This window comes from Epinephelus lanceolatus, chromosome 4, assembly GCF_041903045.1.
Source record: "Epinephelus lanceolatus isolate andai-2023 chromosome 4, ASM4190304v1, whole genome shotgun sequence".
Taxonomy (NCBI): Eukaryota; Metazoa; Chordata; class Actinopteri; order Perciformes; family Serranidae; genus Epinephelus; species Epinephelus lanceolatus.
This window is the reverse complement of record NC_135737.1, coordinates 19,364,716-19,436,804: the sequence shown is the minus strand read 5'-3', so window position 1 is coordinate 19,436,804 and position 72,089 is coordinate 19,364,716. Positions and strand designations below refer to the sequence as shown.

The 72,089-nt window shown below is 40.5% G+C and overlaps 1 protein-coding gene and 9 pseudogenes across 1 annotated transcript; all 10 read right to left on the bottom strand.

Annotated features, from left to right (window-relative positions):
- Positions 1-6,582: 6,582 nt before the first annotated feature.
- LOC117259176 (odorant receptor 131-2 pseudogene) lies at positions 6,583-7,506 on the bottom strand (annotated as a pseudogene).
- An 8,327-nt stretch (positions 7,507-15,833) lies between these two features.
- LOC144462847 (odorant receptor 131-2 pseudogene) lies at positions 15,834-16,757 on the bottom strand (annotated as a pseudogene).
- A 4,568-nt stretch (positions 16,758-21,325) lies between these two features.
- LOC144462846 (odorant receptor 131-2 pseudogene) lies at positions 21,326-22,243 on the bottom strand (annotated as a pseudogene).
- A 5,295-nt stretch (positions 22,244-27,538) lies between these two features.
- LOC144462681 (odorant receptor 131-2 pseudogene) lies at positions 27,539-28,481 on the bottom strand (annotated as a pseudogene).
- Positions 28,482-33,297: 4,816 nt separating this feature from the next.
- Positions 33,298-34,215, bottom strand: LOC144462845 (odorant receptor 131-2 pseudogene; annotated as a pseudogene).
- A 4,787-nt stretch (positions 34,216-39,002) lies between these two features.
- On the bottom strand, positions 39,003-39,920 carry LOC144462680 (odorant receptor 131-2-like). Its single transcript, XM_078166781.1, has one exon. It carries the CDS (start codon positions 39,918-39,920, stop codon positions 39,003-39,005), a length of 918 nt encoding a protein of 305 aa, XP_078022907.1.
- A 2,818-nt stretch (positions 39,921-42,738) lies between these two features.
- Positions 42,739-43,661, bottom strand: LOC144462679 (odorant receptor 131-2 pseudogene; annotated as a pseudogene).
- A 6,305-nt stretch (positions 43,662-49,966) lies between these two features.
- Positions 49,967-50,890, bottom strand: LOC144462678 (odorant receptor 131-2 pseudogene; annotated as a pseudogene).
- Positions 50,891-60,357: 9,467 nt separating this feature from the next.
- LOC144462677 (odorant receptor 131-2 pseudogene) lies at positions 60,358-61,299 on the bottom strand (annotated as a pseudogene).
- Positions 61,300-70,626: 9,327 nt separating this feature from the next.
- On the bottom strand, positions 70,627-71,568 carry LOC144462676 (odorant receptor 131-2 pseudogene; annotated as a pseudogene).
- Between the last annotated feature and the right edge of the window lie 521 nt (positions 71,569-72,089).

The following is a 72,089-nucleotide window of genomic DNA, read 5'->3' as shown; positions in this document are numbered from 1 at the left end:
AAGCAAATGCCAGAGAACTTGTTTGCTGTTCTTTCTGGTCATGTAGTACCAACATCAAAAGTATTTGCATCTTTTTACTGCGTGAACAGCCCAGTTTTATTAAAAGACCATTATACTTCTTTAAGAAAGATACACAAAGAAACAATGTATGGTACTTCTTCCACTACTGACAGTGTCACAAAACTTCAAGATAGTCTATTAGTTAGAGCTAAGCCACAGTCAAAATCTATCATTGTAATACTGGAGATAATAAAGACTGTACTAGGTTATAAGGTAGACCTGAGTATCTGAGTCTATTGTCCTGTAGTGCTTCTAATGGCCTTACTGCATGTGAATGAAAACAACCAATCAGAGCCGAGGAGTCTCTAACGCAGCTCTCAATCACTGCTTGTGAACTGCACTCAAACTGTCAAACTAGGTAGCGCTGGTCAAATATGAATCAAGATTCTGTTACTGTGTTGCCTATTTCTCACCTCAAATATTTAGAAACACACTTGAGTGAACTGTTTAGTTGTAAAATAAGAAAGATGGTGTGGCTTGTGGGAAATGTTCAGTGTGTTGCTCAACTGTATCCAACATGGCAGCCTGGTCACAAACCTTCTCATCTTATAGCTACACAGTACACTTCTGAAAACATTTGAGGTGAGAAACAGGCAATGCAGTAACAGAATCTTGATTCATACTTGAACAGCACTGCCTAGTTTGACAGTTTGACCTCAGTTCAAGAACAGCGATTGACGTGACAGACAGCTGTGTTGGTAACTCCTCAGCTCTGATTGGTTGTGTTTGGCGCGCCACAGTCAATTCTAGCAAATGCCATTAGAGGCAATAGGAGGAGGAGGAGGAGGAGGAGGAGGAGGAGATGGGACGTGATTTTTTTTTCACTCACTATCTGTCTCATATAATACTTTGTGGATGTAGTGACAGTTTCAGCAAATTGACAAGAAGTTATTTTCATAGGTTACCGACTGTAGCTTTAAGTTCAAGATAAAGTTTACACACTAAATGTGTGACTGTCAGTTGCACAGTGGGGTTAATTGTTAATGTCAGGGTTATGGGGCGTTGCACTTGAGATGGCTGTTAAAGTCTGTTTGGTGGAACATGTGTTACCAGAGAGAATGGGGTGAACCTTGTTGACAGTTGATGCAAAGATCAGTACTGTACATTTCAGGACTGTGTGTTTGTACACGTCAACTGGATGTTTCTTAACCTGGCATTATGCTTATTGTACGAGTACTACTACGAGAACCATGGGAATATGCTAAATATAAACTGCAATTGTAGATTTAGGCAGTTTGTTTTACTTTTTAAAAATTTAAATTAATTCATATATTTATTATCATGCTGGTTCATGCCTCTATGTTTTTAAAGAATGCTTTAGGTTAAAATACAAAAAAAAAACAAAAAACATAGAGTAACTCTTATGCCCAATATTTGAAGCTTTGTGTCTCAGAATTAACTTGAATCACATTTTACAGTATGTATCATATAGTAGCCCTGTCTCCACAAAATTACATTTATATACAACTAATTTGAAATAGCAAATACATTTTCAGGGAAATGTAATGCCGAGCAAATTACTTATTCCATTTGTCAGTAATGATGTCATCTGTTGGTTCCAGGTATGTACATGCTGTATGTGTAAGGCTTGGATGTTTGTGAACCTCAGTGCAAAAGGTACACAAACACATTCAAAACACAGAGCTGACGTGAAACCTGACAGGGTTACACTGCAATTTCTAATTTTGACATTGTCCCAGTGTCACACTGTTACACAAAGTTATTAAGGTCAGTCATCACAGTAGAGACATTAACTTTTAGATGTAACTTCAGTATTGTTTTCAAAAAGATGATGAAACCTGTGAAGAGACGTACATGAGCTGCACTAGAGTGAGACACTGTGTGATATCACCAGATCATGGTTAGAACAGGGCATTTTTCGCATCCCCCGCTTAGTGATTAACAGACTGGTTTATTATTAACGTAAAGCTCCTGAGTCTAATTGTGCAACCTGAAGTTTTTGTGTTTTTGGCAAACAACTTGGCTCTGTCGAGAGCAGCTCATGGGGGCTTGTCACCTGTTGACGCAAGTTCTGCGTCATTAGTCAGGACTGCAGGGGATTGTACCACGATCTGTGTCTAAAGCAAACTTTCTGCCTCTAATCCTCAGCGGATACCACTTCAGTAGATAACGTATTTGCAGGCTATCAGACAGAATGAATACTATTGCCAAACTTCTGGCAACAGCAGTTTTAGTAAAATATTAAACGACATGACAAATGTGACTATGCTGTTTTCAGTAAAGCTGAGAAGAGTGGTGTACTAAAGGTGCGATTTAAGTACTGAGTGTATTAAAACTCTGATGTTCTGACTTAAAGGCCATCTGAAGGTAAAATGTTTGTTGTGTTTGCTAGAAATAGCCAAAAAATAAAGCCTCATGTGTCTTAATGTTTATGAGGCCGCCTAAATTTAAAGATCACCCTTCAAAATTATTCAGCAGGTGTTTTATGTGTTCTGATACAAAACATGCAAAAAGGGTACATAGCAAAACAGTTCCTATCTTTTTTACAGAGGAGTTTGCATGTTGTCCCCATGTCCTCTGGGTGCTTTGGTTTCTTCCTATTGTCCAAAGACATGCAAATTTGGTGTCACTAATCCACTTGTAAGTGCGATTGCAACTTTAGTATAACAAGATCAAGGTCACAGTGTGTTAACTGTAAGTATTGGTAAAACAGTAGTCCTTTTAGTACATGTAACATATTAATTTATAACAGGCTTATTTGCCACACGGATTAGGGATGTCCCGATCCAGCTTTTTCACTTCCGATCCAATACTGATATTACAGCCTTGAGTTTTGGCCGATACCGATACCAATCCGATCCAAGCGCGTATTATACATATTCACTTATTTTGTTGTCAGTCATGTTAGAAAAGGTTTGATCAAGTGATATTACTCTAACAAGAACAACTACTTAATCAGGTTAGTTAGAATGATCCACAACAGTTGGTATGAGAAACTGACCTGTTTATTGTTAACAGGATTAAATAAGCAAACTTTAAATTTGAACATTAACATTAAATAAAAAATATAGCTGGTTTGCTTTGGCTGCTTTGGCCCCTTAATAAATAGAAAATAAATCAACACAAGAAATCTTTAAAATGTCTAACAATGAAATTAAAATAGCAGCAAGACTCCACACTTGTGCTTTGGCCCCCTAATAAATAAAAAAAGATTAACACCACAAAACATTGTTGGCATTTAACAAACAATGCAGCCTTTCCTTTTCAGTTATTTTTGTAGTGTCAGTGCCAGCCTGGTGCTGCTGTTTCCTGTGTGTCTGCATGCTGGCCTGGTGGATTGATAGTAAGTGCTGGAGCGGATCACTGGAATGGACTGCTTGAATCGCGGAGCGCTAGGCTAGCTGGAAAACCTGGATCAGATTCCATGAAAAACTGGATCGGAGTTCTTGGATCGGCATTTTTCCATGCAGTCCAATCCGATGCTAATATGGCTAATATCGGCGGCCGATACTGATCCGAATATCAGATAGACATCCCTAACACAGATCTATAATAAACTGCATTTAGAGAGCAAAGACCTGTTAAATCCAGTTATGTAAAATACAAAAATGCAAGACTACAAAAAAGGTGTTTAGTTTCAGCTGTAGTTTAAGTTGTTCATACCTCAGGGTTTGTTGACATTGTATTCATCATAGCAGTAAAATCACAGTATTGTAGCCAGTACTCAAGTTGCAAAAAAAATAAGGGGGCATGGTGGATTTTATCACATGGGGACATAATTTGTGCTGATGACAGCGCAGAGGGTCTGCCATAGCACCACTGCTCTTACATAGTTAGGGTCAAATGCACAGGACAAGTGCAAAATCATTTCTTCTTCTTCTACTTGGGTCCAACCGATGATACTAATAATAATCAAAGTCAATTTTGCTTTTAGAATATTGAATTGTAATGTATTTCTCAAAAAAGCAGTTAGTGGCATATGATCAAAACTGGTATCTAAGGGTTAATTTTTAATTGTGATTAATTAAATCATATAAATTAAACAAGAACCCCTTCATGAAAAAAATGAAATAGAAATTGGGAAAAATGTTGATCTTTATTGATACAAATACAAATACTGTAGTTTTGGGGCTGAAAATAATTTCTCGCCTTCCTTTTCATATCACTGTTTAACCCTATGGGCCCTTGGCCTTTTGGGGTATTTTTCCTGCCTTTACTTTTAAGCTCATATCACAGTCATTATAAAGGCTACATCCACATGCTATATCTTGTTTTTTTGTTTTTTTGTTCAGGACAATTTGGGCTACCCAGATTTGTCATCACCACATGTCCTTCTATGTGCCTGTATTTTATATTAATTTTTATATCAATAAAAAAAAAATAAAATGAAACCTGTGTTACTAAATTCTCACATTTTTACATGTATCTCAGCATAGCAAGTTGGGAGTTGACATATTCTGCCATATATGAAGAGGGGAGACTCTCTGGAATCTGGCAGTTGTCCAAAACATGTGGTTTGTGCCAGTATTTTTTCATTATTGCAAGAAATTCCATTGAAGTCAAAAATGTGTTTTATTTGAAGGAAACATGCAATATGTACATCTAAGATAACAGAAAAATAGTAATAATATTATTCCTCACTATATGAAGTGACTGATAACAAGATCTGTATAATGGATTGTAAAGAAATTTGTCAGGTTTTTATTTTGTAGTCAATTGATCTGTATTTTTAGCGTGATGGGATGACAGCACAAAGATGTGTGTGGTATCATTGGAAAGCTCTGGTCCTGCGCTTTCATGTGTTATGCGTGGCCATACTGTGCGACCCTGCATTCGTGAGTAATCCATCCAAGAGTAATGTGTGTGCAAAGCTGTATGAAATCATTTTAGTGTAAGTTTATCATTTTTTTCGCTGTGAAAACATTGAACAACCGACAAGTGCTTGGTCTTGTCAGAAAGCTGCGGTTCTGCTGTTTCACGTGATATGGCTTCTCGCTATGACGCATGGTTGCGGAGAAAATCCATAGAGAAGAACAAGTGTGAATTTGGACGCACTATGCATCGTTCGGTCGCCCTCTATAGGGCACAGGCATAACATCCACGGCGCAGCTCGCTGAGATACTATATAAAAATATCTTTGCATGCGTGGCCTCGCCCACAGTATTTTACTCGATATGCGTAAAACCAAAGGTAAAACTAAATGTTGAAATAGCAGTAATACCACATTCATTCAAAAAATGACACAAGGGATGGAAAGGGGGGATGGCAGTTTTAGAAGGGGGATGATTTTGACCGTTTATATTTCAAGGGGGGTGCCATCCCCCCTCATCCCCCCTCAACTCGAGTACTGAGTGTAGCCTAATATTAAAGCCTCAGTGTGTAAAAATGGTGAGTAACAGTGACATCAGTGGTCAAATTCTAGATTGCAGGGCTCACTCGCGCTCACTCGCTCACCCCTCCCGTCGGGTAAGTGACCGTGGCCTCGTAGGACAGAAAGCCTTGCGCAGACAGAGATGGCATCATCCACGAGTTTTTCAAGTTTTTCAGGAGTAGGCCTATCTAGCGATGAGGTGAATATTTATTTAGGAATCTAGACCATGTTACGATATTGTAGTGACCCTGCAGTAAATGTTCTGTTATAATATCAATGTTCTGTGAGTTAATGGCATGTTTGGGATTGAATGGGTATAGGTAGGGGGGCGTGGTGCGAGTGTGACGAGGATGAGGGCTGTGTGAGTGCGCGTGCTGGTGTGTGTATGAGCGAGCTGGAGGAGAGAGTTTGCCGAATAACTGCGTCATCCTTTCCACATGTCCTGGCGGACGCTACAATATGTTATAGCTTACCAGTGAGATATAGGTTATCTGTGAGATATAATGTTATGTTAGGAGTGTTTATCTCTAATTGTTTTGGTAACACGAGCAAACATTAGCACAGTAATGCTAAAATAACACGTTTTATGTGATAGTCACGGCACAGTGCGGCAAATATAAGTTGGTACGATTATAATATATGCATCTCCAGAGTGTTCTTCCACAGGATTTTTTTCCACCAGGAATAAGCAACGCTGATATTCATTCGTGTTTTGTCCCGTCCTCGCTTATCTGATCTTTTTCTTTTATTTGGTGGCGTAGTTTCCCTCTTACGGGGCAAAACATGTGTGTGGTCCTCCATTTAAAGTGCGACAGAATCATAAAAGTACAAAGCAGGTTCACAAAGAAGCGCCCCGGATTGAGCTTCACCTTCTCTGTCTCCAGTGACGGCAAGTTCTAGGTAAACGCGAAAGGCGAAGCACGTTTATCTCTTTCGGCCACTGTATTCAAATATTGCGACGCAAGAAGGCAGCCTACAACATACTGCGCCCTGCTTGTGTATATAGAGAAATCATTCTAAGCCGATGAGAAAGCTTCCATTTGTATGTGAATTGCATTACACTTTAGTAAATATATATTTATGAAAGCAATAGTTGATATTTGCTAATAAACAACCACATGAATTACACATTGTAACTTTAACAAAACATTTTAAATCTTTAGTACGTAGAAACTGAATTAAGGCCATTCTCAGTATCGTTTCTTATACAAGCCAAAGAAAGCATACTTTTTCAGTTCAAGAAAAAACTTTTCATCCCTGAGGCCATAAATGAGAGGACTGAGACATCGTGGAGCGAGACTAAACATTATGTAGTTAAAGTACCTGACACTGATAAATAAGCTGAAATTAATCTGAAGTACAGCAGCTTCTATGAATGGACACCACAGACGGATGAGACAGAGCAGCAGCTGGAAAGCATGAAGAATTACTGTTCTGAGCCCTTTCCATGTTGACTTTTTATTCTCTCCTGATGCAGTTTTGGCCACTTTCATTATTTTAGCATAGGAGAATACAATAGTAATACACATAATCAAGAAGTACAGCTGACTTAAAGCTGACCTAATATGATCCTGCCATCTGAACAAAATGAATATCTCCACAGAGCATACACTGTGTTGTTCATAAAAGCTTAGAGAAGCTGATGCAAAGAAGTTGGAGAAGACAACAATACAGGGTACAGAGCTGAGGCCGTGAATGATGAGGATACAGTTTATAGCACTGCGTGTGGAGCACAACTCTCCATGGCGCAGGGGCATGCATATGGCCACATAGCGCTCCAGGGTCATTACTGTCAGAGTAACTGGTGTGAGTATCATATACATAAATACCAGAACAGTGATGATGATGCATAACCAAACATGCATGGTAATTTCAAAAAAGGTCAAGATAAGAAGGACATCAGACATGAATAATACAAAGCTATCGGACAGTAGTGTGACAGCATATAAGATGTAACGTGTCGTTGTGTAGAAGAACTCCTTTTTAAAAAAAGTTGCAATGAGCAAAAGGTTGATGCAAAGAAAAATCACCACCAGGAGCTGCACAATAATGACCCGGTAATTGATCTGCTGCTGCGTAGACTCACCACCAATCGATGAGCTGTTATCAGCCATATCTGTTTTCTAAGTAAACACACAAGTTTTTAAGGTATTGATATAAGTCAGTTCAAATGTCATTTTGTAATTCATCTGTCAATAGGAAATCAAATTTTTACAAAATGATAAAAACTCAATGTCAAGCTTCTAAGAAAGATGCTAGTTTAAATACAGCAGTTTACCATACCCTCCATGGTGTTCAAACAACGAATGTCTTCTGTGGAGCTCACTGCAGCCTTCTGAGAGAGGGCTGTGCACTGTGAATTTAAAGATTACACCGTCCAAAAATAACAGCAAATGAAACTTTGCTCACCAGTGTCATCACAGCCCATTCCCATTAGGTTGTCTAATACCAACACTTTTACATGCCTCTTGGTGTGTGATCCAGACACTGAAGGCACATTTTTGACATCTCTGTGGGCCACACCAGTCTTTCAGCTAACTCCAGTATAATCCCATTTGTGTTTTGCCATATTTTATGCTCAAAGCAACAGACATATTATAAAGAGTAAGAAAGTCTGTCTAGGGCAGGTGGGACCGGTGATGGATCGGTCAAATTGACACAGACCTGCAGCCAGGAGACCACTGTTGGTGTCACGTTTGAGCCCAAAAGTCAGTGCTGTTGTAACATGGAGCCAGTACTTTTTTAACCGACCATGATGTACTGATGTCGTGACATATTCACAACATTTCGTACTTACTCTAACCCAAAACAGGATGTTCTGCTTACCTTGATTAATGGCCAGTGTTTTTGTAGTAGAACAGTATGATGTTACAGTGAAGCTGACCTTTGACCTTTTGGATATAAACTGTGATCACTTCCTCATTTTATTTCATTTAACATTTCTGTGAAATATGTCATAATAAGCATATGAATTCTTGAATCTCGTTTAATTTGGGCAGACAGTCTCAAAATGTATAAGAGGGGCCTCCGCAATGCCAGAGCAAACTATTACTCAGTATTTAATAGAAGAAAACAAAAATAACCCCAGGTTTCTTTTCAGCACTGTAGCCAGGCTGACTGAGAGTCAAAGCTCTATTGAGCCTTGTATTCCTTTAGCCCTTAGCAGTAATGATTTTATGAGCTTTTTTAGTGACAAAATTCTGACTATTAGAGGCAAAATTCATGACCTCCTGTCCTCAGATAGTACCTATCGAACCTCAAACACAGCTGTAAGACCTAATATATATTTAGATTGCTTCTCCCGATTTCTCTTCAAGAACTGACCGCAGTGATTTCTTCATCTAAATCATCAACGTGTCCCTTAGACCCCATCCCAACCAGGCTACTTAAGGAGGTCTTACCTTTAGTTAACACTCATACATTAGATATGATAACAGGCTATGTACCACAGTCTTTTAAGGTAGCTGTAATTAAACCTCTCCTAAAAAAGCCCACCCTGGATCCAGAGGTGTTAGCCAACTATAGACCCATATCTAATCTTCCCTTTCTTTCAAAGATCCTTGAGAAAGTAGTCGCAGACCAGCTGTGTGATTTTCTCCATGATAATAATTTATTTGAGGAATTTCAGTCAGGATTTAGAGTGCATCATAGCACTGAGACAGCACTAGTTAAAATTACAAATGACCTTCTGATTGCTTCAGACAAAGGACTCGTCTCTATACTTGTTTTATTAGATCTTAGTGCAGTGTTTGACACAATTGACCATCAAATTCTGCTACAGAGACCGGAACACTTAATTGGCCTAAAAGGTTCTGCACTAAGCTGGTTTAAATCTTATTTATCTGATCGTTTTCAGTTTGTGCCGGTTCATAATGAGTCATCCTTACGTACTAAAGTTTGTTTTGTAGTTCCGCAAGGTTCTGTGCTCAGACCAATCCTATTTACTCTATATATGTTTCCTTTAGGTAACATCATTAGACATCACTCTGTAAATTTCCAATGTTATGTGGATGATACACAGTTGTATTTATCTATGAAGCCAGAAGAAAGTAATCAATTAACTAAATTTCATAATTGACTTAAAGAGATAAAAACCTGGATGAGCACCAATTTCCTGATGTTAAATTCAGACAAAACTGAAGTTATTGTTCTTGGCCCGAAACAACTCAGAGACTCTTTATCTGATGACATAGTTTCTCTAGATGGCATTGCTCTGGTCTCTAGCACTACCGTAAGAAACCTCGGAGTAACATTTGATCAAGATTTGTCTTTTAATTCTCATTTAAAACAAACCTCACGGACTGCATTTTTTCATCTGCATAATATTGCGAAAATTAGGCCTATCCTGACCCGAAAAGATGCATAAAAATTGGTCCACGCTTTTGTTACCTCAAGGCTGGATTACTGTGACTCTCTATTATCAGGTAGCTCTAGTAAGTCCTTAAAAATTCTCCAGCTAATTCAGAATGCAGCAGCACGTGTACTAACAGGAACTAATAAACGAGATCATATTTCTCCTGTTTTAGCTTCTCTGCACTGGCTCCCTGTAAAATCCAGAATTGAATTTAAAATCCTGCTGTTAACTTATAAAGCTCTAAATGGTCAAGCTCTGTCATATCTTAGAGAGCTCATAGTGCCATATTATCCCACCAGAACTCTGCGCTCGGAGAATGCAGGGTTACTCGTGGTCCCTAAAATCTCCAAAAGTAGATCAGGAGCTAGAGCCTTCAGCTATCAGGCTCCTCTCCTGTGGAATCATCTTCCTGTTGCGGTCCGGGAGGCAGACACCGTCTCCACATTTAAGACTAGACTTAAGACTTTCCTCTTTGATAAAGCTTATAGTTAGGGCTGGCTCAGGCTTGCCTTGTACCAGCCCCTAGTTAGGCTGACTTAGGCCTAGTCTGCCAGAGGACCCCCTATAATACACCAGGCACCTTTGCTTCTTCTCTCTCTCTCTCTCTCTCTCGTGTCCTATTACTGCATCTTGCAACTCGGCCATTCTGGATGTCACTAACTCAGCTTCTTCTCCAGAGCCTTTGTACTCCACTGTCTCTCAGGTTAACTCGTATTGTAGCGGTGCCTGGATAGTGTGACGTGTGTGGTTGTGCTGCTGCCGTGGTCCTGCCAGTTGCCCCCTGCTGCTGCTGTTATCACTAGTCATACTTCTACTGTTATTATACACATATGATTATTGTCACACATGTATACTGCCGGTTTACTGTTAATTAATTAAGTTAATAATCTCTCCAGTACAATCCCATTTGTGTCAATATTTCATGCTCAAAGCAAAGCTAAGACGTAGTAGAAAGAGTAAGAAAATCTGTATAGGGCAGGTGGGAGCGGTGTTGGATGGGTCAAATTGACACAGACCTGCAGCCAGGAGACCACTGTTGGTGTCGCATTTGAACCCAAAAGTCAGTGCTGTTGTAACATGGTCAATGCTTTTTTTTTGTTTTGTAAAGATTATTTTTGTGGGCTTTTTGTCTTTAATGACAGGGAAGAGTGTGAAATGGGGAGACAGAGAGAGAGTGGGGACTGACATGCAGCAAAGGGCTGCGAGCCGGATTCGAACCTGTGGCCGCTGCAGCGAGGCAATGCCTCTGTACATGGGGTGCCGGCACTATCCACTACGCTACCGACGCCCCACAGTCAGTGCTTTTTATCTTACATCTGTCTGTGATGGACTTAAGCTGTGAAATATTTACGAAATTTTGTACTTACTCTGCCCAAAACAGGATATTTTTTTTAATGGTCAAAGTGTTTTTGTAGAACATTATTATGTCACAGTGAAGCTGACCTTTGACCTTTTGGATATAAAATGTGATTACTTCATCATTTTATTTAATTTGACATTTCTGTGGAATTTTGTCATAATTAGTGTTGGGTCAACATATATTTACCCCGCTCGGCGGCACCATAAATGTTGGGGTCAACACACTAGGCTTCACACGGAGGTACCAAATATGTTGGGGTTTAATTGGCTATCGGAAATAATTAATCATTATTATTAATAATTAATAATCAAGTTAAATAATGTGACTTAATTAACATTAAATCACCTCGTGGGGCACCATTCCTGTAAAGGGAAAAATGATAGCCAGTTAAAGATATCAGTCTCATAAAATACGCTAAACTATTAATTTAGAGTTTGATTAATAATTAAATTAATGACAAGAACCAAAATTAACATTAACGCCTGAAGGATTTCGGAGTTCTTGACGCAGCAGAGGTTGACTATTCATTCACTCTTGTGCAACATTAAACAGACAGCAGGCATGATTCCAAAGAATTATATTTATTCACAAATTAGCAAAGCAAACCAAACACACAAATTCTAACTAAGTATATACAAGCTTGGTGTGTATGTGTATTTGTGTGTGTGTGTGTGTGTGTGTGTGTGTGTGTGAGAGAGAGAAAGAAGAGAAAGACAAAGGTGGGTGTGGTGATCAAGGAGCCGTTTAGCTTACAAAACAAAATGGCTGACAACAGAGAACTACCAAAATGGCCGAATCAAGGCTGCTTCAGTTTTGGGGGAGGTGTTTGTCTCTGACCGTGTGGTCGGGACAGAGACAAAGGAAAAGAAGCGGGAACTCTGAAATGCCTGTTTGGGTGTAGCACTGTTGAAAGCCTTTTTGTTAATGAGTCTATGTCAATGTGACGTGTGTTGCAAACGGTCTGGATTAGTGCAGAGATTGTTTAGTTGTGTGCAAGAATCTGTTTGTGAACAGTATTAGCAAACTAAACACTTAGTGTTGGCGAAGCCAACTAATCAATGACCTAACTGCAATCTATCACAACAGTAACTCAGTAAACAGCATCAAATCACATACAACAAGTTAAACAGTCTTGCTTAGCCTGTAGAGCTGTGATAAGCTATGCCCAGTTGTTACATTACCGATCCTTGAGTGGATGGGAGAAAGAGTCTCTTGGTGGTGTACTGCTTTGTTAGCTGGCAGAAGAAGGCTGGGAAGGTGTGGTTTCAGCTGCAGTCTTTGTTGTGTCGGGGTCCTTGCAGAGTTAGACGCTGGGTGCTAACTCACTTAGTTCCTTGTTGCTGGAAAGCTAGTTGCAAACCTTGTGTTTGCAATTGAGTCTGTGATCAGTTGCCCTCCCTTTAGTGGTTTGGGGCTATGGAGCCAGAGTCTGGGCCTCTGGGCGGTTCCAGCCGGTGTGGATGACACAATCGGTTAACACGTGCGCCGAAAGGAAACTGGCTTCGCATCGAGGCTATTTGCGTCATTCCGCAGGCAGTGTGGCCCTGGCGTAATGCAATCAGCAAAGTGTTGTCCGCATCTTCTCCACTCTATGACCCTACGATTCAACTGACATAATTTAACACATATTTTGCTTAATTGGTTTTAATTTAGTGTTCAATCAAAAGTTAAATAATACTTATCACCGACCATTAGTGTTTTTTTTGTTTGTGAATATTTTTATCTTAATTCGAGTGTTGGAAGAAACTACGTTTTCACCATAATTTTCTTTTTTAACTAAAGTAAGTAAGTAAAATCACAGTAGTGTAGCCAGTACTCAAGTTGTAAAAAAATTAAGGGGGCATGGTGGATTTTATCACATGGGGACATAATTTGTGCTGATGACAGCACAGAGGGTCTGCCATAGCACCACTGCTCTTACATAGTCAGGGTCAAATGCACAGGACAAGTGCAAAATCATTTCTTCTTCTTCTACTTGGGTCAACCGATGATACTAATAATAATTAAAGTCAATTTTGCTTTTAGAATATTGAATTGTAGTGTATTTCTCAAAAAAGCAGTTAGTGGCATATGATCAAAACTGGTATCTAAGGGTTAATTTTTAATTGTGATTAATTAAATCATATAAATTAAACAAGAACCCCTTCATGAAAAAAATGAAATAGAAATTGGGAAAAATGTTGATCTTTATTGATACAAATACAAATATTGTAGGTTCAAATTCCCAACTTCAGGGCATGGAGTGCAAATTGAAACTTAACATATAAAAATATATTAAAAATACAAATAATACAAAATACATAGGACCAATTCTATGGCTGCCTATCCCACTCTCCCCTATCTCATAAAAGTTTCCAGAGATTTTCATAGTCATGCTTTTTGTTCTCAGTATTTCTTGCCCTTGCTTGCTGGCCATAGTTATCCTCTGTGAATGTGAAGAAAACAAGCTCAATATGGTTTTATTAGAATGACTGAGCAGAAATCTTATGCAAGCACATGACATTACTCTTCCAGTTGATTTTTAAGAAAACTACATATTTTCTTGAAAATGCCCAACATTCAAGTGTGGATTTAAAAAACAACAACACTGAAGATAAAATAGTTTTGGGGCTGAAAATAATTTCTCACCTTCCTTTTAATATCACTGTTTAACCCTATGGGCCCTAGGCCTTTTTGGGGTATTTTTCCTGCCTTTACTTTTGAGCTCATATCACAGTCATTATAAAGGCTACATCCACATGCTATATCTTGTTTTGTTTTTCAGGACAATCTGGGCTACCCAGATTTGCCATCACCACATGTCCTTCTATGTGCCTGTATTTTATATTAATTTTTATATCAATGAAAAAAAAAAAAATCTGTGTTACTAAATTCTCACATTTTTACATGTATCTCAGCATAGCAAGTTGGGAGTTGACATATTCTGCCATATATGAAGACGGGAGACTCTCTGGAATCTGGCAGTTGTCCAAAACATGTGGTTTGTGCCAGTATTTTTTCATTATTGCAAGAAATTCCATTGAAGTCAAACGTGTTTTATTTGAAGGAAACATGCAATATGTACATCTAAGATAACAGAAAAATAGTAATAATATTATTCCTCACTATATGAAGTGACTGATAACAAGATCTGTATAATGGATTGTAAAGAAATTTGTCAGGTTTTTATTTTGTAGTCAATTGATCTGTACTTTTGGCGTGATGGGATGACAGCACAAAGATGTGTGTGGTATCATTGGAAAGCTCTGGTCCTGCGCTTTCATGTGTTATGCGTGGCCATACTGTGCGACCCTGCATTCGTGAGTAATCCATCCAAGAGTAATGTGTGTGCAAAGCTGTATGAAACCTTTGTGATACATCATTTTAGTGTAACTTTATCATTTTTTTCGCTGTGAAAACATTGGACAACCGACAAGTGCTTGGTCTTGTCAGAAAGCTGCGGTTCTGCTGTTTCATAGCAGTAATACCACATTCATTCAAAAAATTACACAAGGGATGGAAAGGGGGGATGGCAGTTTTAGAAGGGGGATGATTTTGACTGTTTATATTTCAAGGGGGGTGCCATCCCCCCTCATCCCCCCTCAACTCGAGTACTGAGTGTAGCCTAATATTAAAGCCTCAGTGTGTAAAAATGGTGAGTAACAGTGACATCAGTGGTCAAATTCTAGATTGCAGGGCTCACTCGCGCTCACTCGCTCACCCCTCCCGTCGGGTAAGTGACCGTGGCCTCGTAGGACAGAAAGCCTTGCGCAGACAGAGATGGCATCATCCACGAGTTTTTCAAGTTTTTCAGGAGTAGGCCTATCTAGCGATGAGGTGAATATTTATTTAGGAATCTAAACCATGTTACGATATTGTAGTGACCCTGCAGTAAATGATCTGTTATAATGTCAATGTTCTGTGAGTTAATGGCATGTTTGGGATTGAATAATAAACGGTGGTTTGCTGAATAACTGCGTCATCCTTTCCACATGTCCTGGCGGACGCTACAATATGTTATAGCTTACCAGTGAGATATAGGTTATCTGTGAGATATAATGTTATGTTAGGAGCGTTGTATCTCTAATTGTTTTGGTAACACGAGCAAACATTAGCACAGTAATGCTAAAATAACACGTTTTATGTGATAGTCACAGCACAGTGCGGCACATATAGGTTGGTACGATTATAATATATGCATCTCCAGAGTGTTCTTCCACAGGATTTTTTTCCACCAGGAATAAGCAACGCTGATATTCACTCACGTTTTGTCCCGTCCTCGCTTATCTGATCTTTTTCTTTTATTTGGTGGCCTGGTTTCCCTCTTATGGGGCAAAACATATATGTGGTCCTCCATTTAAACTGCGACAGAATCATAAAAGTACAAAGCAGGTTCACGCAGAGGCGCCCCGGATTGAGCTTCACCTTCTCTGTCTCCAGTGACGGCAAGTTCTAGATAAATGCGAAAGGCGAAGCGCGTTTATCTCTTTCGGCCACTGTATTCAAATATTGCGACGCAAGAAGGCAGCCTACAACATACTGCGCCCTGCCTGTGTATATATAGAGAAATCATTCTAAGCCTATGTGAAAGCTTCCATTTGTATGTGAATTGCATTACACTTTAGTAAATATATATTTATGAAAGCAATAGTTGATATTTGCTAATAAACAACCACATGAATTACACATTGTAACTTTAACAAAACATTTTAAATCTTAAGTACGTAGAAACTGAATTAAGGCCATTCTCAGTATCGTTTCTTATACAAGCCAAAGAAAGCATACTTTTTCAGTTCAAGAAAAAACTTTTCATCCCTGAGGCCATAAATGAGAGGACTGAGACATCGTGGAGCGAGACTAAACATTATGTAGTTAAAGTACCTGACACTGATAAATAAGCTGAAATTAATCTGAAGTACAGCAGCTTCTATGAATGGACACCACAGACGGATGAGACAGAGCAGCAGCTGGAAAGCATGAAGAATTACTGTTCTGAGCCCTTTCCATGTTGACTTTTTATTCTCTCCTGATGCAGTTTTGGCCACTTTCATTATTTTAGCATAGGAGAATACAATAGTAATACACATAATCAAGAAGTACAGCTGACTTAAAGCTGACCTAATATGATCCTGCCATCTGAACAAAATGAATATCTCCACAGAGCATACACTGTGTTGTTCATAAAAGCTTAGAGAAGCTGATGCAAAGAAGTTGGAGAAGACAACAATACAGGGTACAGAGCTGAGGCCGTGAATGATGAGGATACAGTTTATAGCACTGCGTGTGGAGCACAACTCTCCATGGCGCAGGGGCATGCATATGGCCACATAGCGCTCCAGGGTCATTGCTGTCAGAGTAACTGGTGTGAGTATCATATACATAAATACCAGAACAGTGATGATGATGCATAACCAAACATGCATGGTAATTCGAAAAAAGGACAAGATAAGAAGGACATCAGACATTAATAATACAAAGCTATCAGACAGTAGTGTGACAGCATATAAGATGTAACGTGTCGTTGTGTAGAAGAACTCCTTTTTAAAAAAAGTTGCAATGAGCAAAAGGTTGATGCAAAGAAAAATCATTACCAGGAGCTGCACAATAATGACCTGGTAATTGATCTGCCGCTGCGTAGACTCACTACCAATCAATGAGCTGTTATCAGCCATATCTGTTTTCTAAGTAAACACACAAGTTTTTAAGGTACTGACATAAGTCAGTTCAAATGTCATTTTGTAATTCATCTGTCAATAGGAAATCAAATTTTTACAAAATGATAAAAACTCAATGTCAAGCTTCTAAGAAAGATGCTAGTTTAAATACAGCAGTTTACCATACCCTCCATGGTGTTCAAACAGCAAATGTCTTCTGTGGAGCTCACTGCAGCCTTCTGAGAGAGGGCTGTGCAGTGTGAATTTAAAGATTACACCGTCCAAAAATAACAGCAAATGAAACTTTGCTCACCAGTGTCATCACAGCCCGTTCTCATTAGGTTGTCAAATATCAACACTTTTACACGCCCCTCGGTGTGTGATCCAGACACTGAAGCCACGTTTTTGACATCTTTGTGGGCCACACCGGTCTTTCAGCTAACTCCAGTATAATCCCATTTGTGTCAATATTTCATGCTCAAAGCAAAGCTAAGACAAAGTATAAAGATCAAGAAAGTCTGTCTAGGGCAGGTGGGAGCGGTGTTGGATGGGTCAAACTGACACAGACCTGCAGCCAGGAGACCACTGTTGGTGTTATATTTGAGCCCAAAAGTCAGTGCTGTTTTAACATGGAGTCAATGCTTTTTCTTTTTTGTAAAGATTATTTTTGTGGGCTTTTTGCCTTTAATGACAGGACAGAGTGTGAAATGGGGAGACAGAGAGAGAGTGGGGACTGACATGCAGCAAAGGGCTGCTAGCCAGATTTGAGCCTGCGGCCGCTGCAGCAAAACAGTGCCTCTGTACATGGGGTGCCGGCACTATCCACTACGCTACCGACGCCCCAGAGTCAGTGCTTTTTAACTTACATCTGTCCGTGATGGACTTAAGCTGTGAAATATTTATGAAATTTCGTACTTACTCTAACCCAAAACAGGGTATTTTTTTAAGTTATGATCTTGAATAATGGTCAAAGTGTTTTTGTAGAACATTATTATGTCACAGTGAAGCTGACCTTTGACCTTTTGGATATAAAATGTGATTACTTCATCATTTTATTTAATTTGACATTTCTGTGAAATTTTGTCATAATCAGCATGTGAATTCTTGGGTTAAGACCAAAGACATGTTTTGTGAGGTCACAGAAATTGATCTTTGAGCTTGGACTACGTAATGCATATCAGGTCATCTGGAGTCCAAGGGGACGTGTTTGGCAAATTTAAGGAAATTCCCTCAAGCCATTTCATGAGATATCAAATTCACAAGAATGAGATGGGCGAGGTCACAGTGACCTTGACCTTTGACACCAAAAACTTTTAAGTTCATCATTGAATCCAAGTGGATGTTTTGCCAAATTTGAGGAAATTCCAATGCACTCCACCTAGAGTTGGGAATGATTAACCGATAAGACCGGATATCCGGTTTGACAAGCGAGAGATACGGCTGCATCGGTAGCAGCCTCCTCAATTGATACGAATCAGCCATGAATCCTTAGATGAATCAATTGTAGAGTCATGGATTCGGGTATCGGGAGACTAGCAATCGGTTGACTGGCTTTAACAGTTTGCATCTCTAAAACAACGCGAGAGCTGGCGGCATGCTCCGGACTGTAGCAGGCATTACTGACAGCGATAATGGATGTAAACATCAGCGCCAGCTTGACCGCTGGAGATGAGGAACAGAAGCCAATGCTGGTTGGATAAACCAGGAAGCAGCCAAGCCGCAGCAGAAACTAAAGGCGAATCCTGTCGGTTTTGGGTTGAACGGGGGGTCACAGACACAGACAGAAATACGTATTCCTGTCAAATACGGCAGCCATAGTGCTCTGCGGCGGCGACCGAGAAGCCCGGCTCCAGGTCCAAGAAGTCTTCATCGGTGTCATGACTGCCCAGAAACACCTGAACAGCCAAGCCCTGGCAGCACACAGGTATGTGACGTGTCAGAGGAGAAACGAGCCGTTCACATTTCCACAAACCTCACCACACTTTTGGGACTGTTCTTTACTCGTCAGGGGAGGAGGGTGGCTGGTTGATTCTTATTTTATTTATTTATTTTATTTTGATCCCCCCTATGTTAATCACTTATTGATGCTGTTTTTGAAGTATGAATAAGTCAATAGGTAATTTATTCCATTGAAATATCATTGATGTATTATAGAAAAGTGATTTATCTTTTTATAAATGACAGAGTGTAGCAAACAGAGAAATAGAAATAAGCTGCTAGTCATCACAGTCCATGATATCAACTATTAACAGGAAATGTCAGATTCTGCCCCTACATTGCATGTTATTATTTTATTCTGCTTTATGTTTATATTGTAGAGCGTTATGATAAACTTTATTCCAGACTCAAGTCCATATAAGATACATACAAAAACACAGACAATACAATAAAAACAACACAACAAGTAGGTTTAAAACACTTAAATTTTACTTAAAGTTCACTTCACTTAAAGTTTAAAACTTATTCTCATTTTTATATTGATCCCATCCAACAAAATGATGTTCATTCAGCAAGTCTTTTTTTGGTCCATGTCTAAAAATAAATACATTTAACATGGGATTTTGTTGTTGTTTGTCTTTTTATTTTATTTTTGCCAGTGCCATACAGCAACAATGCTTGGGGATGTGGTCTTTTACAAATTTGAAAATACTGTAAGAATGTCACTTTTATAGAACTGGCTTCTTTATTTTATAATGTATGATTAATGTCTACATCAACAAATGTTAACCGTAGAATCGTATCAAATCGTATCGTTCCTACACTGTATCGAATCATATCGAATCATTCTGTATTAAAAATATATTGTTTTTGAATCCTATTGTAACCCGTTTATCTAGATACGTATCGAATCGTCTATCACAGAGAGATTCCCAACCCAAACTCCACCCCTATTTTGTGGCGAAAACGCCTAAAATGACATACCCAAATTCAAATGACTGTAGCCTCTGAACCGCTCTGACTACATGCATGCATGAGGTCTTGCCAGAAAGAAAACTCCCTGAAGTTTCTTGTGAAAGTGTTAGAAACACTCTAGGTGATACAGAGACAGAGTACTGCAATCAGCAAAGTGTTGTCCGCATCTTCAATTATGCTTTTAGAATATTGAATTGTAGTGTATTTCTCAAAAAAGCAGTTAGGGGCATATGATCAAAACTGGTATCTAAGGGTTAATTTTTAATTGTGATTAATTAAATCATATAAATTAAACAAGAACCCCTTCATGAAAAAAATGAAATAGAAATTGGGAAAAATGTTGATCTTTATTGATACAAATACAAATATTGTAGTTTTGGGGCTGAAAATAATTTCTCGCCTTCCTTTTAATATCACTGTTTAACCCTATGGGCCCTAGGCCTTTTGGGGTATTTTTCCTGCCTTTACTTTTAAGCTCATATCACAGTCATTATAAAGGCTACATCCACATGCTATATCTTGTTTTTTTGTTTTTTTGTTCAGGACAATCTGGGCTACCCAGATTTGTCATCACCACATGTCCTTCTATGTGCCTGTATTTTATATTAATTTTTATATCAATAAAAAAAAAAATAAAATGAAACCTGTGTTACTAAATTCTCACATTTTTACATGTATCTCAGCATAGCAAGTTGGGAGTTGACATATTCTGCCATATATGAAGAGGGGAGACTCTCTGGAATCTGGCAGTTGTCCAAAACATGTGGTTTGTGCCAGTATTTTTTCATTATTGCAAGAAATTCCATTGAAGTCAAAAATGTGTTTTATTTGAAGGAAACATGCAATATTTACATCTAAGATAACAGAAAAATAGTAATAATATTATTCCTCACTATATGAAGTGACTGATAACAAGATCTGTATAATGGATTGTAAAGAAATTTGTCAGGTTTTTATTTTGTAGTCAATTGATCTGTATTTTTAGCGTGATGGGATGACAGCACAAAGATGTGTGTGGTATCATTGGAAAGCTCTGGTCCTGCGCTTTCATGTGTTATGCGTGGCCATACTGTGCGACCCTGCATTCATGAGTAATCCATCCAAGAGTAATGTGTGTGCAAAGCTGTATGAAATCATTTTAGTGTAACTTTATCATTTTTTTCGCTGTGAAAACATTGGACAACTGACAAGTGCTTGGTCTTGTCAGAAAGCTGCGGTTTTGCTGTTTCACGTGATATGGCTTCTCGTTATGACACATGGTTGGGGAGAAAATCCATAGAGAAGAACAAGTGTGAATTTGGACGCACTATGCATCGTTCGGTCGCCCTCTATGGGGCACAGGCATAACATCCACGGCGCAGCTCGCTGAGATATTATATAAAAATATCTTTGCATGCGTGGCCTCGCCCACAGTATTTTACTCAATATGAGTAAAACCAAAGGTAAAACTAAATGTTGAAATAGCAGTAATACCACATTCATTCAAAAAAATGACACAGGGGATGGAAAGGGGGGATGGCAGTTTTAGAAGGGGGATGATTTTGACCATTTTAATTTCAAGGCGGATGCCATCCCCCCTCATCCCCCCTCAACTCGAGTACTGAGTGTAGCCTAATATTAACGACATTTTAAATCTTAAGTAAGTAGAAACTGAATTAAGGCCATTCTTAGTATCATTTCTTATACAAGCCAAAGAAAGCATACTTTTTCAGTTCAAGAAAAAACTTTTCATCCCTGAGGCCATAAATGAGAGGACTGAGACATCGTGGAGCGAGACTAAACATTATGTAGTTAAAGTACCTGACACTGATAAATAAGCTGAAATTAATCTGAAGTACAGCAGCTTCTATGAATGGACACCACAGCTGGATGAGACAGAGCAGCAGCTGGAAAGCATGAAGAATTACTGTTCTGAGCCCTTTCCATGTTGACTTTCTATTCTCTCCTGATGCAGTTTTGGCCACTTTCATTATTTTAGCATAGGAGAATACAATAGTAATACACATAATCAAGAAGTACAGCTGACTTAAAGCTGACCTAATATGATCCTGCCATCTGAACAACATAAATATCTCCACAGAGCATACACTGTGTTGTTCATAAAAGCTTAGAGAAGCTGATGCAAAGAAGTTGGAGAAGACAACAATACAGGGTACAGAGCTGAGGCCGTGAATGATGAGGATATAGTTTATAGCACTGCGTGTGGAGCACAACTCTCCATGGCGCAGGGGCATGCATATGGCCACATAGCGCTCCAGGGTCATTGCTGTCAGAGTAACTGGTGTGAGTATTATATACATTAATACCAGAACAGTGATGATGATGCATAACCAAACATGCATGGTAATTTCAAAAAAGGTCAAGATAAGAAGGACATCAGACATTAATAATATAAAGCTATCAGACAGTAGTGTGACAGCATATAAAATGTAACGTGTAGTTGTGTAGAAGAACTCCTTTTTAAAAAAGGTCACGATGAGCAAAAGGTTGATGCAAAGAAAAATCATCACCAGGAGCTGCACAATAACGACCCGGTAACTGTACTGCAGCTGTAAAGACTCACCACCAATCGATGAGCTGTTATAGGCCATATCTGTTTTCTTTGTATGATTTATCTTTTTATTGCTTTTTCAGCATTAGAACAAACAGTGCATTACAGATGTACAAACAACATTCAAAATTAAAAGATCAAATAATAACAAGTTAAAAAGAAGAGGACATGCACATTTATCTTGGCAGTCTGTAACACAGGCTGTCATGCAACCTTTAAACCACGTCATGTCACATCTTATGTTCATCCACTCAGCATAAACACATCAATGCACACAGAGCAAGGATAGGACACAGAGATATCAACTTACATGTTAATCATCTTCACCGATCATCTCCAGATAGAGGGCCACATTTGTTTTCTAAGTAAACACACAAGTTTTTAAGGTACTGACATAAGTCAGTTCAAATGTCATTTTGTGATCCAATAGTGTCAATAGAAAATTAAACTTTTACAAAATGATAAAAATTCAATGTCAAGCTTCTAAGAAAGATGCTGATTTAAATACAGCAGGTCACCATACCCTCCATGGTGTTCAAACAACGAATGTCTTCTGTGGAGCTCACTGCAGCCTTCTGAGAGAGGGCTGTGCACTGTGAATTTAAAGATTACACCGTCCAAAAATAACAGCAAATGAAACTTTGCTCACCAGTGTCATCACAGCCCATTCTCATTAGGTTGTCAAATACCAACACTTTTACAAGCCTCTCGGTGTGTGATCCAGACACTGAAGGCACCATTTTGACATCTTTGTGGGCCACACCAGTCTTTCAGCTAACTCCAGTATAATCCCATTTGTGTTTTGCCATATTTTATGCTCAAAGCAACAGACATATTATAAAGAGTAAGAAAGTCTGTCTAGGGCAGGTGGGACCGGTGATGGATGGGTCAAATTGACACAGACCTGCAGCCAGGAGACCACTGTTGGTGTCACGTTTGAGCCCAAAAGTCAGTGCTGTTGTAATATGGAGTCAGTGCTTTTTTAACTTACGTCTGACCGTGATGTACTGATGTCGTGACATATTCACAACATTTCGTACTTACTCTAACCCAAAACAGGATGTTCTGCTTACCTTGAATAATGGCCAGTGTTTTTGTAGTAGAACACGATGATGTTACAGTGAAGCTGACCTTTGACCTTTTGGATATAAACTGTGATCACTTCCTCATTTTATTTAATTTAACATTTCTGTGAAATATGTCATAATAAGCATATGAATTCTTGAATCTCGTTTAATCTGGGCAGACAGTCTCAAAATGTATAAGAGGGGCCTCCGCAATGCCAGAGCAAACTATTACTCAGCATTAATAGAAGAAAACAAAAATAACCCCAGGTTTCTTTTCAGCACTGTAGCCAGGCTGACTGAGAGTCAAAGCTCTATTGAGCCTTGTATTCCTTTAGCCCTTAGCAGTAATGATTTTATGAGCTTTTTTAGTGACAAAATTCTGACTATTAGAGGCAAAATTCATGACCTCCTGTCCTCAGATAGTACCTATTGAACCTCAAACACAGCTGTAAGACCTAATATATATTTAGATTGCTTCTCCCAATTTCTCTTCAAGAACTGACCGCAGTGATTTCTTCATCTAAATCATCATGTGTCCCTTAGACCCCATCCCAACCAGGCTACTTAAGGAGGTCTTACCTTTAGTTAACACTCATACATTAGATATGATAACAGGCTATGTACCACAGTCTTTTAAGGTAGCTGTAATTAAACCTCTCCTAAAAAAGCCCACCCTGGATCCAGAGGTGTTAGCCAACTATAGACCCATATCTAATCTTCCCTTTCTTTCAAAGATCCTTGAGAAAGTAGTCGCAGACCAGCTGTGTGATTTTCTCCATGATAATAATTTATTTGAGGAATTTCAGTCAGGATTTAGAGTGCATCATAGCACTGAGACAGCACTAGTTAAAATTACAAATGACCTTCTGATTGCTTCAGACAAAGGACTCATCTCTGTACTTGTTTTATTAGATCTTAGTGCAGTGTTTGACACAATTGACCATCAAATTCTGCCACAGAGACCGGAACACTTAATTGGCCTAAAAGGTTCTGCACTAAGCTGGTTTAAATCTTATTTATCTGATCGTTTTCAGTTTGTGCCGGTTCATAATGAGTCATCCTTACGTACTAAAGTTTGTTTTGTAGTTCTGCAAGGTTCTGTGCTCAGACCAATCCTATTTACTCTATATATGTTTCCTTTAGGTAACATCATTAGACATCACTCTGTAAATTTCCATTGTTATGTGGATGATACACAGTTGTATTTATCTATGAAGCCAGAAGAAAGTAATCAATTAACTAAACTTCATAATTGACTTAAAGAGATAAAAACCTGGATGAGCACCAATTTCCTGATGTTAAATTCAGACAAAACTGAAGTTATTGTTCTTGGCCCGAAACAACTCAGAGACTCTTTATCTGATGACATAGTTTCTCTAGATGGCATTGAACTGGTCTCTAGCACTACCGTAAGAAACCTCGGAGCACTTGATCAAGATTTGTCTTTTAATTCTCATTTAAAACAAACCTCACGGACTGCATTTTTTCATCTGCATAATATTGCGAAAATTAGGCCTATCCTGACCCAAAAAGATGCAGAAAAATTGGTCCACGCTTTTGTTACCTCAAGGCTGGATTACTGTAACTCTCTATTATCAGGTAGCTCTAGTAAGTCCTTAAAAATTCTCCAGCTAATTCAGAATGCAGCAGCACGTGTACTAACAGGAACTAATAAACGAGATCATATTTCTCCTGTTTTAGCTTCTCTGCACTGGCTCCCTGTAAAATCCAGAATTGAATTTAAAATCCTACTGTTAACTTTTAAAGCTCTAAATGGTCAAGCTCTGTCATATCTTAGAGAGCTCATAGTGCCATATTATCCCACCAGAACTCTGCGCTCGGAGAATGCAGGGTTACTCGTGGTCCCTAAAATCTCCAAAAGTAGATCAGGAGCTAGAGCCTTCAGCTATCAGGCTCCTCTCCTGTAGAATCATCTTCCTGTTGCGGTCCGGGAGGCAGACACCGTCTCCACATTTAAGACTAGACTTAAGACTTTCCTCTTTGATAAAGCTTATAGTTAGGGCTGGCTCAGGCTTGCCTTGTACCAGCCCCTAGTTAGGCTGACTTAGGCCTAGTCTGCCAGAGGACCCCCTATAATACACCAGGCACCTTTGCTTCTTCTCTCTCTCCTTCTCTCTCTCTCTCGTGTCCTATTACTGCATCTTGCAACTCGGCCATTCTGGATGTCACTAACTCAGCTTCTTCTCCAGAGCCTTTGTGCTCCACTGTCTCTCAGGTTAACTCGTATTGTAGCGGTGCCTGGATACTGTGACGTGTGTGGTTGTGCTGCTGCCGTGGTCCTGCCAGTTGCCCCCTGCTGCTGCTGTTATCACTAGTCATACTTCTACTGTTATTATACACATATGATTATTGTCACACATGTATACTATCAGATATTAATATATTATTATTAATTAAAATATTATTACTTTCATTAATGTTGTTGTAAGCTACTGTCATTACCGTCCTGCATCTCTCTCTGTCTCTCTCTCTCTTTCTCTCTCTCTGTCTCATTGTGTCATATGGTTTACTGTTAATTTATTATGTTGATCTGTTCTGTACGACATCTATTGCTCGCCTGTCCGTCCTGGAAGAGGGATCCCTCCTCAGTTGCTCTTCCTGAGGTTTCTACCATTTTTTTTCCCCATTAAAGGGTTTTTTTGGGGAGTTTTTCCTGATCAGCTGTGAGGGTCCAAAGGACATAGGGATGTCGTATGCTGTAAAGCCCTGTGAGGCAAATTGTGATTTGTGATATTGGGCTTTATAAATAAAATTGACTGATTGATTGATTGTTTGATTGATTGATTGATTGATTGAGTTATGACCAAAAACATGTTTTCTGATGTCACAGTGGCCTTGACCTTTGAGCTTGAACTACAAAATGCAAATCAGTTCATCTTGAGTCTAAGGGGACGTGTTTGGCAAATTTAAGGAAATTCCCTCAAGTCATTTCATGAGATATAACATTCACGAGAATCACGAGGTCACAGTGACCTTGATCTTTGACACTAAAATATTTCATCATTGAATCCAAGTGTATGTTTTGCCAAATTTGAGGAAATTCCATTAAGGCCCTCTTGAGATAACATGTTTATGACAATGAGATGAACGTAAGGTCACTGTGACTTTGACCTTTGACCACCAAAATCTATTCAGTTTATCATTGAGTCCAGGTGGATATTTGTTCCAAATATGAAGATGTTCCCTCAAGGTGTTCTTGATATATAGCGTTCACAAGAATGGGACAGACAGCTGACTGGTTGGACAACACAAAAAACATTATGCTCGCGGTCACCACTGGTAATGGCAGTCTTCCCCCAGGAAGCTCCAGTGAGTAAGCAACTTTAATTAAAGCCACAAAACCCCTTCAGCATTGTAAACTATGTTGGCACCACTAGCCGTGCTAAAACTGCTGATGGTGCTATCAGAGCTAACACAGTTAACGCTGCTAGAGGGCAACCTGGGGGAAACAGAAGGCTGGGCACTCTTATATCTTTCAGACAAACTATACCCTGGTATACCATAATACAGTCATACCGCCAAAACCTTATCCATGGCCTTGATGTGCTCAACTTCTTATATTCATATAAAGACAATGGATGAAAACACACATTCATTTGAATTTTCTTTTGCAGATGTTCTGTAAAAGCAGTTATAATTTGCACTACAAGTGAATGGAAACCGGCATGGCTTATGTGTTAAGATCAATCCACTGATGAAGCACTGCACTGTATTTTTGTGGGAAAATGCTGTGATCTTATCAGAACATTGGAGAATATATTTGTACCAAACATGATTTAGAAGAAAAACAGGCCAAATAGTATTGTTACAGAGCTGGTGTCTTTTATAGTGTTGTGTGTATGTTGTTGGAAATCTTGACCATGGTATGAGTCAGATGACGAGATAAGTGGTGAGAACTGAGAAACCATGAATTGGTTTTAAAAAGCAAAACACAACTTATATAGTATAGGCCAAGGTCACAGTGTATAAACTGTAAGTATTTATTGGTAAAACAGTTGTCCTTTTAGTACGTGTAACATATTAATTCATAACAAGGTTATTTGCTACACAGATCTATAATAAGCTGCATTTATGGGGCAAAGACCTGTTAAATCCAGTCATGTAAAATATGCAAATACATGAACTTAAAAACGGTTTTCAGTTTAAGCTGTAGTTTATACCTCAGGGTTAATGGTTTGTTGACACTGTATTCATCATAGCAGTAAAATCACAGTCACAAAACATTTTAAATCTTAGGTACATAGAAACTAGATTGAAGCCATTCTCAGTACTTTTTTGTTATACAAGCCAAAGAAAGCATACTTTTTCAGTTTAAGAAAAAACTTTTCATCCCTGAGGCCATAAATGAGAGGACTGAGACGTCGTGGAGCGAGACTAAACATTATGTAGGTAAAGTACCTGACATTGATAAATAAGCTGAAATTAATCTGAAGAACAGCAGCTTCTATGAATGGACACCACAGCTGGATGAGACAGAGCAGCAGCTGGAAAGCATGAAGAATTACTGTTCTGAGCCCTTTCCGTGTTGACTTTTTATTCTCTCCTGATGCAGTTTTGGCCACTTTCATTATTTTAACATAGGAGAATACAATAGTAATACACATAATCAAGAAGTACAGCTGACTTAAAGCTGACCTCATATGATCCTGCCATCTGAACAACATGAATATCTCCACAGAGCATACACTGTGTTGTTCATACAAGCTAAGAGAGGCTGATGCAAAGAAATTGGAGAAGGCAACAATACAGGGTACAGAGCTGAGGCTGTGAATGATGAGGATACAGTTTATAGCACTGCGTGTGGAGCACAACTCTCCATGGCGCAGGGGCATGCATATGGCCACATAGCGCTCCAGGGTCATTGCTGTCAGAGTAACTGGTGTGAGTATCATATACATAAATACCAGAACAGTGATGATGATGCATAACCAAACATGCATGGTAATTTCAAAAAAAGGTCAAAATAACAAGGACATTAGACATTAATAATACAAAGCTATCAGACAGTAGTGTGACAGCATATAAGATGTAACGTGTCATTGTGTAGAAGAACTCCTTTTTAAAAAAGGTTGCAATGAGCAAACGGTTGATGCAAAGAAAAATCATCACCAGGAGCTGCACAATAATGACCCGGTAATTGATCTGCCGCAGTATAGACTCACCACCAATCAATGAGCTGTTATCAGCCATATCTGTTTTCTAAGTAAACACACAAGTTTTTAAGGTACTGATATAAGTCAGTTCAAATGTCATTTTGTAATTCATCTGTCAATAGGAAATCAAATTTTTACAAAATGAAAAAAACTCAATGTCAAGCTTCTAAGAAAGATGCTGGTTTAAATACAGCAGGTCACCATACCCTCCATGGTGTTCAAACAATGAATGTCTTCTGTGGAGCTCACTGCAGCCTTCTGAGAGAGGGCTGTGCACTGTGAATTTAAAGATTACACCGTCCAAAAATAACAGCAGATGAAACTCTGCTCACCAGTGTCATCACAGTCCGTTCTCATTAGGTTGTCAAATACCAACACTTTTACACGCCCCTCGGTGTGTGATCCAGACACTGAAGCCACGTTTTTGACATCTTTGTGGGCCACACCGGTCTTTCAGCTCACTCAAGTATAATCCCATTTGTGTCAATATTTCATGCTCAAAGCAAAGCTAAGACGTAGTAGAAAGAGTAAGAAAGTCTGTCTAGGGCAGGTGGGTGCGGTGTTGGATGGGTCAAATTGACACAGACCTGCAGCCAGGAGACCACTGTTGGTGTCGCATTTGAACCCAAAAGTCAGTGCTGTTGTAACATGGTCAATGCTTTTTTTTTGTTTTGTAAAGATTATTTTTGTGGGCTTTTTGTCTTTAATGACAGGGAAGAGTGTGAAATGGGGAGACAGAGAGAGAGTGGGGACTGACATGCAGCAAAGGGCTGCGAGCCGGATTCGAACCTGCGGCTGCTGCAGCGAGGCAATGCCTCTGTACATGGGGTGCCGGCACTATCCACTACGCTACCGACGCCCCACAGTCAGTGCTTTTTATCTTACATCTGTCTGTGATGGACTTAAGCTGTGAAATATTTACGAAATTTTGTACTTACTCTGCCCAAAACAGGATATTTTTTTTAATGGTCAAAGTGTTTTTGTAGAACATTATTATGTCACAGTGAAGCTGACCTTTGACCTTTTGGATATAAAATGTGATTACTTCATCATTTTATTTAATTTGACATTTCTGTGGAATTTTGTCATAATTAGTGTTGGGTCAACATATATTTACCCCGCTCGGCGGCACCATAAATGTTGGGGTCAACACACTAGGCTTCACACGGAGGTACCAAATATGTTGGGGTTTAATTGGCTATCGGAAATAATTAATCATTATTATTAATAATTAATAATCATGTTAAATAATGTGACTTAATTAACATTAAATCACCTCGTGGGGCACCATTCCTGTAAAGGGAAAAATGATAGCCAGTTAAAGATATCAGTCTAATAAAATACGCTAAACTATTAATTTAGAGTTTGATTAATAATTAAATTAATGACAAGAACCAAAATTAACATTAACGCCTGAAGGATTTCGGAGTTCTTGACGCAGCAGAGGTTGACTATTCATTCACTCTTGTGCAACATTAAACAGACAGCAGGCATGATTCCAAAGAATTATATTTATTCACAAATTAGCAAAGCAAACCAAACACACAAATTCTAACTAAGTATATACAAGCTTGGTGTGTATGTGTATTTGTGTGTGTGTGTGTGTGTGTGTGTGTGTGTGAGAGAGAGAGAGAGAAAGAAGAGAAAGACAAAGGCGGGTGTGGTGATCAAGGAGCCGTTTAGCTTATAAAACAAAATGGCTGACAACAGAAAACTACCAAAATGGCCGAATCAAGGCTGCTTCAGTTTTGGGGGAGGTGTTTGTCTCTGACCGTGTGGTCGGGACAGAGACAAAGGAAAAGAAGCGGGAACTCTGAAATGCCTGTTTGGGTGTAGCACTGTTGAAAGCCTATTTGTTAATGAGTCTATGTCAATGTGACGTGTGTTGCAAACGGTCTGGATTAGTGCAGAGATTGTTTAGTTGTGTGCAAGAATCTGTTTGTGAACAGTATTAGCAAACTAAACACTTAGCTAAGCCAACTAATCAATGACCTAACTGCAATCTATCACAACAGTAACTCAGTAAACAGCATCAAATCACATACAACAAGTTAAACAGTCTTGCTTAGCCTGTAGAGCTGTGATAAGCTATGCCCAGTTGTTACATTACCGATCCTTGAGTGGATGGGAGAAAGAGTCTCTTGGTGGTGTACTGCTTTGTTAGCTGGCAGAAGAAGGCTGGGAAGGTGTGGTTTCAGCTGCAGTCTTTGTTGTGTCCTTTGTTCCAAAGGTTCTGATCCGAGGAAGCTGGTCGCTCGGGATCCTTGCAGAGTTAGACACTGGGTGCTAACTCACTTAGTTCCTTGTTGCTGGAAAGCTAGTTGCAAACCTTGTGTTTGCAATTGAGTCTGTGATCAGTTGCCCTCCCTTTAGTGGTTTGGGGCTATGGAGCCAGAGTCTGGGCCTCTGGGCGGTTCCAGCCGGTGTGGATGACACAATCAGTTAACACGTGCGCCGAAAGGAAACTGGCTTCGCATTGAGGCTATTTGCGTCGTTCCGCAGGAGGTGTGGCCCTGGCATAATGCAATCAGCAAAGTGTTGTCCGCACCTTCTCCACTCTATGACCCTACGATTCAACTGACATAATTTAACACATATTTTGCTTAATTGGTTTTAATTTAGTGTTCAATCAAAAGTTAAATAATACTTATCACCGACCATTAGTGTTTTTTCATTTGTGAATATTTTTATCTTAATTCGAGTGTTGAAAGAAACTACGTTTTCACCATAATTTTCTTTTTTAACTAAAGTAAGTAAGTAAAATCACAGTAGTGTAGCCAGTACTCAAGTTGTAAAAAAATTAAGGGGGCATGGTGGATTTTATCACATGGGGACATAATTTGTGCTGATGACAGCGCAGAGGGTCTGCCATAGCACACTGCTCTTACATAGTTAGGGTCAAATGCACAGGACAAGTGCAAAATCATTTCTTCTTCTTCTACTTGGGTCAACCGATGATACTAATAATAATTAAAGTCAATTTTGCTTTTAGAATATTGAATTGTAGTGTATTTCTCAAAAAAGCAGTTAGTGGCATATGATCAAAACTGGTATCTAAGGGTTAATTTTTAATTGTGATTAATTAAATCATATAAATTAAACAAGAACCCCTTCATGAAAAAAATGAAATAGAAATTGGGAAAAATGTTGATCTTTATTGATACAAATACAAATATTGTAGGTTCAAATTCCCAACTTCAGGGCATGGAGTGCAAATTGAAACTTAACATATAAAAATATATTAAAAATACAAATAATACAAAATACATAGGACCAATTCTATGGCTGCCTACCCCACTCTCCCCTATCTCATAAAAGTTTCCAGAGATTTTCATAGTCATGCTTTTTGTTCTCAGTATTTCTTGCCCTTGCTTGCTGGCCATAGTTATCCTCTGTGAATGTGAAGAAAACAAGCTCAATATGGTTTTATTAGAATGACTGAGCAGAAATCTTATGCAAGCACATGACATTACTCTTCCAGTTGATTTTTAAGAAAACTACATATTTTCTTGAAAATGCCCAACATTCAAGTGTGGATTTAAAAAACAACAACACTGAAGATAAAATAGTTTTGGGGCTGAAAATAATTTCTCGCCTTCCTTTTAATATCACTGTTTAACCCTATGGGCCCTAGGCCTTTTTGGGGTATTTTTCCTGCCTTTACTTTTGAGCTCATATCACAGTCATTATAAAGGCTACATCCACATGCTATATCTTGTTTTGTTTTTCAGGACAATCTGGGCTACCCAGATTTGCCATCACCACATGTCCTTCTATGTGCCTGTATTTTATATTAATTTTTATATCAATGAAAAAAAAAAATCTGTGTTACTAAATCCTCACATTTTTACATGTATCTCAGCATAGCAAGTTGGGAGTTGACATATTCTGCCATATATGAAGAGGGAAGACTCTCTGGAATCTGGCAGTTGTCCAAAACATGTGGTTTGTGCCAGTATTTTTTCATTATTGCAAGAAATTCCATTGAAGTCAAAAATGTGTTTTATTTGAAGGAAACATGCAATATGTACATCTAAGATAACAGAAAAATAGTAATAATATTATTCCTCACTATATGAAGTGACTGATAACAAGATCTGTATAATGGATTGTAAAGAAATTTGTCAGGTTTTTATTTTGTAGTCAATTGATCTGTATTTTTAGCGTGATGGGATGACAGCACAAAGATGTGTGTGGTATCATTGGAAAGCTCTGGTCCTGCGCTTTCATGTGTTATGCGTGGCCATACTGTGCGACCCTGCATTCGTGAGTAATCCATCCAAGAGTAATGTGTGTGCAAAGCTGTATGAAATCATTTTAGTGTAACTTTATCATTTTTTTCGCTGTGAAAACATTGGACAACCGACAAGTGCTTGGTCTTGTCAGAAAGCTGCGGTTCTGCTGTTTCACGTGATATGGCTTCTCGCTATGACGCGTGGTTGCGGAGAAAATCCATAGAGAAGAACAAGTGTGAATTTGGACGCACTATGCATCGTTCGGTCGCCCTCTATAGGGCACAGGCATAACATCCACGGCGTAGCTCGCTGAGATACTATATAAAAATATCTTTGCATGCGTGGCCTCGCCCACAGTATTTTACTCGATATGCGTAAAACCAAAGGTAAAACTAAATGTTGAAATAGCAGTAATACCACATTCATTCAAAAAATGACACAGGGGATGGAAAGGGGGGATGGCAGTTTTAGAAGGGGGATGATTTTGACCATTTTAATTTCAAGGGGGATGCCATCCCCCCTCATCCCCCCTCAACTCGAGTACTGAGTGTAGCCTAATATTAACAAAACATTTTAAATCTTAAGGAAGTAGAAACTGAATTAAGGCCATTCTCAGTATCATTTCTTATACAAGCCAAAGAAAGCATACTTTTTCAGTTCAAGAAAAAACTTTTCATCCCTGAGGCCATAAATGAGAGGACTGAGACATCGTGGAACGAGACTAAACATTATGTAGTTAAAATACCTGACATTAATAAATAACCTGAAATTAATCTGAAGTACAGCAGCTTCTATGAATGGACACCACAGCTGGATGAGACAGAGCAGCAGCTGGAAAGCATGAAGAATTACTGTTCTGAGCCCTTTCCATGTTGACTTTTTATTCTCTCCTGATGCAGTTTTGGCCACTTTCATTATTTTAGCATAGGAGAATACAATAGTAATACACATAATCAAGAAGTACAACTGGCTTAAAGCTGACCTAATATGATCATGCCATCTGAACAACATGAATATCTCCACAGAGCATACACTATGTTGTTCATAAAAGCTTAGAGAAGCTGATGCAAAGAAGTTGGAGAAGACAACAATACAGGGTACAGAGCTGAGGCTGTGAATGATGAGGATACAGTTTATAGCACTGCGTGTGGAGCACAACTCTCCATGGCGCAGGGGCATGCATATGGCCACATAGCGCTCCAGGGTCATTGCTGTCAGAGTAACTGGTGTGAGTATCATATACATAAATACTAGAACAGTGATGATGATGCATAACCAAACATGCATGGTAATTTCAAAAAAGGTCAAGATAAGAAGGACATCAGACATTAATAATACAAAGCTATCAGACAGTAGTGTGACAGCATATAAGATGTAACGTGTAGTTGTGTAGAAGAACTCCTTTTTAAAAAAGGTTGCAATGAGCAAAAGGTTGATGCAAAATAAAATCATCACTAGGAGCTGCACAATAATGACCCGGTCATTGATCTGCCGCTGTGCAGACTCACCACCAATCAATGAGCTGTTATCAGCCATATCTGTTTTCTAAGTAAACACACAAGTTTTTAAGGTACTGATATAAGTCAGTTCAAATGTCATTTTGTAATTCATCTGTCAATAGGAAATCAAATTTTTACAAAATGATAAAAACTCAATGTCAAGCTTCTAAGAAAGATGCTGGTTTAAATACAGCAGGTCACCATACCCTCCATGGTGTTCAAACAACGAATGTCTTCTGTGGAGCTCACTGCAGCCTTCTGAGAGAGGGCTGTGCACTGTGAATTTAAAGATTATACAGTCCAACAATAACAACAAATGAAACTTTGCTCACCAGTGTCATCACAGCCCGTTCCCATTAGGTTGTCGAATACCAACACTTTTACACGCCCCTCGGTGTGTGATCCAGACACTGAAGCCACGTTTTTGACATCTTTGTGAGCCACACCGGTCTTTCAGCTAACTCCAGTATAATCCCATTTGTGTCAGTATTTCATGCTCAAAGCAAAGCTCAGACATAGTATAAAGATCAAGAAAGTCTGTCTAGGGCAGGTGGGAGCAGTGTTGGATGGGTCAAATTGACACAGACCTGCAGCCAGGAGACCACTGTTGGTGTCATGTTTGAGCCCAAAAGTCAGTGCTGTTTTAACATGGAGTCAATGCTTTTTTTTTTCTTTTTTGTAAAGATTATTTTTGTGGTTCTTTTGCCTTTAATGACAGCTCAGAGTGTGAAATGGGGAGACAGAGAGAGAGTGGGGACTGACATGCAGCAAAGGGCTGCGAACCAGATTCGAACCCGTGGCCACTGCAGCGAGGCAATGCCTCTGTACATTGGGTGCCGGCACTATCCACTACGCTACCGACGCCCCACAGTCAGTGCTTTTTAACTTACATCTGTCTGTGATGGACTTAAGCTGTGAAATATTTACGAAATTTCGTACTTACTCTAACCCAAAACAGGATATTTTTTTAAGTTATGATCTTGAATAATGGTCAAAGTGTTTTTGTAGAATATTATTATGTCACAGTGAAGCTGACCTTTGACCTTTTGGATATAAAATGTGATTACTTCATCATTTTATTTAATTTGACATTTTTGTGAAATTTTGTTATAATCAGCATATGAATTCTTGGGTTATGACCAAAGACATGTTTTGTGAGGTCACAGAAATTGATCTTTGATCTTGGACTACCTAATGCATATCAGGTCATCTGGAGTCCAAGGGGACGTGTTTGGCAAATTTAAGGAAATTCCCTCAAATCATTTCATGAGATATCAAATTCACAAGAATGAGATGGACGAGGTCACAGTGACCTTGACCTTTGACACCAAAAACTTTTAAGTTCATCAATGATTCCAAGTGTATGTTTTGCCAAATTTGAGGAAATTCCATTGCACTCCACCCCTATTTTATGGCGAAAACACCTAAAATGACATACCCAAATTCAAATGACTGTAGCCTCTGAACCGCTCTGACTACATGCATGTATGAGGTCTTGCCAGAAAGAAAACTCCCTGAAGTTTCTTGTGAAAGTGTTAGAAACACTCTAGGTGATACAGAGACAGAGTAATTCAATCAGCAAAGTGTTGTCTGCATCTCCACTCCACTCTATGACCCTACAATTCAACTGACATAATTTAACACATATTTTGCTTGATTGGTTTTAATTTAGTGTTCAATCAAAAGTTAAACAATACTTATCACCGACCATTAGTGTTTATTCGTTTGTGAATATTTTTTATCTTAATTCGACTGTTGGAAGAAACTATGTTTTCGCCGTGATTTTTTTTTTAAACCCCCCCCCCCCGCCCCATCGTCGTATGCTTCGAATTAAATTCATTCTAAGCTCCGAAGCTTTGATTGTCCATAAATGGATTCGAAGGTCAGCCCTAGTTTCAGCTGTAGTTTAAGTTGTTCATAGCTCAGGGTTTGTTGACATTGTATTCATCATAGCAGTAAAATCACAGTAGTGTAGCCAGTACTCAAGTTGTAAAAAAAATAAGGGGGCATGGTGGATTTTATCACTTGGGGACATAATTTGTGCTGATGACAGCGCAGAAGGTCTGCCATAGCACCACTGCTCTTATATAGTTAGGGTCAAATGCACAGGACAAGTGCAAAATCATTTCTTCTTCTTCTTCTTCTACTTGGGTCAACTCATGATACTAATAATAATTAAAGTCAATTTTGCTTTTAGAATATTGAATTGTAGTGTATTTCTCAAAAAAGCAGTTAGTGGCATATGATCAAAACTGGTATCTAAGGGTTAATTTTTAATTGTGATTAATTAAATCATATAAATTAAACAAGAACCCCTTCATGAAAAAAATGAAATAGAAATTGGGAAAAATGTTGATCTTTATTGATACAAATACAAATATTGTAGTTTTGGGGCTGAAAATAATTTCTCGCCTTCCTTTTAATATCACTGTTTAACCCTATGGGCCCTAGGCCTTTTGGGGTATTTTTCCTGCCTTTACTTTTAAGCTCATATCACAGTCATTATAAAGGCTACATCCACATGCTATATCTAGGTTTTTTGTTTTTTTTTTTAGGACAATTTGGGCTACCCAGATTTGTCATCACCACATGTCCTTCTATATGCCTGTATTTTATATTAATTTTTATATCAATGAAAAAACAATAAAATCTGTGTTACTAAATTCTCAAATTTTTACATGTATCTCAGCATAGCAAGTTGGGAGTTGACATATTCTGCCATATATGAAGAGGGGAGACTCTCTGGAATCTGGCAGTTGTCCAAAACGTGGTTTGTGCCAGTATTTTTTCATTATTGCAAGAAATTCCATTGAATCATTCACAAGTCAAAAATGTGTTTTATTTGAAGGAAACATGCAATATTTACGTCTAAGATAACAGAAAAATAGTAATAATATTATTCCTCACTATATGAAGTGACTGATAACAAGATCTGTATAATGGATTGTAAAGAAATTTGTCAGGTTTTTATTTTGTAGTCAATTGATCTGTATTTTTAGCGTGATGGGATGACAGCACAAAGATGTGTGTGGTATCATTGGAAAGCTCTGGTCCTGCGCTTTCATGTGTTATGCGTGGCCATACTGTGCGACCCTGCATTCGTGAGTAATCCATCCAAGAGTAATGTGTGTGCAAAGCTGTATGAAATCATTTTAGTGTAACTTTATCATTTTTTTTTGCTGTGAAAACATTGGACAACCGACAAGTGCTTGGTCTTGTCAGAAAGCTGCGGTTCTGCTGTTTCACGTGATATGGCTTCTCGTTATGACGCATGGTTGTGGAGAAAATCCATAGAGAAGAACAAGTGTGAATTTGGACGCACTATGCGTCGTTCGGTCGCCCTCTATAGGGTACAGGCATAACATCCACGCCGCAGCTTGCTGAGATACTATGTAAAAATATCTTTGCATGCGTGCCCTCGCCCACAGTATTGTACTCAATATGAGTAAAACCAAAGGTAAAACTAAGGGCTCTAGTTTCGCAGACCGGGCGCGGCGGAGGCGCAGCGCACCTGCGCTTCGCCAACTGGGTGTGACCAGGAGGATTTTGTAAGTTTGGCACACCGTGCGCCCTGGCGCAGCTACTCTTCTATCCCACCTCCGTCCCTCCTACCGGCGCAAGTCGGTAAGAGGGAGGAGAGAAGGCGTGCAGTGGGTTTTACACACATCACACCAATCAAATGAGCCCCTCTCCTCGCCCTTAAATGCGCCGTGCGAAGGCATAATGAGAGTTTACTCAATTTGCCATGGCGGAAGAGAGCAGCAGCGTCAGACTGCCAGACTTCTCCCAGGAGGAAACTGATGTTTTGGTCCGGGAGGTCCAAGCTCGCAGTGTCCGAATATACGGAACTGCAAGCAGACCTCCACGGGCTGATGATGCAAAGGTAGCCTGGGAAGAGGTCACCACAATTGTAAATCAATGTTGCATTTCTCTCGTGCGCGCGTGCTCTTTCCCTCTTGCAGTTTCACTCTGTTTCTTTTCTTTTGACTTTTCTAAGATGACAGATGCTGAATATATACTCCCTATCTGATGCTGTAGCTGTTTGTGTTTGGCTGAGAGGGATGTGAACTCATTAGTTTGCAGCTGTGTTAATCAAATCAGGTTGGGTTTCCATTACGTGTGCCAAACATGCCATCGTGCCAAACGGTGCCAATCCCCTTTGATCTGACATCACATGTCACGGGACAGTCGATATAGAGATACATTTATGTGCTGATTGCAGATAGTTGCATTGAATAGTGGTTTTTTGGGTATTTATTGCATGGTTAATGTGCCTGATATTCTGGAAACCTGCCTGTGAGGTTTTGGTGACGTGTGCACTGTCCGCCGGTCAGCCAAACTTCGGCTTACACCGGCTGTGCTCGGCCTGCGCTGACAGTAGACCTGGTTTCAGCTGGTGAGCTTTTAGCGCACCTTCAGCAAAGCCTTTTGGCACGAAACTGTCACTGCGCCAAGCTGGATCTGTTGACACGTCCCAATGCTGCGCCGCCACACCCATCTCAGCGCACTTCAGTCTGCCAAACTACCAAACTGAGCGCGCCTCGGGTTGCGCTGCTCGAAACTAGCTCTGCGTGAGGTTCGTCACCCTGCACCACCCTGCGCTGCGCTGGGAAACTAGAGCCCTAAATGTTGAAATAGCAGTAATACCACATTCATTCAAAAAATGACACAACGGATGGAAAGGGGGGATGGCAGTTTTAGAAGGGGGATGATTTTGACCGTTTTATTTTCAAGGGCGATGCCATCCCCCTGAGTGTAGCCTAATATTAACAAAACATTTTAAATCTTAAGTAAGTAGAAACTGAATTAAGGCCATTCTCAGTATCATGTCTTATACAAGCCAAAGAAAGCATACTTTTTCAGGTCAAGAAAAAACTTTTCATCCCTGAGGCCATAAATGAGAGGACTGAGACATCGTGGAACGAGACTAAACATTATGTAGTTAAAGTACCTGACACTGATAAATAAGCTGAAATTAATCTGAAGTACAGCAGCTTCTATGAATGGACACCACAGCTGGATGAGACAGAGCAGCAGCTGGAAAGCATGAAGAATTACTGTTCTGAGCCCTTTCCATGTTGACTTTTTATTCTCTCCTGATGCAGATTTGGCCACTTTCATTATTTTAGCATAGGAGAATACAATAGTAATACACATAATCAAGAAGTACAACTGACTTAAAGCTGACCTAATATGATCCTGCCATCTGAACAAAATGAATATCTCCACAGAGCATACACTTTGTTGTTCATAAAAGCTTAGAGAAGCTGATGCAAAGAAGTTGGAGAAGACAACAATACAGGGTACAGAGCTGAGGCCGTGAATGATGAGGATATAGTTTATAGCACTGCGTGTGGAGCACAACTCTCCATGGCGCAGGGGCATGCATATGGCCACATAGCGCTCCAGGGTCATTGCTGTCAGAGTAACTGGTGTGATTATCATATACATAAATACCAGAACAGTGATGATGATGCATAACCAAACATGCATGGTAATTTCAAAAAAGGACAAGATAAGAAGGACATCAGACATTAATAATACAAAGCTATCAGACAGTAGTGTGACAGCATATAAGATGTAACGTGTAGTTGTGTAGAAGAACTCCTTTTTAAAAAAGGTTGCAATGAGCAAAAGGTTGATGCAAAGAAAAATCACCACCAGGAGTTGCACATTAATGACCTGGTAATTGTACTGCAGCTGTAAAGACTCACCACCAATTGATGAGCTGTTATAGGCCATATCTGTTTTCTTTTTATGATTTATCTTTTTATTGCTTTTTCAGCATTAGAACAAACAGTGCATTACAGATGTACAAACAACATTCAAAATTAAACGATCAAATAATAACAAGTTAAAAAGAAAAGGACATGCACATTTATCTTGGCAGTCTGTAACACAGGCTGTCATGCAACCTTTAAGCCACGTCATGTCACATCTTATGTTCATCCACTCAGCATAAACACATCAATGCACACAGAGCAAGGATAGGACACAGAGATATCAACTGACATGTTAATCATCTTTACCGATCATCTCCAGATAGAGGGCCACATTTGTTTTCTCAGTAAACACACAAGTTTTTAAGGTACTGACATAAGTCAGTTCAAATGTCATTTTGTGATCCAATAGTGTCAATAGAAAATTCAATTTTTACAAAATGATAAAAATTCAATTTCAAGCTTCTAAGAAAGATGCTGGTTTAAATGCAGCAGGTCACCACACCATACCCTCCATGGTGTTCAAACAATGAATGTCTTCTGTGGAGCTCACTGCAGCCTTCTGAGAGAGGGCTGTGCAGTGTGAATTTAAAGATTACACCATCCAAAAATAACAGCAAATGAAACTTTTCTCACCAGTGTCATCACAGTCCGTTCTCATTAGGTTGTCAAATACCAACACTTTTACACGCCCCTCGGTGTGTGATCCAGACACTGAAGGCACCATTTTGACATCTTTGTGGGCCACACCGGTCTTTCAGCTAACTCCAGTATAATCCCATTTGTGTCAATATTTCACGCTCAAAGCAACAGACATATTACAAAGAGTAAGAAAGTCTGTCTAGGGCAGGTGGGAGCGATGATGGATGGGTCAAATTGACACAGACCTGCAGCCAGGAGACCACTGTTGGTGTCACGTTTGAGCCCAAAAGTCAGTGTTGTTGTAACATGGAGTCAGTGCTTTTTTAACTTAGGTCTGTCCGTGATGTACTGATGTCGTGACATATTCACAACATTTCGTACTTACTCTAACCCAAAACAGGATGTTCTGCTTACCTTGAATAATGGCCAGTGTTTTTGTAGTAGAACACTATGTTGTCACAGTGAAGCTGACCTTTGACCTTTTGGATATAAACTGTGATTACTTCCTCATTATATTTAATTTAACATTTCTGTGAAATTTGTCATAATAAGCATATGAATTCTTGAGTTTTGACTAAAAACATGTTTTCTGATGTCACAGTGGCCTTGACCTTTGAGCTTGAACTACAAAATGCAAATTAGTTCATCTTGAGTCCAAGGGGACGTGTTTGGCAAATTTAAGGAAATTCCCGCAAGTCATTTCATGAGATATAACATTCACGAGAATGGAATGGACGAGGTCACAGTGACCTTGACCTTTGACACTAAAATATTTCATCATTGAATCCAAGTGTATGTTTTGCCAAATTTAGGAAATTCCATTAAGACCCTCTTGAGATAACATGTTTATGACAATGAGATGAACGTAAGGTCACTGTGACTTTGACCTTTGACCACCAAAATCTATTCAGTTTATCATTGAGTCCAGGTGGATATTTGTTCCAAATATGAAGATGTTCCCTCGAGGTGTTCTTGATATATAGCGTTCACAAGTATGGGACAGACAGCTGACTGGTTGGACAACACAAAAAACATAATGTCTCTGGCCATGGCTGTCTCTGCGTTAGCATACGGAAAGATAGTGCCCACTGCCCACCTTCCAGTCCTCACTGGTTAGTTTACATTATCCTTGTCTGCTCTGCACTGTGCACCAGCTAGGTTGGACAGGAGCTTGCTAGCAATGCCACTTGCTCGCGGTCACCACTGGTAATGGCAGTCTTCCCCCAGGAAGCTCCAGTGAGCAAGCAACTTTAATTAAAGCCACAAAACCCCTTCAGCATTGTAAACTATGGTGGCACCACTAGCCGTGCTAAAACTGCTGACGGTACTCTCAGAGCTAACATAGTTAACGCTGCTAGAGGGCAACCTGGGGGAAACTGAAGGCTGGGCACTCTTATATCTTTCAGTCAAACTATACCCTGGTATACCATAATACAGTCATACCGCCAAAACCTTATCCATGGTCTTGATGTGCTCAACTTCTTATATTCATATAAAGACAATGGATGAAAACACACATTCATTTGAATTTTCTTTTGCAGATGTTCTGTAAAAGCAGTTATAATTTGCACTACAAGTGAATGGAAACCTGCTTGGCTTATGTGTTAAGATCACTCCACTGATGAAGCACTGCGCTGTATTTTTGTGGGAAAATGCTGTGATCTTATCAGAACATTGGAGAATATATTGGTACCAAACATGATTTAAAAGAAAAACAGGCCAAATATTATTGTTACAGAGCTGGTGTCTTTTATAGTGTTGTGTGTATGTTTTTGGAAATCTTGACCATGGTATGAATCAGATGACGAGATAAGTGGTGAGAACTGAGAAACCATGAATTGGATTTAAAAAGCAAAACACAACTTATATAGTATAGGCCAAGGTCACAGTGTATAAACTGTAAGTATTTATTGGTAAAACAGTTGTCCTTTTAGTACGTGTAACATATTCATTTATATCAAGGTTTTTTCTACATAGATCTATAATAAGCTGCATTTAGGGGCAAAGACCTGTTAAATCCAGTCATGTAAAATATGCAAATGCAAGAACAGAAGAAAGGTGTTCAGTTTAAGCTGTAATTTAAGTTTTTCATACCTCAGGGTTAATGGTTTGTTGACATTGTATTCATCACAGCAGTAAAATCACAGTCACAAAACATTTTAAATCTTAAGTACGTAGAAACTAGATTAAAGCCATTCTCAGTACTTTTTATTACACAAGCCAAAGAAAGCATACTTTTTCAGTTCAAGAAAAAACTTTTCATCCCTGAGGCCATAAATGAGAGGACTGAGACATCGTGGAGCAAGACTAAACATTATGTAGTTAAGTACCTGACATTGATAAATAAGCTGAAATTAATCTGAAGTACAGCAGCTTCTATGAATGGACACCACAGCTGGATGAGACAGAGCAGCAGCTGGAAAGCATGAAGAATTACTGTTCTGAGCCCTTTCCATGTTGACTTTTTATTCTCTCCTGATGCAGTTTTGGCCACTTTCATTATTTTATCATAGGAGAATACAATAGTAATACAAATAATCAAAAAGTAAAACTGATGCACAGCTGACATAATATGATCATGCCATCTGAACAACATGAATATCTCCACAGAGCATACACTGTGTTGTTCATACAAGCTAAGAGAGGCTGATGCAAAGAAGTTGGAGAAGACAACAATACAGGGTACAGAGCTGAGGCCGTGAATGATGAGGATACAGTTTATAGCACTGCGTGTGGAGCACAACTCTCCATGGCGCAGGGGCATGCATATGGCCACATAGCGCTCCAGGGTCATTGCTGTCAGAGTAACTGGTGTGAGTATCATATACATAAATACCAGAACAGTGATGATGATGCATAACCAAACATGCATGGTAATTTCAAAAAAGGTCAAGATAAGAAGGACATCAGACATTAATAATACAAAGCTATCAGACAGTAGTGTGACAGCATATAAGATGTAACGTGTCGTTGTGTAGAAGAACTCCTTTTTAAAAAAGGTCACAATGAGCAAAAGGTTGATGCAAAGAAAAGTCATCACCAGGAGCTGCACAATAATGACCCGGTTATTGATCTGCCGCTGTATAGACTCACCACCAATCGATGAGCTGTTATAGGCCATATCTGTTTTCTTTGTATGATTTATCTTTTTATTGCTTTTTCAGCATTAGAACAAACAGTGCATTACAGATGTACAAACAACATTCAAAATTAAAAGATTAAATAATCATAAGGAAAAAAAGAAAAGGACGTGCACATTCATCTTGGCAGTATGTAAAACAGGCTGTCATGCAATATTTAAACCACATCATGTCACATCTTATGTTCATCCATTCAGCATAAACACATTAATGCACACAGAGCAAGGATAGGACACAGAGATATCAACTGACATGTTAATCATCTTTACCGATCATCTCCAGATAGAGGGCCACATTTGTTTTCTAAGTAAACACACACGTTTTTAAGGTACTGACGTAAGTCAGTTCAAATGTCATTTTGTAATTCATCTGTCAATATAAAATTTGATTTTTACAAAATGATAAAAATTCAATGTCAAGCTTCTAAGAAAGATGCTGGTTTAAATACAGCAGGTCACCATACCCTCCATGGTGTTCAAACAATGAATGTCTTCTGTGGAGCTCACTGCAGCCTTCTGAGAGAGGGCTGTGCACTGTGAATATAAAGATTACACCGTCCAAAAATAACAGCAAATTAACTTTTACACGCCCCTCGGTGTGTGATCCAGACACTGATGGCACCATTTTGACATCTTTGTGGGCCACAACGGTCTTTCAGCTAACTCCAGTATAATCCCATTTGTGTCAATATTTCACGCTCAAAGCAACAGACATATTATAAAGAGTAAGAAAGTCTGTCTAGGGCAGGTGGGAGCAGTGTGGATGGGTCAAAGTGACACAGACCTGCAGCCAGGAGACCACTGTTGTTGTCACGTTTGAGCCCAAAAGTCAGTGTTGTTGTAGCATGGAGTCAGTGCTTTTTTAACTTATGTCTATAATCCCATTTGTGTCAATATTTCATGCTCAAAGCAACAGACATAAAGAGTAAGAAAGTCTGTCTAGGGCAGGTGGGATGGATGGGTCAAATTGAAACAGACCTGCAGCCAGGAGACCACTGTTGGTGTCACGTTTGAGCCCAAAAGTCAGTGTTGTTGTAACATGGAGTCAGTGCTTTTTTAACTTACGTCTGTCCGTGATGTACTGATGTCGTGACATATTCACAACATTTCGTACTTACTCTAACCCAAAACAGGATGTTCTGCTTACCTTGAATAATGGCCAAAGTGTTTTTGTAGAACACTATGCTGTCACAGTGAAGCTGACCTTTGACCTTTTGGATATAAACTGTGATCACTTCATCATTTTATTTAATTTAACATTTCTGTGAAATTTGTCATAATAAGCATATGAATTCTTGAGTTTTGACTAAAAACATGTTTTCTGATGTCACAGTGGCCTTGACCTTTGAGCTTGAACTACAAAATGCAAATTAGTTCATCTTGAGTCCAAGGGGACGTGTTTGGCAAATTTAAGGAAATTCCCGCAAGTCATTTCATGAGATATAACATTCACGAGAATGGAATGGACGAGGTCACAGTGACCTTGACCTTTGACACTAAAATATTTCATCATTGAATCCAAGTGTATGTTTTGCCAAATTTGAGGAAATTCCATTAAGGCCCTCTTGAGATAACATGTTTATGACAATGAGATGAACGTAAGGTCACTGTGACTTTGACCTTTGACCACCAAAATCTATTCAGTTTATCATTGAGTCCAGGTGGACATTTGTTCCAAATATGAAGATGTTCCCTCAAAGTGTTCTTGATATATAGCGTTCACAAGAATGGGACAGACAGCTGACTGGTTGGACAACACAAAAAACATAATGTCTCTGGCCATGGCTGTCTCTGCGTTAGCATACGGAAAGATAGTGCCCACTGCCCACCTTCCAGTCCCCACTGGTTAGTTTACATTATCCTTGCCTGCTCTGCACTGTGCACCAGCTAGGTTGGACAGGAGCTTGCTAGCAATGCCACTTGCTCGCAGTCACCACTGGTAATGGCAGTCTTCCCCCAGGAAGCTCCAGTGAGCAAGCAACTTTAATTAAAGCCACAAAACCCCTTCAGCATTAGCCTGAGTGTCAGACTGAAGCTCCCAGAACCTTCAGTCTGACATCGCCTCCACTGAAGGCGATTTGCAAGGGGGAGGGAATTAGATTTTTCCCTAACCAATCAGTAGAGATCAATGACTCACCCAGAATCTGACGTTATTAGTATCCATGCCTCAGGGATGGGCATCAGTTTTCGATTATCGATGATTGATTGTTAAGGCTTTTGATCGATCACAAATAATTTTGATCGATAGTCACAGTGTTTCCCCTACACTGCCTGGCATAGGTCCGGTGAGCCGCTGTGCCAACGAGACCCCCGCCCGACGAGCAAGGCGGCTCGACGGGTCTACGAGACCCCCACCGGACCTATGCCAGGCAAAAAATCAGAAACAGACGGAGGCTCTCATTGCTCTCCAAAGCCTCGGCGGCTTCCCTTGAGGCCTCTGAAAACACTACGCCATTGAAAGACGGAGGTTTTGCTGAAAACTGAAGCCTGTAACTGGCAACAGTTGTAAACACCCAGGGGTGAACTACTCATGCGCGCCATTCTTCCTCTTTGGCCTGGGGTGCTTGAAGCTCAAAACTGGGGCAGCTGTGCTCTCTTGCGACAGTCTGCACTGCACTCTTTTGTTTTCTCTCTTTTGAAATACTCGTTTATCAATTAATCGATAATTGATCGTTAATTGTTTTGATTATTGAATAATGAATTTTGATCGTTTGCCCATCCCTATCCATGCCTCGGGGGTGCCGAAAACAATCGAGCATTGCCCGTTTAAAATGTCTCCGTCGTCGTGCACGCCCAGCTGCATCGCCGTTAAATCCAGATTAGCAGCTTCCTTAATTTCGTCCTCCATTAATGCGAGTAGTGGCGAAATACCTCAATAGCATCGTTAATGTAGTCTGTAGGATCTGTAGCGGTCGCCATTGTTACTATCCTCACCAGTTACCCACTGGTGCACAGCTTGACATCAGCTTGCTGCTGATTGGCTAATTGCTAGACCTGCCCCCACCCACGGCGTTCATTTGTATGGAGCTATATTTGTGTCTTTATTACATGCGAGAAAATAAATGATATGAGAGGGGAACAAAAATGTTTGAGAGAAAAAAAAATATTTGAGAGAAAAAGTTTTCACACTGATAGCAAAAAATAATAATATTTGAGACTAAAAAAAGTTTTGAGAGAAAGTACTTTGTTATAGAATATAAAAAAATAATTTGAGATTTAAAAAATGATTTCCAAGAAAAAAAACTCTCTCAAAAACCTTTTTTTTACTCTCAAATACTATTTTTTGCTATCAGTGTGAAAACATTCTCTCTCTCTCTCTCTCTCAAAATAAAAAATTGTTTCTCTCAAAACATTTTCCTTCTCTCTCTCAAAACCTAAGTCTTTGCTCTCTTGTCAGGATTTTGCTTTCGCTGTAAAAATAATGTCATGGGCGGGGCCACGTTCCTATTGGCCAGTCTCAATCGAATTGACAGCTAGGTGAGGATCGTCTTGGGAGTCGAATTCAACTGAATCATTCATCCACCATGGTGGATTCACCGGCATAGATGCGCTGCGTTATTTGGGAGTGGAGACTCCAATGTTTGGGTAAGATGATGACACACACAATTGATGGGTAGCTAGATGAGGAAGTTGGTTATCAAAATCATTCCTATAATGAATCCTTTTTCTCACCTAACGTTATTTTACCGAGATTGTGTTATTAGTTGCACTAGTCAGCTAGTGTTAACTTTACATCTAGCTAGGTTATCCCATTAACGTTATTTTACTACGGTGCTTTTCTCTTCCAACATCCCATGTGTGGCAGGGTGAGCACTGCTACACCTCTGCCCTTAATTGGCATCAGCTGGGCTTAATTTCCAGTTGTCGGAGCCTAATTGCGCAGTGGTGGCACCTGCGTTATTTGGTCTTCCCCTCACGGGCGCGCTCACTTCTACCTGGCGTTTACCTGGCGAGGGCTGTGTGTGGCGTGCTCTGGTTGGCGTGCTTTGTGTGTGTCGTGCTCCGGTTTCTGTACCCAAACTTGGGACTCATAAGGTAGGCATGGGTGCTGCAATGTTTGTGTACTGTCAAAGCGTATTATGATGTCACAGCTGCTGTGACTCTTCGCTTTACAGCGGCGTTGGCCGTTCCTGTTGTGTGCAGCTTCGGAGGGGACTTTGAAAAGCGTGGTGTCTGCTCTTCCTCACTGCGAGACGGTTTGAGCTGTGCGCTGTGCGTTAAGCTCCCTTCACTCCGGTAAGCTCGCTTTGTTTTTTTATTTCTACTTCTGCTAGTTCTGTTAACTTTATGTTAACAGGTTGTCCTGCTCTCTGTCCTGCTGTAGCTGAGGCCACAGCTTGTGGCTTCTTCTCCTCCTCTGCACACTGTGTGGGGCCGCACTCCGTAGCCCGGTGACGTGGGCCGTCAGCTGGGCATCCTGAAGGACGGCTATCCACGGCCTCCAGCCCCGGTGCGGCCGCTCTGTTTTCCACTGCTGTTCTGCCGGTTTTCCACAGACTGATTAAAGCACACTGTAACGCGGCTGTGCATTCATGCGGCTTTGGACCTCTGTGTTATATTTGGAAGTCCGTCTCCTGTCCCCATATTTACCAGTGTACGAATCTGTGTGACCTGTTGTTAAGAGTAGTCTACAGGTTTGAGTGTATTCCCTGGGGTGCAATTCCACAGGTGGCGTTGTCGGTTCATTTCCCTCTCCTCTCCATTTGGCCACACATGCGTAACGTTAATGTATGCATATCCGCTTCCAAATAACGCAGCGCATCTATGCCGGTGAATCCACCATGGTGGATGAATGATTCAGTTGAATTCGACTCCCAAGACGATCCTCACTTCAATTTGATTGAGACTGGCCAATAGGAACGTGGCCCCGCCCATGACATTATTTTCACAGTGAGAGCAAAATTCTGACACAAAAGCAAAGACTTAGGTTTTGAGAGAGAGAAGAAAAATGTTTTGAGAGAAACAATTTTTTTTTTGAGAGAAAATGTTTTCACACTGATAGCAAAAAAATAATATTTGAGAGTTTGAGAGTAAAAAAAAGTTTTTTGAGAGAGTTTTTTTCTTGGAAATCATTTTTTAACTCTGAAATTATTTTTTTTATATTCTATGACAAAATACTTTCTCTCAAAACTTTTTTTAGTCTCAAATATTATTTTTTGCTATCAGTGTGAAAACTTTTTCTCTCAAATATTTTTTTTTCTCTCAAACTTGTTTTTCCCTCTCATATCATTTATTTTCTTGCATGTAATAAAGACACAAATATAGCTCCATACATTTGTCCTTCCATTGTTTGGATGAGATAAATCGCAAATTCATTGTAGTATGCCAGACCAGAGATGCAAGCCTACTCAGTTGAGTGGGCGGGGTCTATGGTCTGGAACCAGGCTACTTCAGCATTGTAAACTATGTTGGCACCACTAGCCGTGCTAAAACTGCTGACGGTGCTATCAGAGCTAACATAGTTAACGCTGCTAGAGGGCAACCTGGGGGAAACAGAAGGCTGGGCACTCTTATATCTTTCAGTCAAACTATACCCTGGTATACCATAATACAGTCATAACGCCAAAACCTTATCCATGGTCTTGATGTGCTCAACTTCTTATATTCATATAAAGACAATGGATGAAAACACACATTCATTTGAATTTTCTTTTGCAGATGTTCTGTAAAAGCAGTTATAATTTGCACTACAAGTGAATGGAAACCTGCATGGCTTATATGTTAAGATCACTCCACTGATGAAGCACTGCGCTGTATTTTTGTGGGAAAATGCTGTGGTCTTATCAGAACATTGGAGAATATATTGGTACCAAACATGATTTAGAAGAAAAACAGGCCAAATATTATTGTTACAGAGCTGGTATCTTTTATAGTGTTGTGTGTATGTTTTTGGAAATCTTGACCATGGTATGAGTCAGATGACGAGATAAGTGGTGAGAACTGAGAAACCATGAATTGGATTTAAAAAGCAAAGCACAACTTATATAGTATAGGCCAAGGTCACAGGTCAAGGTCAAGTATTTATTGGTAAAACAGTTGTCCTTTTAGTACGTGTAACATATTAATTCATAACAAGGTTATTTGCTACACAGATCTATAATAAGCTGCATTTATGGGGCAAAGACCTGTTAAATCCAGTCATGTAAAATATGCAAATGCAAGAGCTTAAAAAAGGTGTTCAGTTTAAGCTGTAGTTTAAGTTTTTCATACCTCAGGGTTAATGGTTTGTTGACATTGTATTCATCATAGCAGTAAAATCACAGTCACAAACTAGATGAAAGCCTTTCTCAGTACTTTTTGTTATACAAGCCAAAGAAAGCATACTTTTTCAGTTCAAGAAAAAACTTTTCATCCCTGAGGCCATAAATAAGAGGACTGAGACATCGTGGAGCAAGACTAAACATTATGTATGTAAAGTACCTGACACTGATAAATAAGCTGAAATTAATCTGAAGTACAGCAGCTTCTATGAATGGACACCACAGCTGGATGAGACAGAGCAGCAGCTGGAAAGCATGAAGAATTACTGTTCTGAGCCCTTTCCATGTTGACTTTTTATTCTCTCCTGATGCAGATTTGGCCACTTTCATTATTTTAAAGTAGGAGAATACAATAGTAATACACATAATCAAGAAGTACAACTGACTTAAAGCTGACCTCATATGATCATGCCATCTGAACAACATGAATATCTCCACAGAGCATAGACTGTGTTGTTCATAAAAGCTTAGAGAAGCTGATGCAAAGAAGTTGGAGAAGACAACAATACAGGGTACAGAGCTGAGACAGTGAATGATGAGGATACAGTTTATAGCACTGCGTGTGGAGCACAACTCTCCATGGCGCAGGGGCATGCATATGGCCACATAGCGCTCCAGGGTCATTGCTGTCAGAGTAACTGGTGTGAGTATTATATACATTAATACCAGAACAGTGATGATGATGCATAACCAAACATGCATGGCAATTTCAAAAAAGGTCAAGATAAGAAGGACATCAGACATTAATAATATAAAGCTATCAGACAGTAGTGTGACAGCATATAACATGTAACGTGTTGTTGTGTAGAAGAACTCCTTTTTAAAAAAGGTCACGATGAGCAAAAGGTTGATGCAAAGAAAAGTCATCACTAGGAGCTGCACAATAACGACCTGGTAACTGTACTGCAGCTGTAAAGACTCACCACCAATCGATGAGCTGTTATAGGCCATATCTGTTTTCTTTGTATGATTTATCTTTTTATTGCTTTTTCAGCATTAGAACAAACAGTGCATTACAGATGTACAAACAACATTCAAAATTAAAAGATCAAATAATAACAGGGAAAAAAGAAGAGGACATGCACATTTATCTTGGCAGTCTGTAACACAGGCTGTCATGCAACCTTTAAACCACGTCATGTCACATCTTATGTTCATCCACTCAGCATAAACACATCAATGCACACAGAGCAAGGATAGGACACAGAGATATCAACTGACATGTTAATCATCTTTACCGATCATCTCCAGATAGAGGGCCACATTTGTTTTCTAAGTAAACACACAAGTTTTTAAGGTACTGATATAAGTCAGTTCAAATGTCATTTTGTGATCCAATAGTGTCAATAGAAAATTCAATTTTTTACAAAATGATAAAAACTCAATGTCAAGCTTCTAATAAGGATGCTGGTTTAAATAGAGCAGGTCACCACACCCTCCATGGTGTTCAAACAGCGAATGTCTTCTGTGGAGCTCACTGCAGCCTTCTGAGAGAGGGCTGTGCAGTGTGAATTTAAAGATTACACCGTCCAAAAATAACAGCAAATGAAACTTTTCTCACCAGTGTCATCACAGTCCATTCTCATTAGGTTGTCAAATACCAACACTTTTACACGCCCCTCGGTGTGTGATCCAGACACTGAAGGCACCATTTTGACATCTTTGTGGGCCACACCGGTCTTTCAGCTAACTCCAGTATAATCCCATTTGTGTCAATATTTCATGCTCAAAGCAACAGACATATTATAAAGAGTGAGAAAGTCTGTCTAGGGCAGGTGGGAGCAGTGTGGATGGGTCAAATTGACACAGACCTGCAGCCAGGAGACCACTGTTGGTGTCACGTTTGAGCCCAAAAGTCAGTGTTGTTGTAACATGGAGTCAGTGCTTTTTTAACTTAGGTCTGTCCGTGATGTACTGATGTCGTGACATATTCACAACATTTCGTACTTACTCTAACCCAAAACAGGATGTTCTGCTTACCTTGAATAATGGTCAAAGTGTTTTTGTAGTAGGACACTATAATGTTACAGTGAAACTGACCTTTGACCTTTTGGATAAAAACTGTGATCACTTCATCATTTTATTTCATTTAACATTTCTGTGAAATATGTCATAATAAGCATATGAATTCTTGAGTTATGACCAAAAATATGTTTTATGAGGTCACAGTGGCCTTGACCTTTGAGCTTGAACTACAAAATGCAAATTAGTTCATCTTGAGTCCAAGGGGACGTGTTTGGCAAATTTAAGGAAATTCCCGCAAGTCATTTCATGAGATATAACATTCACGAGAATGGAATGGACGAGGTCTCAGTGACCTTGACCTTTGACACTAAAATATTTCATCATTGAATCCAAGTGTATGTTTTGCCAAATTTGAGGAAATTCCATTAAGACCCTCTTGAGATAACGTGTTTATGACAATGAGATGAACGTAAGGTCACTGTGACTTTGACCTTTGACCACCAAAATCTATTCAGTTTATCATTGAGTCCAGGTGGACGTTTGCTCCAAATATGAAGATGTTCCCTCAAGGTGTTCTTGATATATAGCGTTCACAAGAATGGGACAGACAGCTGACTGGTTGGACAACACAAAAAACATAATGTCTCTGGCCATGGCTGTCGCTGCGTTAGCATATGGAAAGATAGTGCCCACTGCCCACCTTCCAGTCCCCACTGGTTAGTTTACATTATCCTTGTCTGCTCTGCACTGTGCACCAGCTGGGTTGGACAGGAGCTTGCTAGCAATGCCACTTGCTCGCGGTCACCACTGGTAATGGCAGTCTTCCCCCAGGAAGCTCCAGTGAGTAAGCAACTTTAATTAAAGCCACAAAACCCCTTCAGCCTTGTAAACTATGTTGGCACCACTAGCCGTGCTAAAACTGCTGACGGTACTCTCAGAACTAACATAGTTAACGCTGCTAGAGGGCAACCTGTGGAAAAGTGAAGGGTGGGCACTCATCTTTCAGTCAAACTATACCCTGGTATACCATAATACAGTTATACCGCCAAAACCTTATCCATGGTCTTGATGTGCTCAACTTCTTATATAAAGACAATGGATGAAAACACACTTTAATTTGAATTTTCTTTTGCAGATGTTCTGTAAAAGCAGTTATAATTTGCACTACAAGTGAATGGAAACCTGCATGGCTTATGTGTTAAGATCACTCCACTGATGAAGCACTGCGCTGTATTTTTGTGGGAAAATGCTGTGGTCTTACCAGAACATTGGAGAATATATTGGTACCAAACATGATTTAGACCACCACCCTGTTCCTCTTGACCAGTCGCACTCTGTACACGACATCCAACAGTTTTTCCATAACACTACAAGGTCCGACCCACTGACTCAGTTTGGGGGAAAGGCCCTTCTTCCTTTCGGGGATGTGGACCCACATCTGCGCTCCAGAGGCAAAGTCCTCCCCTCTGCAGCGAGACCCATAGGCCTGTGTCTGTTGGGACCCTGCATCTGAGAGGGCCTGCCTGGACAGTTTGTGCACCTCCCGGAGCCATTTTGGAGATCTGGGGGTGTAGTGGTGTGGTCTGGGTCTTCTTAATGCCCAGCCACTGACACACCTCACCGAACTCTCCAGCCTCAAAGTTCCGCTGTGTTATTCTTCAGGCACACTGAAATGACAGAACATCTCTTTGACCAGGTGCTCAGCGGTGGTGGTAGCACTCTGATCAGGGGCCGCATAAGCCTCAGGCCACTTGGTGAAGTAGTCCATTGCCACGAGGACATAGCGGCTCTCCTGGTCAGTCATAGGGAAAGGGCCCAGGATGTCTACACCCATAGGCTCGATGGGGGCCCCCATCTGTTACTGCTGCAAGGGAGCATGTGAGTGCTGGGTCAGTCCCTTCTGGGCAATGCAGGATTCACACTGGTGCACGTAGAGCTCAACATCTTGGTGACACCCAGGCCAGTAGAAGCAGTACCAGTGTTGGTGAGGGGTCTTGGTGACTCAAAAGTGGCCTGCCCCCACTGAGCCATCGACAAGATGGAGCACTCTGGGGCGCAGCTGGCGAGGTGCCAGGAGTTGGAGGATGTCACGGTTGCCTCTGAGGGCCTGCCAGCAGCAATGAAGGGGGCCATCATGGCTGGTGAGGCTGGACCACTGGGAGTAGAGGGCCTTAGTTTCAGCATCCAGGGGTGATACTGTTGGCCATGCTGGTTGTTGCCTGTCTTTACCCAGTCCTCAATAGGGGAGGACAGGATCTTGGCTCTGGTCATGCTGGAGCCGTATTGGATCGATGGTCTTGAAGCTGTGATCATGGGCTGTGGGTGATGCGTGGGGACCACCACTGCTACTGTCTGGAGGAGTGTTGTTATTGTCTGCTGCAGGGTCTCGCAAAGCTGCTACCACCAGGGCTGTGGCAATCTGTTCCTCCACGTACTGGCAGTACCGGCATTCCTCTTCTTCATAGGCACATCGAGACGGTGCGTCTGCATTGGCGTGAAGTCGGCCGACTCAGTGGCAGATCTCAAAGTCGTAGTCCTGTAGTGTCTCCAGCTACAGGGCCAGCTGCTCTTCAGGTTCTTTAAAGTTGAGGTGCCAGGCGAGGAATGCATGATCAGTCCGCAGCAAAAACCTCTGCCCGTAGAGGTCTGGTCGAAAGTGGCGGAGACCCAGGACGACAGCCAGCGGCTCTCAATGGCTGATGCAGTAGTTCCTCTCTGATCAACTGAGGGAGTGGCTGAAGTAGGCAATAACCTGCTCACCTTGTTCTCCATCCTGGGACAGCACTGTGCTGAGGTCCACATTGCCCGCCTCAGTGTCCACAATGAAAGGTCGCTGGAGGTCTGGGTAGGCCAGCCCATGGTCCTCAATGAGAGCTGACCAGACCTGCATGAAAGAGTGGGCACAATCTTCCCCACAGCGAAATGCCTGTCGTTTTTGTGTCAGCCAGTGTAGTGGGCTGTCGATGGTGTTGAGGTCCTTGATGAACCTCCGATTATAGGAGGATAGGCCCAAGAACCTCCGCAGTTCTCCAACATCACAAAGGACCAGCCAGTCCCTCACTGCAGCCACCTTTGCTGGGTTGGTGGACACTCCTGCTGCACTGACAACATGACCCAAGAAGGACATCTCTCACTGGAACATGTGACACTTTTTGGGATGAAGGCACAGGCCTGACGGCTGGCCTGGAAGAATTCCCTCAGATTGGCTAGTGGACTGTACTGTAAAGTCTGCAGCATGGGCAAGGAGGTCATCCAAGTAAACAAGGCAGCGGCTCTGGGGAATGTCAGCCAAGACCCTCTCCATGAGGTGCTCGAACATGGCCAGCGCATTGCATAATGCCTCTTGCTGTCACTGCATTAGCATACGGAAAGATAGTGCTCACTGCCCACCCTCTGGTACTTACTTACTTACTCCTCTTCATCCCCTATGGGACATAAGGCTTCAATGAGCTCTCTCCATTGTATAGTTCTATGGCAGGTGGTTTTGGGCCTCCCAGGTCTTTTTTCGCCTGGTGGTGTCCATCTTAAGGCAACTTTTGTGATCCGATCCTGCTCCATTCTCAACACCACCCTCTGGTGAGTTTACATTATCCTGGCTGCTCTGCACTGTGCACTAGCTGGGTTGACCAGGAGCTAGCTAGCAATGTTGCTCATTCGCAGTTTCCACTGGTAATGCCAGTCTCCACAGGGGATGCTCCACTGAGTATGCGACTTCAATTAGAGCCACAAAAACACCCTTCAGCATTGTAAACTATGGTGGCACCACTAGCTATGTTAAAACTGCTAATGGTGCTAACAGAGTTAACTGAAGAAACTGAAGGGAGGGCACTCTTTTATACTTTAGTCAAACTCAACAGAAACAAAATAAAACTCACGAAAACTCACGTGGAGCGAGACATGGAGTCAGTGCTTTTTTAACTTACGTCTGACCGTGATGTACTAATGTCGTGACATATTCACAACATTTCGTACTTACTCTAACCCAAAACAGGATGTTCTGCTTACCTTGAATAATGGTCAAAGTGTTTTTGTAGTAGAACACGATGATGTTACAGTGAAGCTGACCTTTGACCTTTTGGATATAAACTGTGATTACTTCCTCATTTCATTTCATTTAACATTTCTGTGAAATATGTCATAATAAGCATATGAATTCTTGAATCTCGTTTAATCTGGGCAGACAGTCTCAAAACGTACAAGAGGGGCCTCCGCAATGCCAGAGCAAACTATTACTCAGCATTAATAGAAGAAAACAAAAATAACCCCAGGTTTCTTTTCAGCACTGTAGCCAGGCTGACTGAGAGTCAAAGCTCTATTGAGCCTTGTATTCCTTTAGCCCTTAGCAGTAATGATTTAATGAGCTTTTTTAATGACAAAATTCTAACTATTAGAGGCAAAATTCATGACCTCCTGTCCTCAGATAGTACCTATCTAACCTCAAACACAGCTGTAAGACCTAATATATATTTAGATTGCTTCTCCCTGATTTCTCTTCAAGAATTGACCGCAGTGATTTCTTCATCTAAATCATCAACGTGCCTCTTAGACCCCATCCCAACTAGGCTACTTAAGGAGGTCTTACCTTTAGTTAACACTCATATATTAGATATGATCAATATATCCTTATTAACAGGCTATGTACCACAGTCTTTTAAGGTAGCTGTAATTAAACCTCTCCTAAAAAAACCCACCCTGGATCCAGAGGTGTTAGCCAACTATAGACCAACATCTAATCTTCCCTTTCTTTCAAAGATCCTTGAGAAAGTAGTCGCAGACCAGCTGTGTGATTTTCTCCATGATAATAATTTATTTGAGGAATTTCAGTCAGGATTTAGAGTGCATCATAGCACTGAGACAGCACTAGTTAAAATTACAAATGACCTTCTGATTGCTTCAGACAAAGGACTCATCTCTGTACTTGTTTTATTAGATCTTAGTGCAGCGTTTGACACAATTGACCATCAAATTCTGCTACAGAGACTGGAACACTTAATTGGCCTAAAAGGTTCTGCACTAAGCTGGTTTAAATCTTATTTATCTGATCGTTTTCAGTTTGTTCACGTTCATAATGAGTCATCCTTACGTACTAAAGTTTGTTTTGGAGTTCCGCAAGGTTCTGTGCTCAGACCAATCCTATTTACTCTATATATGCTTCCTTTAGGTAACATCATTAGAAATCACTCGGTAAATTTCCATTGTTATGCGGATGATACACAGTTGTATTTATCTATGAAGCCAGAAGAAAGTAATCAATTAACTAAACTTCATAATTGCCTTAAAGACATAAAAACCTGGATGAGCACCAATTTCCTGATGTTAAATTCAGACAAAACTGAAGTTATTGTTCTTGGCCCGAAACAACTCGGAGACTCTTTATCTGATGACATAGTTTCTCTAGATGGCATTGCTCTGGTCTCTAGCACTACCGTAAGAAACCTCAGAATAACATTTGATCAAGATTTGTCTTTTAATTCTCATTTAAAACAAACCTCACAGACTGCATTTTTTCATCTGCGTAATATTGCGAAAATTAGGCCTATCCTGACCCGAAAAGATGCATAAAAATTGGTCCACGCTTTTGTTACCTCAAGGCTGGATTACTGTAACTCTCTATTATCAGGTAGCTCTAGTAAGTCCTTAAAAACTCTCCAGCTAATTCAGAATGCAGCAGCACGTGTACTAACAGGAACTAATAAACGAGATCATATTTCTCCTGTTTTAGCTTCTCTGCACTGGCTCCCTGTAAAATCCAGAACTGAATTTAAAATCCTACTGTTAACTTATAAAGCTCTAAATGGTCAGGCTCCGTCATATCTTAGAGAGCTCATAGTGCCATATTATCCCACCAGAACTCTGCGCTCGGAGAATGCAGGGTTACTCGTGGTCCCTAAAGTCTCCAAAAGTAGATCAGGAACCAGAGCCTTCAGCTATCAGGCTCCTCTTCTGCGGAATCATCTTCCTGTTGCGGTCCGGGAGGCAGACACCGTCTCCACATTTAAGACTAGACTTAAGACTTTCCTCTTTGATAAAGCTTATAGTTAGGGCTGGCTCAGGCTTGCCTTGTACCAGCCCCTAGTTAGGCTGACTTAGGCCTAGTCTGCCGGAGGACCCCCTATAATACACCAGGCACCTTTGCTCCCTCTCTCTCTCTCTCTCTCTCTCTCTCTCTCTCTCTCTCTCTCTCGTGTCCTATTACTGCATCTTGCTAACTCGGCCATTCTGGATGTCACTAACTCGGCTTCTTCTCCGGAGCCTTTGTGCTCCACTGTCTCTCAGGTTAACTCGTATTGCAGCGGTGCCTGGATAGTGTGACATGTGTGGTTGTGCTGCTGCCGTGGTCCTGCCAGATGCCTCCTGCTGCTGCTGTTATCATTAGTCATACTTCTACTGTTATTATACACATATGATTATTGTCACACATGTATACTATCAGATATTAATATATTATTATTAATTAAAATACTATTACTTTCATTAATGTTGTTGTAAGCTACTGTCATTACCGTCTGTCCTGCATCTCTCTCTCTCTCTCTCTCTCTCTCTCTCTCTCTCTGTCTCATTGTGTCATATGGTTTACTGTTAATTTATTATGTTGATCTGTTCTGTACGACATCTGTTGCTCGTCTGTCCGTCCTGGAAGAGGGATCCCTCCTCAGTTGCTCTTCCTGAGGTTTCTACCATTTTTTTTCCCCGTTAAAGGGTTTTTTTTTGGGGAGTTTTTCCTTATCCGCTGTGAGGGTCCAAAGGACAGAGGGATGTCGTATGCTGTAAAGCCCTGTGAGGCAAATTGTGATTTGTGATATTGGGCTTTATAAATAAAATTGATTGATTGATTGATTGATTGATTGATTGAGTTATGACCAAAAACATGTTTTCTGATGTCACAGTGGCCTTGACCTTTGAGCTTGAACTACAAAATGCAAATCAGTTCATCTTGAGTCCAAGGGGACGTGTTTGACAAATTTAAGGAAATTCCCTCAAGTCATTTCATGAGATATAACATTCACGAGAATCACGGGGTCACAGTGACCTTGACCTTTGACACTAAAATATTTCATCATTGAATCCAGGTGTATGTTTTGCCAAATTTGAGGAAATTCCATTAAGGCCCTCTTAAGATAACGTGTTTATGACAATGAGATGAACGTAAGGTCACTGTGACTTTGACCTTTGACCATCAAAATCTATTCAGTTTATCATTGAGTCCAGGTGGACGTTTGCTCCAAATATGAAGATGTTCCCTCAAGGTGTTCTTGATATATAGCGTTCACAAGAATGGAACAGACAGCTGACTGGTTGGACAACACAAAAAACATAATGTCTCTGGCCATGGCTGCATACGGAAAGATAGTGCCCACTGCCCACCTTCCAGTCTCCACTGGTTAGTTTACATTATCCTTGTCTGCTCTGCACTGTGCACCAGCTGGGTTGGACAGAAGCTTGCTAGCAATGCCGCTTGCTTGCGGTCACCACTGGTAATGGCAGTCTTCCCCCAGGAAGCTCCAGTGAGTAAGCAACTTTAATTAAAGCCACAAAACCCCTTCAGCATTGTAAACTATGGTGGCACCACTAGCCGTGCTAAAACTGCTGACGGTGCTATCAGAGCTAACATAGTTAACGCTGCTAGAGGGCAACCTGGGGGAAACAGAAGGCTGGGCACTCTTATATCTTTCAGTCAAACTATACCCTGGTATACCATAATACAGTCATACCGCCAAAACCTTATCCATTGTCTTGATGTGCTCAACTTCTTCTATTCATATAAAGACAATGGATGAAAACACACATTCATTTGAATTTTCTTTTGCAGATGTTCTGTAAAAGCAGTTATAGTTTGCACTACAAGTGAATGGAAACCTGCATGGCTTACGTGTTAAGATCACTCCACTGATGAAGCCCTGCGCTGTATTTTTGTGGGAAAATGCTGTGGTCTTATCAGAACATTGGAGAATATATTGGTACCAAACATGATTTAGAAGAAAAACAGGCCAAATAGTATTGTTACAGAGCTGGTGTCTTTTATAGTGTTGTGTGTATGTTTTTGGAAATCTTGACCATGGTATGAATCAGATGACGAGATAAGTGGTGAGAACTGTGAAACCATAAATTGGATTTAAAAATGCAAAACACAACTTATATAGTATAGGCCAAGGTCACAGTGTATAAACTGTAAGTATTTATTGGTAAAACAGTTGTCCTTTTAGTACGTGTAACATATTAATTCATAACAAGGTTATTTGCTACACAGATCTATAATAAGCTGCATTTATGAGGCAAAGACCTGTTAAATCCAGTCATGTAAAATATGCAAATACATGAATTTAAAAAAGGTGTTCAGTTTAAGCTGTAGTTTAAGTTTTTCATACCTCAGGGTTAATGTTTTGTTGACATTATATTCATCATAGCAGTAAAATCACAGTCACAAAACATTTTAAATCTTAAGTACGTAGAAACTAGATCAAAGCCATTCTCAGTACTTTTTTGTTATACAAGCCAAAGAAAGCATACTTTTTCAGTTCAAGAAAAAACTTTTCATCCCTGAGGCCATAAATGAGAGGACTGAGACATCGTGGAACGAGACTAAACATTATGTAGTTAAAGTACCTGACACTGATGAATAAGCTGAAATTAATCTGAAGTACAGCAGCTTCTATGAATGGACACCACAGCTGGATGAGACAGAGCAGCAGCTGGAAAGCATGAAGAATTACTGTTCTGAGCCCTTTCCGTGTTGACTTTTTATTCTCTCCTGATGCAGTTTTGGCCACTTTCATTATTTTAACATAGGAGAATACAATAGGAATACACATAATCAAGAAGTAAATCTGATGTACAGCTGACCTAATATGATCCTGCCATCTGAACAACATGAATATCTCTATAGAGCATACACTGTGTTGTTCATAAAAGCTTAGAGAAGCTGATGCAAAGAAGTTGGAGAAGACAACAATACAGGGTACAGAGCTGAGGCCGTGAATGATGAGGATACAGTTTATAGCACTGCGTGTGGAGCACAACTCTGCATGGCGCAGGGGCATGCATATGGCCACATAGCGCTCCAGGGTCATTGCTGTCAGAGTAACTGGTGTGAGCATCATATACATAAATACCAGAACAGTGATGATGATGCATAACCAAACATGCATGGTAATTTGAAAAAAGGTCAAGATAAGAAGGACATCAGACATTAATAATACAAAGCTATCAGACAGTAGTGTGACAGCATATAAGATGTAACGTGTAGTTGTGTAGAAGAACTCCTTTTTAAAAAAGGTCACAATGAGCAAAAGGTTGATGCAAAGAAAAATCATCACTAGGAGCTGCACAATAATGACCCGGTAACTGTACTGCAGCTGTAAAGACTCACCACCAATCGATGAGTTGTTATAGGTCATATCTGTTTTCTTTTTATGATTTATCTTTTTATTGCTTTTTCAGCATTAGAACAAACAGTGCATTACAGATGTACAAACAACATTCAAAATTAAAAGATCAAATAATAACAAGTTAAAAAGAAAAGGACATGCACATTTATCTTGGCAGTCTGTAACACAGGCTGTCATGCAACCTTTAAACCATATCATGTCACATCTTACGTTCATCCACTCAGTATAAACACATCAATGCACACAGAGCAAGGATAGGACACAGAGATATCAACTGACATGTTAATCATCTTTACCGATCATCTCCAGATAGAGGGCCACATTTGTTTTCTAAGTAAACACACAAGTTTTTAAGGTACTGATATAAGTCAGTTCAAATGTCATTTTGTGATCCAATAGTGTCAATAGAAAATTCAATTTTTTACAAAATGATAAAAACTCAATGTCAAGCTTCTAATAAGGATGCTGGTTTAAATAGAGCAGGTCACCACACCCTCCATGGTGTTCAAACAACGAATGTCTTCTGTGGAGCTCACTGCAGCCTTCTGAGAGAGGGCTGTGCAGTGTGAATTTAAAGATTACACCATCCAAAAATAACAGCAAATGAAACTTTTCTCACCAGTGTCATCACAGTCCGTTCTCATTAGGTTGTCAAATACCAACACTTTTACACGCCCCTCGGTGTGTGATCCAGACACTGAAGGCACCATTTTGACATCTTTGTGGGCCACACCGGTCTTTCAGCTAACTCCAGTATAATCCCATTTGTGTCAATATTTCATGCTCAAAGCAACAGACATATTATAAAGAGTGAGAAAGTCTGTCTAGGGCAGGTGGGGGCAGTGTGGATGGGTCAAATTGACACAGACCTGCAGCCAGGAGACCACTGTTGGTGTCACGTTTGAGCCCAAAAGTCAGTGCTGTTGTAACATGGAGTCAGTGCTTTTTTAACTTAGGTCTGTCCGTGATGTACTGATGTCGTGACATATTCACAACATTTCGTACTTACTCTAACCCAAAACAGGATGTTCTGCTTACCTTGAATAATGGTCAAAGTGTTTTTGTAGTAGAACACTATAATGTTACAGTGAAACTGACCTTTGACCTTTTGGATATAAACTGTGATCACTTCATCATTTTATTTCATTTAACATTTCTGTGAAATATGTCATAATAAGCATATGAATTCTTGAGTTATGACCAAAAATATGTTTTATGAGGTCACAGTGGCCTTGACCTTTGAGCTTGAACTACAAAATGCAAATTAGTTCATCTTGAGTCCAAGGGGACGTGTTTGCCAAATTTGAGGAAATTCCATTAAGACCCTCTTGAGATAACGTGTTTATGACAATGAGATGAACGTAAGGTCACTGTGACTTTGACCTTTGACCACCAAAATCTATTCAGTTTATCATTGAGTCCAGGTGGACGTTTGCTCCAAATATGAAGATGTTCCCTCAAGGTGTTCTTGATATATAGCGTTCACAAGAATGGGACAGACAGCTGACTGGTTGGACAACACAAAAAACATAATGTCTCTGGCCATGGCTGTCGCTGCGTTAGCATATGGAAAGATAGTGCCCACTGCCCACCTTCCAGTCCCCACTGGTTAGTTTACATTATCCTTGCCTGCTCTGCACTGTGCACCAGCTGGGTTGGACAGGAGCTTGCTAGCAATGCCACTTGCTCGCGGTCACCACTGATAATGGCAGTCTTCCCCCAGGAAGCTCCAGTGAGTAAGCAACTTTAATTAAAGCCACAAAACCCCTTCAGCCTTGTAAACTATGTTGGCACCACTAGCCGTGCTAAAACTGCTGACGGTACTCTCAGAACTAACATAGTTAACGCTGCTAGAGGGCAACCTGTGGAAAAGTGAAGGGTGGGCACTCATCTTTCAGTCAAACTATACCCTGGTATACCATAATACAGTTATACCGCCAAAACCTTATCCATGGTCTTGATGTGCTCAACTTCTTATATAAAGACAATGGATGAAAACACACTTTAATTTGAATTTTCTTTTGCAGATGTTCTGTAAAAGCAGTTATAATTTGCACTACAAGTGAATGGAAACCTGCATGGCTTATGTGTTAAGATCACTCCACTGATGAAGCACTGCGCTGTATTTTTGTGGGAAAATGCTGTGGTCTTACCAGAACATTGGAGAATATATTGGTACCAAACATGATTTAGACCACCACCCTGTTCCTCTTGACCAGTCGCACTCTGTACACGACATCCAACAGTTTTTCCATAACACTACAAGGTCCGACCCACTGACTCAGTTTGGGGGAAAGGCCCTTCTTCCTTTCGGGGATGTGGACCCACATCTGCGCTCCAGAGGCAAAGTCCTCCCCTCTGCAGCGAGACCCATAGGCCTGTGTCTGTTGGGACCCTGCATCTGAGAGGGCCTGCCTGGACAGTTTGTGCACCTCCCGGAGCCATTTTGGAGATCTGGGGGTGTAGTGGTGTGGTCTGGGTCTTCTTAATGCCCAGCCACTGACACACCTCACCGAACTCTCCAGCCTCAAAGTTCCGCTGTGTTATTCTTCAGGCACACTGAAATGACAGAACATCTCTTTGACCAGGTGCTCAGCGGTGGTGGTAGCACTCTGATCAGGGGCCGCATAAGCCTCAGGCCACTTGGTGAAGTAGTCCATTGCCACGAGGACATAGCGGCTCTCCTGGTCAGTCATAGGGAAAGGGCCCAGGATGTCTACACCCATAGGCTCGATGGGGGCCCCCATCTGTTACTGCTGCAAGGGAGCATGTGAGTGCTGGGTCAGTCCCTTCTGGGCAATGCAGGATTCACACTGGTGCACGTAGAGCTCAACATCTTGGTGACACCCAGGCCAGTAGAAGCAGTACCAGTGTTGGTGAGGGGTCTTGGTGACTCAAAAGTGGCCTGCCCCCACTGAGCCATCGACAAGATGGAGCACTCTGGGGCGCAGCTGGCGAGGTGCCAGGAGTTGGAGGATGTCACGGTTGCCTCTGAGGGCCTGCCAGCAGCAATGAAGGGGGCCATCATGGCTGGTGAGGCTGGACCACTGGGAGTAGAGGGCCTTAGTTTCAGCATCCAGGGGTGATACTGTTGGCCATGCTGGTTGTTGCCTGTCTTTACCCAGTCCTCAATAGGGGAGGACAGGATCTTGGCTCTGGTCATGCTGGAGCCGTATTGGATCGATGGTCTTGAAGCTGTGATCATGGGCTGTGGGTGATGCGTGGGGACCACCACTGCTACTGTCTGGAGGAGTGTTGTTATTGTCTGCTGCAGGGTCTCGCAAAGCTGCTACCACCAGGGCTGTGGCAATCTGTTCCTCCACGTACTGGCAGTACCGGCATTCCTCTTCTTCATAGGCACATCGAGACGGTGCGTCTGCATTGGCGTGAAGTCGGCCGACTCAGTGGCAGATCTCAAAGTCGTAGTCCTGTAGTGTCTCCAGCTACAGGGCCAGCTGCTCTTCAGGTTCTTTAAAGTTGAGGTGCCAGGCGAGGAATGCATGATCAGTCCGCAGCAAAAACCTCTGCCCGTAGAGGTCTGGTCGAAAGTGGCGGAGACCCAGGACGACAGCCAGCGGCTCTCAATGGCTGATGCAGTAGTTCCTCTCTGATCAACTGAGGGAGTGGCTGAAGTAGGCAATAACCTGCTCACCTTGTTCTCCATCCTGGGACAGCACTGTGCTGAGGTCCACATTGCCCGCCTCAGTGTCCACAATGAAAGGTCGCTGGAGGTCTGGGTAGGCCAGCCCATGGTCCTCAATGAGAGCTGACCAGACCTGCATGAAAGAGTGGGCACAATCTTCCCCACAGCGAAATGCCTGTCGTTTTTGTGTCAGCCAGTGTAGTGGGCTGTCGATGGTGTTGAGGTCCTTGATGAACCTCCGATTATAGGAGGATAGGCCCAAGAACCTCCGCAGTTCTCCAACATCACAAAGGACCAGCCAGTCCCTCACTGCAGCCACCTTTGCTGGGTTGGTGGACACTCCTGCTGCACTGACAACATGACCCAAGAAGGACATCTCTCACTGGAACATGTGACACTTTTTGGGATGAAGGCACAGGCCTGACGGCTGGCCTGGAAGAATTCCCTCAGATTGGCTAGTGGACTGTACTGTAAAGTCTGCAGCATGGGCAAGGAGGTCATCCAAGTAAACAAGGCAGCGGCTCCGGGGAATGTCAGCCAAGACCCTCTCCATGAGGTGCTCGAACATGGCCAGCGCATTGCATAATGCCTCTTGCTGTCACTGCATTAGCATACGGAAAGATAGTGCTCACTGCCCACCCTCTGGTACTTACTTACTTACTCCTCTTCATCCCCTATGGGACATAAGGCTTCAATGAGCTCTCTCCATTGTATAGTTCTATGGCAGGTGGTTTTGGGCCTCCCAGGTCTTTTTTCGCCTGGTGGTGTCCATCTTAAGGCAACTTTTGTGATCCGATCCTGCTCCATTCTCAACACCACCCTCTGGTGAGTTTACATTATCCTGGCTGCTCTGCACTGTGCACTAGCTGGGTTGACCAGGAGCTAGCTAGCAATGTTGCTCATTCGCAGTTTCCACTGGTAATGCCAGTCTCCACAGGGGATGCTCCACTGAGTATGCGACTTCAATTAGAGCCACAAAAACACCCTTCAGCATTGTAAACTATGGTGGCACCACTAGCTATGTTAAAACTGCTAATGGTGCTAACAGAGTTAACTGAAGAAACTGAAGGGAGGGCACTCTTTTATACTTTAGTCAAACTCAACAGAAACAAAATAAAACTCACGAAAACTCACGTGGAGCGAGACATGGAGTCAGTGCTTTTTTAACTTACGTCTGACCGTGATGTACTAATGTCGTGACATATTCACAACATTTCGTACTTACTCTAACCCAAAACAGGATGTTCTGCTTACCTTGAATAATGGTCAAAGTGTTTTTGTAGTAGAACACGATGATGTTACAGTGAAGCTGACCTTTGACCTTTTGGATATAAACTGTGATTACTTCCTCATTTCATTACATTTAACATTTCTGTGAAATATGTCATAATAAGCATATGAATTCTTGAATCTCGTTTAATCTGGGCAGACAGTCTCAAAATGTACAAGAGGGGCCTCCGCAATGCCAGAGCAAACTATTACTCAGCATTAATAGAAGAAAACAAAAATAACCCCAGGTTTCTTTTCAGCACTGTAGCCAGGCTGACTGAGAGTCAAAGCTCTATTGAGCCTTGTATTCCTTTAGCCCTTAGCAGTAATGATTTTATGAGCTTTTTTAATGACAAAATTCTAACTATTAGAGGCAAAATTCATGACCTCCTGTCCTCAGATAGTACCTATCTAACCTCAAACACAGCTGTAAGACCTAATATATATTTAGATTGCTTCTCCCTGATTTCTCTTCAAGAATTGACCGCAGTGATTTCTTCATCTAAATCATCAACGTGCCTCTTAGACCCCATCCCAACTAGGCTACTTAAGGAGGTCTTACCTTTAGTTAACACTCATATATTAGATATGATCAATATATCCTTATTAACAGGCTATGTACCACAGTCTTTTAAGGTAGCTGTAATTAAACCTCTCCTAAAAAAACCCACCCTGGATCCAGAGGTGTTAGCCAACTATAGACCAACATCTAATCTTCCCTTTCTTTCAAAGATCCTTGAGAAAGTAGTCGCAGACCAGCTGTGTGATTTTCTCCATGATAATAATTTATTTGAGGAATTTCAGTCAGGATTTAGAGTGCATCATAGCACTGAGACAGCACTAGTTAAAATTACAAATGACCTTCTGATTGCTTCAGACAAAGGACTCATCTCTGTACTTGTTTTATTAGATCTTAGTGCAGCGTTTGACACAATTGACCATCAAATTCTGCTACAGAGACTGGAACACTTAATTGGCCTAAAAGGTTCTGCACTAAGCTGGTTTAAATCTTATTTATCTGATCGTTTTCAGTTTGTTCACGTTCATAATGAGTCATCCTTACGTACTAAAGTTTGTTTTGGAGTTCCGCAAGGTTCTGTGCTCAGACCAATCCTATTTACTCTATATATGCTTCCTTTAGGTAACATCATTAGAAATCACTCGGTAAATTTCCATTGTTATGCGGATGATACACAGTTGTATTTATCTATGAAGCCAGAAGAAAGTAATCAATTAACTAAACTTCATAATTGACTTAAAGAGATAAAAACCTGGATGAGCACCAATTTCCTGATGTTAAATTCAGACAAAACTGAAGTTATTGTTCTTGGCCCGAAACAACTCGGAGACTCTTTATCTGATGACATAGTTTCTCTAGATGGCATTGCTCTGGTCTCTAGCACTACCGTAAGAAACCTCAGAATAACATTTGATCAAGATTTGTCTTTTAATTCTCATTTAAAACAAACCTCACAGACTGCATTTTTTCATCTGCGTAATATTGCGAAAATTAGGCCTATCCTGACCCGAAAAGATGCATAAAAATTGGTCCACGCTTTTGTTACCTCAAGGCTGGATTACTGTAACTCTCTATTATCAGGTAGCTCTAGTAAGTCCTTAAAAACTCTCCAGCTAATTCAGAATGCAGCAGCATGTGTACTAACAGGAACTAATAAACGAGATCATATTTCTCCTGTTTTAGCTTCTCTGCACTGGCTCCCTGTAAAATCCAGAACTGAATTTAAAATCCTACTGTTAACTTATAAAGCTCTAAATGGTCAGGCTCCGTTATATCTTAGAGAGCTCATAGTGCCATATTATCCCACCAGAACTCTGCGCTCGGAGAATGCAGGGTTACTCGTGGTCCCTAAAGTCTCCAAAAGTAGATCAGGAACCAGAGCCTTCAGCTATCAGGCTCCTCTTCTGCGGAATCATCTTCCTGTTGCGGTCCGGGAGGCAGACACCGTCTCCACATTTAAGACTAGACTTAAGACTTTCCTCTTTGATAAAGCTTATAGTTAGGGCTGGCTCAGGCTTGCCTTGTACCAGCCCCTAGTTAGGCTGACTTAGGCCTAGTCTGCCGGAGGACCCTCCTATAATACACCAGGCACCTTTGCTCCCTCTCTCTCTCTCTCTCTCTCTCTCTCTCTCTCTTGTGTCCTATTACTGCATCTTGCTAACTCGGCCATTCTGGATGTCACTAACTCGGCTTCTTCTCCGGAGCCTTTGTGCTCCACTGTCTCTCAGGTTAACTCGTATTGCAGCGGTGCCTGGATAGTGTGACATGTGTGGTTGTGCTGCTGCCGTGGTCCTGCCAGATGCCTCCTGCTGCTGCTGTTATCATTAGTCATACTTCTACTGTTATTATACACATATGATTATTGTCACACATGTATACTATCAGATATTAATATATGATTATTAATTAAAATACTATTACTTTCATTAATGTTGTTGTAAGCTACTGTCATTACCGTCTGTCCTGCATCTCTCTCTCTCTCTCTCTCTCTCTGTCTCTGTCTCTCTCTCTCTGTCTGTCTCATTGTGTCATATGGTTTACTGTTAATTTATTATGTTGATCTGTTCTGTATGACATCTATTGCTCGTCTGTCCGTCCTGGAAGAGGGATCCCTCCTCAGTTGCTCTTCCTGAGGTTTCTACCATTTTTTTTCCCCGTTAAAGGGTTTTTTGGGAGTTTTTCCTTATCCGCTGTGAGGGTCCAAAGGACAGAGGGATGTCGTATGCTGTAAAGCCCTGTGAGGCAAATTGTGATTTGTGATATTGGGCTTTATAAATAAAATTGATTGATTGATTGATTGATTGAGTTATGACCAAAAACATGTTTTCTGATGTCACAGTGGCCTTGACCTTTGAGCTTGAACTACAAAATGCAAATCAGTTCATCTTGAGTCCAAGGGGACGTGTTTGACAAATTTAAGGAAATTCCCTCAAGTCATTTCATGAGATATAACATTCACGAGAATCACGGGGTCACAGTGACCTTGACCTTTGACACTAAAATATTTCATCATTGAATCCAAGTGTATGTTTTGCCAAATTTGAGGAAATTCCATTAAGGCCCTCTTGAGATAACGTGTTTATGACAATGAGATGAACGTAAGGTCACTGTGACTTTGACCTTTGACCATCAAAATCTATTCAGTTTATCATTGAGTCCAGGTGGACGTTTGTTCCAAATATGAAGATGTTCCCTCAAGGTGTTCTTGATATATAGCGTTCACAAGAATGGAACAGACAGCTGACTGGTTGGACAACACAAAAAACATAATGTCTCTGGCCATGGCTGCATACGGAAAGATAGTGCCCACTGCCCACCTTCCAGTCTCCACTGGTTAGTTTACATTATCCTTGTCTGCTCTGCACTGTGCACCAGCTGGGTTGGACAGAAGCTTGCTAGCAATGCCGCTTGCTTGCGGTCACCACTGGTAATGGCAGTCTTCCCCCAGGAAGCTCCAGTGAGTAAGCAACTTTAATTAAAGCCACAAAACCCCTTCAGCATTGTAAACTATGGTGGCACCACTAGCCGTGCTAAAACTGCTGACGGTGCTATCAGAGCTAACATAGTTAACGCTGCTAGAGGGCAACCTGGGGGAAACAGAAGGCTGGGCACTCTTATATCTTTCAGTCAAACTATACCCTGGTATACCATAATACAGTCATACCGCCAAAACCTTATCCATTGTCTTGATGTGCTCAACTTCTTCTATTCATATAAAGACAATGGATGAAAACACACATTCATTTGAATTTTCTTTTGCAGATGTTCTGTAAAAGCAGTTATAGTTTGCACTACAAGTGAATGGAAACCTGCATGGCTTACGTGTTAAGATCACTCCACTGATGAAGCACTGCGCTGTATTTTTGTGGGAAAATGCTGTGGTCTTATCAGAACATTGGAGAATATATTGGTACCAAACATGATTTAGAAGAAAAACAGGCCAAATAGTATTGTTACAGAGCTGGTGTCTTTTATAGTGTTGTGTGTATGTTTTTGGAAATCTTGACCATGGTATGAATCAGATGACGAGATAAGTGGTGAGAACTGTGAAACCATAAATTGGATTTAAAAATGCAAAACACAACTTATATAGTATAGGCCAAGGTCACAGTGTATAAACTGTAAGTATTTATTGGTAAAACAGTTGTCCTTTTAGTACGTGTAACATATTAATTCATAACAAGGTTATTTGCTACACAGATCTATAATAAGCTGCATTTATGAGGCAAAGACCTGTTAAATCCAGTCATGTAAAATATGCAAATACATGAATTTAAAAAAGGTGTTCAGTTTAAGCTGTAGTTTAAGTTTTTCATACCTCAGGGTTAATGGTTTGTTGACATTATATTCATCATAGCAGTAAAATCACAGTCACAAAACATTTTAAATCTTAAGTACGTAGAAACTAGATTAAAGCCATTCTCAGTACTTTTTTGTTATACAAGCCAAAGAAAGCATACTTTTTCAGTTCAAGAAAAAACTTTTCATCCCTGAGGCCATAAATGAGAGGACTGAGACATCGTGGAACGAGACTAAACATTATGTAGTTAAAGTACCTGACACTGATGAATAAGCTGAAATTAATCTGAGGTACAGCAGCTTCTATGAATGGACACCACAGCTGGATGAGACAGAGCAGCAGCTGGAAAGCATGAAGAATTACTGTTCTGAGCCCTTTCCGTGTTGACTTTTTATTCTCTCCTGATGCAGTTTTGGCCACTTTCATTATTTTAACATAGGAGAATACAATAGGAATACACATAATCAAGAAGTAAATCTGATGTACAGCTGACCTAATATGATCCTGCCATCTGAACAACATGAATATCTCTATAGAGCATACACTGTGTTGTTCATAAAAGCTTAGAGAAGCTGATGCAAAGAAGTTGGAGAAGACAACAATACAGGGTACAGAGCTGAGGCCGTGAATGATGAGGATACAGTTTATAGCACTGCGTGTGGAGCACAACTCTCCATGGCGCAGGGGCATGCATATGGCCACATAGCGCTCCAGGGTCATTGCTGTCAGAGTAACTGGTGTGAGCATCATATACATAAATACCAGAACAGTGATGATGATGCATAACCAAACATGCATGGTAATTTGAAAAAAGGTCAAGATAAGAAGGACATCAGACATTAATAATACAAAGCTATCAGACAGTAGTGTGACAGCATATAAGATGTAACGTGTAGTTGTGTAGAAGAACTCCTTTTTAAAAAAGGTCACAATGAGCAAAAGGTTGATGCAAAGAAAAATCATCACTAGGAGCTGCACAATAATGACCCGGTAACTGTACTGCAGCTGTAAAGACTCACCACCAATCGATGAGTTGTTATAGGTCATATCTGTTTTCTTTTTATGATTTATCTTTTTATTGCTTTTTCAGCATTAGAACAAACAGTGCATTACAGATGTACAAACAACATTCAAAATTAAACGATCAAATAATAACAAGTTAAAAAGAAAAGGACATGCACATTTATCTTGGCAGTCTGTAACACAGGCTGTCATGCAACCTTTAAACCATATCATGTCACATCTTACGTTCATCCACTCAGTATAAACACATCAATGCACACAGAGCAAGGATAGGACACAGAGATATCAACTGACATGTTAATCATCTTTACCGATCATCTCCAGATAGAGGGCCACATTTGTTTTCTAAGTAAACACACAAGTTTTTAAGGTACTGATATAAGTCAGTTCAAATGTCATTTTGTGATCCAATAGTGTCAATAGAAAATTCAATTTTTTACAAAATGATAAAAACTCAATGTCAAGCTTCTAATAAGGATGCTGGTTTAAATAGAGCAGGTCACCACACCCTCCATGGTGTTCAAACAACGAATGTCTTCTGTGGA

Coding starts and splice junctions, on each gene's coding strand:
- LOC144462680 (XM_078166781.1), bottom strand. CDS start 39,920: ATGGCCTATAACAGCTCATCAATTGGTGGTGAGTCTTTACAGCTGCAG.